Raw genomic sequence first — 72,089 nt, 5'->3', positions numbered from 1 at the left:
ATTGAGGGTCAATTTGAGGTCTATACTAAAGATCTGAGAGGGTTTCGTCAAAATTTTATCGTGCAGTTTTTGCCAAACGACGAATAAAGATGGCAATTTTTAACAACCATTTTTAATTTTTTTCATCAATTTTGAAAATTTCCATAAAATAAAGTCTCAGCCGTCGCCTCTCAATTTCCCAATTGAGGGTCAATTTGAGGTCTATACTAAAGATCTGAGAGGGTTTCGTCAAAATTTTATCGTGCAGTTTTTGCCAAACGACGAATAAAGATGGCAATTTTTAACAACCATTTTTAATTTTTTTCATCAATTTTGAAAATTTCCATAAAATAAAGTCTCAGCCGTCGCCTCTCAATTTCCCAATTGAGGGTCAATTTGAGGTCTATACTAAAGATCTGAGAGGGTTTCGTCAAAATTTTATCGTGCAGTTTTTGCCAAACGACGAATAAAGATGGCAATTTTTAACAACCATTTTTAATTTTTTTCATCAATTTTGAAAATTTCCATAAAATAAAGTCTCAGCCGTCGCCTCTCAATTTCCCAATTGAGGGTCAATTTGAGGTCTATACTAAAGATCTGAGAGGGTTTCGTCAAAATTTTATCGTGCAGTTTTTGCCAAACGACGAATAAAGATGGCAATTTTTAACAACCATTTTTAATTTTTTTCATCAATTTTGAAAATTTCCATAAAATAAAGTCTCAGCCGTCGCCTCTCAATTTCCCAATTGAGGGTCAATTTGAGGTCTATACTAAAGATCTGAGAGGGTTTCGTCAAAATTTTATCGTGCAGTTTTTGCCAAACGACGAATAAAGATGGCAATTTTTAACAACCATTTTTAATTTTTTTCATCAATTTTGAAAATTTCCATAAAATAAAGTCTCAGCCGTCGCCTCTCAATTTCCCAATTGAGGGTCAATTTGAGGTCTATACTAAAGATCTGAGAGGGTTTCGTCAAAATTTTATCGTGCAGTTTTTGCCAAACGACGAATAAAGATGGCAATTTTTAACAACCATTTTTAATTTTTTTCATCAATTTTGAAAATTTCCATAAAATAAAGTCTCAGCCGTCGCCTCTCAATTTCCCAATTGAGGGTCAATTTGAGGTCTATACTAAAGATCTGAGAGGGTTTCGTCAAAATTTTATCGTGCAGTTTTTGCCAAACGACGAATAAAGATGGCAATTTTTAACAACCATTTTTAATTTTTTTCATCAATTTTGAAAATTTCCATAAAATAAAGTCTCAGCCGTCGCCTCTCAATTTCCCAATTGAGGGTCAATTTGAGGTCTATACTAAAGATCTGAGAGGGTTTCGTCAAAATTTTATCGTGCAGTTTTTGCCAAACGACGAATAAAGATGGCAATTTTTAACAACCATTTTTAATTTTTTTCATCAATTTTGAAAATTTCCATAAAATAAAGTCTCAGCCGTCGCCTCTCAATTTCCCAATTGAGGGTCAATTTGAGGTCTATACTAAAGATCTGAGAGGGTTTCGTCAAAATTTTATCGTGCAGTTTTTGCCAAACGACGAATAAAGATGGCAATTTTTAACAACCATTTTTAATTTTTTTCATCAATTTTGAAAATTTCCATAAAATAAAGTCTCAGCCGTCGCCTCTCAATTTCCCAATTGAGGGTCAATTTGAGGTCTATACTAAAGATCTGAGAGGGTTTCGTCAAAATTTTATCGTGCAGTTTTTGCCAAACGACGAATAAAGATGGCAATTTTTAACAACCATTTTTAATTTTTTTCATCAATTTTGAAAATTTCCATAAAATAAAGTCTCAGCCGTCGCCTCTCAATTTCCCAATTGAGGGTCAATTTGAGGTCTATACTAAAGATCTGAGAGGGTTTCGTCAAAATTTTATCGTGCAGTTTTTGCCAAACGACGAATAAAGATGGCAATTTTTAACAACCATTTTTAATTTTTTTCATCAATTTTGAAAATTTCCATAAAATAAAGTCTCAGCCGTCGCCTCTCAATTTCCCAATTGAGGGTCAATTTGAGGTCTATACTAAAGATCTGAGAGGGTTTCGTCAAAATTTTATCGTGCAGTTTTTGCCAAACGACGAATAAAGATGGCAATTTTTAACAACCATTTTTAATTTTTTTCATCAATTTTGAAAATTTCCATAAAATAAAGTCTCAGCCGTCGCCTCTCAATTTCCCAATTGAGGGTCAATTTGAGGTCTATACTAAAGATCTGAGAGGGTTTCGTCAAAATTTTATCGTGCAGTTTTTGCCAAACGACGAATAAAGATGGCAATTTTTAACAACCATTTTTAATTTTTTTCATCAATTTTGAAAATTTCCATAAAATAAAGTCTCAGCCGTCGCCTCTCAATTTCCCAATTGAGGGTCAATTTGAGGTCTATACTAAAGATCTGAGAGGGTTTCGTCAAAATTTTATCGTGCAGTTTTTGCCAAACGACGAATAAAGATGGCAATTTTTAACAACCATTTTTAATTTTTTTCATCAATTTTGAAAATTTCCATAAAATAAAGTCTCAGCCGTCGCCTCTCAATTTCCCAATTGAGGGTCAATTTGAGGTCTATACTAAAGATCTGAGAGGGTTTCGTCAAAATTTTATCGTGCAGTTTTTGCCAAACGACGAATAAAGATGGCAATTTTTAACAACCATTTTTAATTTTTTTCATCAATTTTGAAAATTTCCATAAAATAAAGTCTCAGCCGTCGCCTCTCAATTTCCCAATTGAGGGTCAATTTGAGGTCTATACTAAAGATCTGAGAGGGTTTCGTCAAAATTTTATCGTGCAGTTTTTGCCAAACGACGAATAAAGATGGCAATTTTTAACAACCATTTTTAATTTTTTTCATCAATTTTGAAAATTTCCATAAAATAAAGTCTCAGCCGTCGCCTCTCAATTTCCCAATTGAGGGTCAATTTGAGGTCTATACTAAAGATCTGAGAGGGTTTCGTCAAAATTTTATCGTGCAGTTTTTGCCAAACGACGAATAAAGATGGCAATTTTTAACAACCATTTTTAATTTTTTTCATCAATTTTGAAAATTTCCATAAAATAAAGTCTCAGCCGTCGCCTCTCAATTTCCCAATTGAGGGTCAATTTGAGGTCTATACTAAAGATCTGAGAGGGTTTCGTCAAAATTTTATCGTGCAGTTTTTGCCAAACGACGAATAAAGATGGCAATTTTTAACAACCATTTTTAATTTTTTTCATCAATTTTGAAAATTTCCATAAAATAAAGTCTCAGCCGTCGCCTCTCAATTTCCCAATTGAGGGTCAATTTGAGGTCTATACTAAAGATCTGAGAGGGTTTCGTCAAAATTTTATCGTGCAGTTTTTGCCAAACGACGAATAAAGATGGCAATTTTTAACAACCATTTTTAATTTTTTTCATCAATTTTGAAAATTTCCATAAAATAAAGTCTCAGCCGTCGCCTCTCAATTTCCCAATTGAGGGTCAATTTGAGGTCTATACTAAAGATCTGAGAGGGTTTCGTCAAAATTTTATCGTGCAGTTTTTGCCAAACGACGAATAAAGATGGCAATTTTTAACAACCATTTTTAATTTTTTTCATCAATTTTGAAAATTTCCATAAAATAAAGTCTCAGCCGTCGCCTCTCAATTTCCCAATTGAGGGTCAATTTGAGGTCTATACTAAAGATCTGAGAGGGTTTCGTCAAAATTTTATCGTGCAGTTTTTGCCAAACGACGAATAAAGATGGCAATTTTTAACAACCATTTTTAATTTTTTTCATCAATTTTGAAAATTTCCATAAAATAAAGTCTCAGCCGTCGCCTCTCAATTTCCCAATTGAGGGTCAATTTGAGGTCTATACTAAAGATCTGAGAGGGTTTCGTCAAAATTTTATCGTGCAGTTTTTGCCAAACGACGAATAAAGATGGCAATTTTTAACAACCATTTTTAATTTTTTTCATCAATTTTGAAAATTTCCATAAAATAAAGTCTCAGCCGTCGCCTCTCAATTTCCCAATTGAGGGTCAATTTGAGGTCTATACTAAAGATCTGAGAGGGTTTCGTCAAAATTTTATCGTGCAGTTTTTGCCAAACGACGAATAAAGATGGCAATTTTTAACAACCATTTTTAATTTTTTTCATCAATTTTGAAAATTTCCATAAAATAAAGTCTCAGCCGTCGCCTCTCAATTTCCCAATTGAGGGTCAATTTGAGGTCTATACTAAAGATCTGAGAGGGTTTCGTCAAAATTTTATCGTGCAGTTTTTGCCAAACGACGAATAAAGATGGCAATTTTTAACAACCATTTTTAATTTTTTTCATCAATTTTGAAAATTTCCATAAAATAAAGTCTCAGCCGTCGCCTCTCAATTTCCCAATTGAGGGTCAATTTGAGGTCTATACTAAAGATCTGAGAGGGTTTCGTCAAAATTTTATCGTGCAGTTTTTGCCAAACGACGAATAAAGATGGCAATTTTTAACAACCATTTTTAATTTTTTTCATCAATTTTGAAAATTTCCATAAAATAAAGTCTCAGCCGTCGCCTCTCAATTTCCCAATTGAGGGTCAATTTGAGGTCTATACTAAAGATCTGAGAGGGTTTCGTCAAAATTTTATCGTGCAGTTTTTGCCAAACGACGAATAAAGATGGCAATTTTTAACAACCATTTTTAATTTTTTTCATCAATTTTGAAAATTTCCATAAAATAAAGTCTCAGCCGTCGCCTCTCAATTTCCCAATTGAGGGTCAATTTGAGGTCTATACTAAAGATCTGAGAGGGTTTCGTCAAAATTTTATCGTGCAGTTTTTGCCAAACGACGAATAAAGATGGCAATTTTTAACAACCATTTTTAATTTTTTTCATCAATTTTGAAAATTTCCATAAAATAAAGTCTCAGCCGTCGCCTCTCAATTTCCCAATTGAGGGTCAATTTGAGGTCTATACTAAAGATCTGAGAGGGTTTCGTCAAAATTTTATCGTGCAGTTTTTGCCAAACGACGAATAAAGATGGCAATTTTTAACAACCATTTTTAATTTTTTTCATCAATTTTGAAAATTTCCATAAAATAAAGTCTCAGCCGTCGCCTCTCAATTTCCCAATTGAGGGTCAATTTGAGGTCTATACTAAAGATCTGAGAGGGTTTCGTCAAAATTTTATCGTGCAGTTTTTGCCAAACGACGAATAAAGATGGCAATTTTTAACAACCATTTTTAATTTTTTTCATCAATTTTGAAAATTTCCATAAAATAAAGTCTCAGCCGTCGCCTCTCAATTTCCCAATTGAGGGTCAATTTGAGGTCTATACTAAAGATCTGAGAGGGTTTCGTCAAAATTTTATCGTGCAGTTTTTGCCAAACGACGAATAAAGATGGCAATTTTTAACAACCATTTTTAATTTTTTTCATCAATTTTGAAAATTTCCATAAAATAAAGTCTCAGCCGTCGCCTCTCAATTTCCCAATTGAGGGTCAATTTGAGGTCTATACTAAAGATCTGAGAGGGTTTCGTCAAAATTTTATCGTGCAGTTTTTGCCAAACGACGAATAAAGATGGCAATTTTTAACAACCATTTTTAATTTTTTTCATCAATTTTGAAAATTTCCATAAAATAAAGTCTCAGCCGTCGCCTCTCAATTTCCCAATTGAGGGTCAATTTGAGGTCTATACTAAAGATCTGAGAGGGTTTCGTCAAAATTTTATCGTGCAGTTTTTGCCAAACGACGAATAAAGATGGCAATTTTTAACAACCATTTTTAATTTTTTTCATCAATTTTGAAAATTTCCATAAAATAAAGTCTCAGCCGTCGCCTCTCAATTTCCCAATTGAGGGTCAATTTGAGGTCTATACTAAAGATCTGAGAGGGTTTCGTCAAAATTTTATCGTGCAGTTTTTGCCAAACGACGAATAAAGATGGCAATTTTTAACAACCATTTTTAATTTTTTTCATCAATTTTGAAAATTTCCATAAAATAAAGTCTCAGCCGTCGCCTCTCAATTTCCCAATTGAGGGTCAATTTGAGGTCTATACTAAAGATCTGAGAGGGTTTCGTCAAAATTTTATCGTGCAGTTTTTGCCAAACGACGAATAAAGATGGCAATTTTTAACAACCATTTTTAATTTTTTTCATCAATTTTGAAAATTTCCATAAAATAAAGTCTCAGCCGTCGCCTCTCAATTTCCCAATTGAGGGTCAATTTGAGGTCTATACTAAAGATCTGAGAGGGTTTCGTCAAAATTTTATCGTGCAGTTTTTGCCAAACGACGAATAAAGATGGCAATTTTTAACAACCATTTTTAATTTTTTTCATCAATTTTGAAAATTTCCATAAAATAAAGTCTCAGCCGTCGCCTCTCAATTTCCCAATTGAGGGTCAATTTGAGGTCTATACTAAAGATCTGAGAGGGTTTCGTCAAAATTTTATCGTGCAGTTTTTGCCAAACGACGAATAAAGATGGCAATTTTTAACAACCATTTTTAATTTTTTTCATCAATTTTGAAAATTTCCATAAAATAAAGTCTCAGCCGTCGCCTCTCAATTTCCCAATTGAGGGTCAATTTGAGGTCTATACTAAAGATCTGAGAGGGTTTCGTCAAAATTTTATCGTGCAGTTTTTGCCAAACGACGAATAAAGATGGCAATTTTTAACAACCATTTTTAATTTTTTTCATCAATTTTGAAAATTTCCATAAAATAAAGTCTCAGCCGTCGCCTCTCAATTTCCCAATTGAGGGTCAATTTGAGGTCTATACTAAAGATCTGAGAGGGTTTCGTCAAAATTTTATCGTGCAGTTTTTGCCAAACGACGAATAAAGATGGCAATTTTTAACAACCATTTTTAATTTTTTTCATCAATTTTGAAAATTTCCATAAAATAAAGTCTCAGCCGTCGCCTCTCAATTTCCCAATTGAGGGTCAATTTGAGGTCTATACTAAAGATCTGAGAGGGTTTCGTCAAAATTTTATCGTGCAGTTTTTGCCAAACGACGAATAAAGATGGCAATTTTTAACAACCATTTTTAATTTTTTTCATCAATTTTGAAAATTTCCATAAAATAAAGTCTCAGCCGTCGCCTCTCAATTTCCCAATTGAGGGTCAATTTGAGGTCTATACTAAAGATCTGAGAGGGTTTCGTCAAAATTTTATCGTGCAGTTTTTGCCAAACGACGAATAAAGATGGCAATTTTTAACAACCATTTTTAATTTTTTTCATCAATTTTGAAAATTTCCATAAAATAAAGTCTCAGCCGTCGCCTCTCAATTTCCCAATTGAGGGTCAATTTGAGGTCTATACTAAAGATCTGAGAGGGTTTCGTCAAAATTTTATCGTGCAGTTTTTGCCAAACGACGAATAAAGATGGCAATTTTTAACAACCATTTTTAATTTTTTTCATCAATTTTGAAAATTTCCATAAAATAAAGTCTCAGCCGTCGCCTCTCAATTTCCCAATTGAGGGTCAATTTGAGGTCTATACTAAAGATCTGAGAGGGTTTCGTCAAAATTTTATCGTGCAGTTTTTGCCAAACGACGAATAAAGATGGCAATTTTTAACAACCATTTTTAATTTTTTTCATCAATTTTGAAAATTTCCATAAAATAAAGTCTCAGCCGTCGCCTCTCAATTTCCCAATTGAGGGTCAATTTGAGGTCTATACTAAAGATCTGAGAGGGTTTCGTCAAAATTTTATCGTGCAGTTTTTGCCAAACGACGAATAAAGATGGCAATTTTTAACAACCATTTTTAATTTTTTTCATCAATTTTGAAAATTTCCATAAAATAAAGTCTCAGCCGTCGCCTCTCAATTTCCCAATTGAGGGTCAATTTGAGGTCTATACTAAAGATCTGAGAGGGTTTCGTCAAAATTTTATCGTGCAGTTTTTGCCAAACGACGAATAAAGATGGCAATTTTTAACAACCATTTTTAATTTTTTTCATCAATTTTGAAAATTTCCATAAAATAAAGTCTCAGCCGTCGCCTCTCAATTTCCCAATTGAGGGTCAATTTGAGGTCTATACTAAAGATCTGAGAGGGTTTCGTCAAAATTTTATCGTGCAGTTTTTGCCAAACGACGAATAAAGATGGCAATTTTTAACAACCATTTTTAATTTTTTTCATCAATTTTGAAAATTTCCATAAAATAAAGTCTCAGCCGTCGCCTCTCAATTTCCCAATTGAGGGTCAATTTGAGGTCTATACTAAAGATCTGAGAGGGTTTCGTCAAAATTTTATCGTGCAGTTTTTGCCAAACGACGAATAAAGATGGCAATTTTTAACAACCATTTTTAATTTTTTTCATCAATTTTGAAAATTTCCATAAAATAAAGTCTCAGCCGTCGCCTCTCAATTTCCCAATTGAGGGTCAATTTGAGGTCTATACTAAAGATCTGAGAGGGTTTCGTCAAAATTTTATCGTGCAGTTTTTGCCAAACGACGAATAAAGATGGCAATTTTTAACAACCATTTTTAATTTTTTTCATCAATTTTGAAAATTTCCATAAAATAAAGTCTCAGCCGTCGCCTCTCAATTTCCCAATTGAGGGTCAATTTGAGGTCTATACTAAAGATCTGAGAGGGTTTCGTCAAAATTTTATCGTGCAGTTTTTGCCAAACGACGAATAAAGATGGCAATTTTTAACAACCATTTTTAATTTTTTTCATCAATTTTGAAAATTTCCATAAAATAAAGTCTCAGCCGTCGCCTCTCAATTTCCCAATTGAGGGTCAATTTGAGGTCTATACTAAAGATCTGAGAGGGTTTCGTCAAAATTTTATCGTGCAGTTTTTGCCAAACGACGAATAAAGATGGCAATTTTTAACAACCATTTTTAATTTTTTTCATCAATTTTGAAAATTTCCATAAAATAAAGTCTCAGCCGTCGCCTCTCAATTTCCCAATTGAGGGTCAATTTGAGGTCTATACTAAAGATCTGAGAGGGTTTCGTCAAAATTTTATCGTGCAGTTTTTGCCAAACGACGAATAAAGATGGCAATTTTTAACAACCATTTTTAATTTTTTTCATCAATTTTGAAAATTTCCATAAAATAAAGTCTCAGCCGTCGCCTCTCAATTTCCCAATTGAGGGTCAATTTGAGGTCTATACTAAAGATCTGAGAGGGTTTCGTCAAAATTTTATCGTGCAGTTTTTGCCAAACGACGAATAAAGATGGCAATTTTTAACAACCATTTTTAATTTTTTTCATCAATTTTGAAAATTTCCATAAAATAAAGTCTCAGCCGTCGCCTCTCAATTTCCCAATTGAGGGTCAATTTGAGGTCTATACTAAAGATCTGAGAGGGTTTCGTCAAAATTTTATCGTGCAGTTTTTGCCAAACGACGAATAAAGATGGCAATTTTTAACAACCATTTTTAATTTTTTTCATCAATTTTGAAAATTTCCATAAAATAAAGTCTCAGCCGTCGCCTCTCAATTTCCCAATTGAGGGTCAATTTGAGGTCTATACTAAAGATCTGAGAGGGTTTCGTCAAAATTTTATCGTGCAGTTTTTGCCAAACGACGAATAAAGATGGCAATTTTTAACAACCATTTTTAATTTTTTTCATCAATTTTGAAAATTTCCATAAAATAAAGTCTCAGCCGTCGCCTCTCAATTTCCCAATTGAGGGTCAATTTGAGGTCTATACTAAAGATCTGAGAGGGTTTCGTCAAAATTTTATCGTGCAGTTTTTGCCAAACGACGAATAAAGATGGCAATTTTTAACAACCATTTTTAATTTTTTTCATCAATTTTGAAAATTTCCATAAAATAAAGTCTCAGCCGTCGCCTCTCAATTTCCCAATTGAGGGTCAATTTGAGGTCTATACTAAAGATCTGAGAGGGTTTCGTCAAAATTTTATCGTGCAGTTTTTGCCAAACGACGAATAAAGATGGCAATTTTTAACAACCATTTTTAATTTTTTTCATCAATTTTGAAAATTTCCATAAAATAAAGTCTCAGCCGTCGCCTCTCAATTTCCCAATTGAGGGTCAATTTGAGGTCTATACTAAAGATCTGAGAGGGTTTCGTCAAAATTTTATCGTGCAGTTTTTGCCAAACGACGAATAAAGATGGCAATTTTTAACAACCATTTTTAATTTTTTTCATCAATTTTGAAAATTTCCATAAAATAAAGTCTCAGCCGTCGCCTCTCAATTTCCCAATTGAGGGTCAATTTGAGGTCTATACTAAAGATCTGAGAGGGTTTCGTCAAAATTTTATCGTGCAGTTTTTGCCAAACGACGAATAAAGATGGCAATTTTTAACAACCATTTTTAATTTTTTTCATCAATTTTGAAAATTTCCATAAAATAAAGTCTCAGCCGTCGCCTCTCAATTTCCCAATTGAGGGTCAATTTGAGGTCTATACTAAAGATCTGAGAGGGTTTCGTCAAAATTTTATCGTGCAGTTTTTGCCAAACGACGAATAAAGATGGCAATTTTTAACAACCATTTTTAATTTTTTTCATCAATTTTGAAAATTTCCATAAAATAAAGTCTCAGCCGTCGCCTCTCAATTTCCCAATTGAGGGTCAATTTGAGGTCTATACTAAAGATCTGAGAGGGTTTCGTCAAAATTTTATCGTGCAGTTTTTGCCAAACGACGAATAAAGATGGCAATTTTTAACAACCATTTTTAATTTTTTTCATCAATTTCGAAAATTTCCATAAAATAAAGTCTCAGCCGTCGCCTCTCAATTTCCCAATTGAGGGTCAATTTGAGGTCTATACTAAAGATCTGAGAGGGTTTCGTCAAAATTTTATCGTGCAGTTTTTGCCAAACGACGAATAAAGATGGCAATTTTTAACAACCATTTTTAATTTTTTTCATCAATTTTCGAAAATTTCCATAAAATAAAGTCTCAGCCGTCGCCTCTCAATTTCCCAATTGAGGGTCAATTTGAGGTCTATACTAAAGATCTGAGAGGGTTTCGTCAAAATTTTATCGTGCAGTTTTTGCCAAACGACGAATAAAGATGGCAATTTTTAACAACCATTTTTAATTTTTTTCATCAATTTCGAAAATTTCCATAAAATAAAGTCTCAGCCGTCGCCTCTCAATTTCCCAATTGAGGGTCAATTTGAGGTCTATACTAAAGATCTGAGAGGGTTTCGTCAAAATTTTATCGTGCAGTTTTTGCCAAACGACGAATAAAGATGGCAATTTTTAACAACCATTTTTAATTTTTTTCATCAATTTCGAAAATTTCCATAAAATAAAGTCTCAGCCGTCGCCTCTCAATTTCCCAATTGAGGGTCAATTTGAGGTCTATACTAAAGATCTGAGAGGGTTTCGTCAAAATTTTATCGTGCAGTTTTTGCCAAACGACGAATAAAGATGGCAATTTTTTAACAACCATTTTTAATTTTTTTCATCAATTTCGAAAATTTCCATAAAATAAAGTCTCAGCCGTCGCCTCTCAATTTCCCAATTGAGGGTCAATTTGAGGTCTATACTAAAGATCTGAGAGGGTTTCGTCAAAATTTTATCGTGCAGTTTTTGCCAAACGACGAATAAAGATGGCAATTTTTAACAACCATTTTTAATTTTTTTCATCAATTTCGAAAATTTCCATAAAATAAAGTCTCAGCCGTCGCCTCTCAATTTCCCAATTGAGGGTCAATTTGAGGTCTATACTAAAGATCTGAGAGGGTTTCGTCAAAATTTTATCGTGCAGTTTTTGCCAAACGACGAATAAAGATGGCAATTTTTAACAACCATTTTTAATTTTTTTCATCAATTTTGAAAATTTCCATAAAATAAAGTCTCAGCCGTCGCCTCTCAATTTCCCAATTGAGGGTCAATTTGAGGTCTATACTAAAGATCTGAGAGGGTTTCGTCAAAATTTTATCGTGCAGTTTTTGCCAAACGACGAATAAAGATGGCAATTTTTAACAACCATTTTTAATTTTTTTCATCAATTTCGAAAATTTCCATAAAATAAAGTCTCAGCCGTCGCCTCTCAATTTCCCAATTGAGGGTCAATTTGAGGTCTATACTAAAGATCTGAGAGGTTTCGTCAAAATTTTATCGTGCAGTTTTTGCCAAACGACGAATAAAGATGGCAATTTTTAACAACCATTTTTAATTTTTTTCATCAATTTCGAAAATTTCCATAAAATAAAGTCTCAGCCGTCGCCTCTCAATTTCCCAATTGAGGGTCAATTTGAGGTCTATACTAAAGATCTGAGAGGGTTTCGTCAAAATTTTATCGTGCAGTTTTTGCCAAACGACGAATAAAGATGGCAATTTTTTACAACCATTTTTAATTTTTTTCATCAATTTTGAAAATTTCCATAAAATAAAGTCTCAGCCGTCGCCTCTCAATTTCCCAATTAAGGGTCAATTTGAGGTCTATACTAAAGATCTGAGAGGGTTTCGTCAAAATTTTATCGTGCAGTTTTTGCCAAACGACGAATAAAGATGGTTATTTTAGATACTCCGGATTGAAAACGACAATCCGAAATGGCTATACAGTTTTACCCTTATGCTATCTTTTCCATGTATCGCGCCTAATCTTACCTGTTCGCCAATAAAAAAAACTTTATAACATTGTTTCCCATTGGAAAATGTTATTCTGTACAAAGTCACTCCATTTTTTAACACCGGTACAAAAACTGGGTGTTAGATTCCCACCAACACGGAAAATAAAAAAAAGGTGATGAAAAATGGGTGTTAGATTCACAGTAGTGTTACACTGATCTGTACCATCTGGACCTGGGTTACCCTAATCGATGTGTTCTGTTTAATGTTGACAAAACAAACCCGCAGTTTGTTTATTTTGTTCCAAAGCCAAACATTGATTAATTTTTCTCATGCGAAAATTATTCAAATAAGATGCCCTGCTGCATCGAAGAGTGCCCAGTTTCTAGTGTGTTCCCGCTAGTGAAGTTTCCCACCAGCCGTACCGTGCGCAAACGTTGGCGGGATGCCATTTTGGCCGGAACCGGCAAGATTCCGGCGGCGCTTATCCATCTGCCCCCTTCGGGAGTGAGTATCTTCGATCCGGGAAAGCGAACACTCCCCGATGGAAAAGACGACGAAAGTGGTGCGCTGGAGATTTGCCTCGGACACTTTCCCGACCCGGGGAACCGGACCTACCAGGATCCGACGGTTTACGACGATGGGTGAGTATGGGAGTTGAGCGCTTATTAGACCTGTGCACCGACGTCAAGTAAGATAAGAGCGGCGCGCAATACCCCAACCAGCTTTGTGCCGCCGATTTTGTATACCGGGTACCCCCGTTGGTTTGACCACATTTAATCTGAACACTTTTTAATTTGTACCCCGCTAATTTGCACATCGTTCAGATTAAAAATGGTTCAAACGTCATTCAGGTCATGGAACGGAGTAAAGTGAAATGGAACGCTGTGGAACGGAACGCAGAATCAAAACAAAACAGCAAAAGGGGTAACCAGAAGTATGATTTTCTGTTGTTCGTAGGGTGACTACCGGGTACCCCCGTTGGTTTGACCACATTTAATTTGAACACTTTTTAATTTGTACCCCGCTAATTTGCACATCGTTCAGATTAAAAATGGTTCAAACGTCATTCAGGTCATGGAACGGAGTAAAGTGAAATGGAACGCTGTGGAACGGAACGCAGAATCAAAACAAAATAGCAAAAGGGTAACCAGAAGTATGATTTTCTGTTGTTCGTAGGGTGACTAGAAGTTCAAATTAAAAATGAACCCCGATGGTTTGCATGAGGTACCGTTCAAATTAGCGGGGGTGCACGGTAGAAGTTCAAATTAAAAATGAACCCCGATGATTTGCATGAGGTACCGTTCAAATTAGCGGGGGTGCACGGTATAGGCCTCTGCACTGTTTTGATTTTGTATGGAATTGTGACGTTTACTGGCCTTGTTGTTTACAAATTTCCTGAAAGAGTGAAAGGGAGGCAATGATTTTTGTGCAGAGCCCTATTCACGCCGAATGATAATTTAGCTAGGGTAAATGATGGCTTCAGCACCCTGAGGGTATTTTCGGCAGCACTAACTTATCGTTCTTGTCAACATTTATCTACGGAACAAGAGTTAACTTCAATGTACTCAACATATTCCTTGAACTATAATCTTCCTTGTGAATCTCATCTTTCACAAAAATATTATATAACATGGGTTTAATCATTAAATGAAATAAATCTAGAAAGATTCGCGAATCAGGCGAAACTGACAAAATGTACACAATTTAAGAAAATATAGCGTTGAAATTGTGGCTTGATTGTCTATTCACTGCACTTGAACTTTTCCCCTATCAATAATTTAACTATTCAAAAAACGCAAACTTGTAGAAGGCGAAACTTCACGTCATGCAAAACCACACACTTTATTGATTACGCCTGTGTTTTTGTTTATCAAAGTGGTGGGCGCATCGGCGAGAGTAAACGGCGACACTGCAAACAAAAAATAAACAAGGCGTACATGGCGGGCTTAATTGAAACCAGAATGTAAACACGGCGCAAAAGTGACAGGCGACACTGAAAATAATATCGATTATAGGCTCATAACATTGGCAGGGCTGGTAGCAAGTCACTTTTTAGTGACTTGGTCACTTTTTTCGACCTGGTCACTAAAAAGTCACTATTTCCAACAAAAAGTCACTAAAGTCACTTTTTTCAGGAAAATGGTCACTAAAGTCACTTTTTCCGTGATCTGATGATAATGAAATTTAATATTTTTGGCTGGGTTAGCTTTTCAAACACAAACAGAAAGAAATAGATATTTGTTATTATAACGACAATTACATATAGTGTGTTGGGAAATCAAAGCGTCAAGATTCTTGAATCAAGTAAAAATATATACTCTTGGCTATCTTTCTGGAAGAGTTCAAGTCAATATTCTGTAGACATTTCCAACGGAAAATGTAAAAATTTCCTGGGAAAATTTTTGGAGAAGATTCTGGCAAAACTTAGAAAGCAACCCTGGGATGAATTTTTTGTCCGAAATATTTTATAAAATTTTGACAAAAACCAAGACCAATATCTGATCTGAGTAATCTACGGCTTTAGAAGAAATCCTAGACTAGCTTTCTGATAAAGCATAAATTACATCCAAAAAAATCTGAGTTTGTCAGAAACTCGTCCAGGACTTAAACAGCCAGTAATTATTTTTCTGGAAATCATTTCAGAAATTACATTCTGAATTCCAACGAATAAACAATACATTTTCCATTGATTTACTCTTGACATTGCTTTTTTCCACAACTTTCTTCAATTATTTCTATAAAAAACACGTTTCTATGATAAACTTTTGAACATTGTTGGAAGATAAAAATTACCTCATAGTGAGATTAGTGGCGATTACCTAACGTCAAATCCACCTGTTCATTGATTTCAGCCACAAATATGCGATTTCCATCGGTTACTGTTTGCTTTGTAATCTAAGCATGAAACATTAGTAATGTTCAGGGTCGTAGATAAAATAACACGTGAGGTTACGAGACGCCACTGAGTGATGAATATTTTCAATAATTCATTTATTGAAACGTTCCATTGAAATATAGATATTTGAAGTACGCATGGAATCATATTCTAATTCTTTATGCGCAACATTCATCTAAATGTTTATTTGGGAGAAATGATTTAAATTTACAGAAATTATGTCACAAATTTAGCATGAGTTTCTATTTTTCGTCTGGTTTTGAACTTTGAATTCTGTCAGGATTTCTTACAGAATGTTCTGAAAATCATTCACGATTTTCGCCACTCTTTTGACTCTGATGTTCCTTGGGGGACCGACATTCCCCATATAAAATTTCTTTGGCCACCATTTTGTTTTGGCCAATTTATAAAAAAAAATATGAGCTGTACAATGTTAGATAATGAGGAGGTTCTTTGCAAACAAAATCATACAAATCGGTTGATTCTTCTCCAAGCAATCTTAAGATTAGAATATGGTGTGTTTTGAAATTTTCAAGATCCTTCTTTGGCCAGAGTGGTATCACAAACATAAATGCTCATATCTCAAAAACGGTTGCACCAAATCGTTTCATTTCTTAAGACATTATCATAAATTGTTTAAAAAAATGAACAACCGAACACGAGAAAAAAAATCTGTAGCCTGAGATATTACCGTGGGCTATTGCTACGCGTTGGTCCCCCAAGGAATTTGGGAATATCACTGGATCCAGACAACCAATCAATAAAATTGACACTTATTCCAAAAATAGAAATGTTTTCTTTAAACTTGTAAAAAAATGGTGCCCAAAAAAAAAAACAAAAAACTTATCGCAATATGAAAACCTTTTTGTTGGAAGAAATTGATGGTGCTAGTAGAGTGGTGAATATACACGTAGAATGTATTTTATTTTGTAGCCATTTTTATGACTAACACTTGTAGTTTTCAAGTCACTTTTTGGTCACTTTTTTGATCATTTTGGTCACTAAAGTCACTATTATTTTGCTGTCTGACTGCTACCAGCCCTGCATTGGGCGATACTGGCATTCTCGAGTACGTTTTAGGCGAAACCTTTAAAGATTTTTTGAGTACGAAATAGCTAGGGGAATTGTAGGAGATGTGTGTGGTATTGATGAGGATTTTAAAACTAGGTTTATGAAATGTGTATTAAGGTGAAAAGGTTAAAGTTTGAGTATATTTTCTCCAATTGGGATTTAATATTGTACATGAGAATTTCATTAATTATTTTCTCATTGTTATTGATTTGTCAGATAGGCCCTTATCGCGAATCTCTCTAGAAATGCATACGAAATTATCGTCATTCGTGAGCTGCCGAATAAAACAACACAAGAACTGCTTAGGAAAAACTCACCACTTTAAACGGTCCTATTCTCCGCTCCAATTCCATTTTTTTCACAAAAACTACGCACCGATCACTTATGCACTATTGAACTTTCGATTTGTATATAAAGCACTCGAAAATACTTAATTTCAATGCTTCAAATCACAAATTAAAATTAATGCACTTTGATTTCCTCGGCAGTCACTTTTTATTACTGGACAAGGTTGCCAGGAAACCATATTCAATTGCGGTGTATTTATTATTCACAATTTAAATTCATAGAAAAAGTCAAACACAACTCATTAATTTATTGGAATTAGGCAACAAAGCATGCATTGGTAATAATTGAGCCTTTCAATACTTTCCTTATCTGCGTATTGTAGCGCATAAACATCAATATACTGAGAAACATATGAAACATACGTCTTTTAATAGGTTAACTATTTTGGCAACACTCTTGTTGTTCTACATGTAATTCGCGACTACGAAGCAAAAAGAGATTTCACAAAGCACTCGCACCAACGGAAAACCTCGTAAGGAACTGTCATCGTGTACGTGAAAAAAAGCAAAAAACATCTCTCCTTGTTTTTCTCACATAAAACCGAAGAAAACATCAGCGAATCAGAGGATGATGTTTATGCGTCAAGTCATAAGTGAATTGATTTGCAAAGGGTCTATTCTGATTGTCTCATACACTGAGAATAATATGAACGCAAATAAATTTTAATTGTAAAGTTTGGATTTTGATCCGAATAAGCCGATCGAACAATATTCGGAGAGTGCTAATCATAAACCAACAAAAAATCCTGAAACATCGCAACCGATTTTTTTTTTATGTTACCATTCACTCTCTCGGTAATAACATGGTGATAGAGCATTCAAGAGCAGTAACCTTTACAGACCACAACCATATCGAGCCATTGAGCGAATAGTTCAATTCACGGTGAAATTATTGACCTTTTGCATTTAAGGTGATTATAAAACGAAGCCAAACTTTGAATTTTCAAGTGCACAAGACGAGAGAATCTGACAACAGTTCGCGTTGAAAACCAATCAAAATGTTTGCTTTCTGGTGGTGACCAATGGGATAGACTTTCAACGCAGAGCGCTGTTTGGTTCTTAAGTCTTGTGCTCTTGAAAATTGGAGGTGTGGCTTCGTTATATAATCACCTTAAAGCTAAGCATGCTATTTCGCTCAAGAAAAGTAAAGAAATTCCTTGACTGAATGGGTCAAGAAATTTCCTACAGAGAGCCCCCTTTGAAGTGACATTTCTTCTCAACTGCGTACTGCGATCAGAAAAATGTGATTTTCTGGACCATTTCTTGGAAGAAATTTTACTCGCATCGAGATAGGCGATTCCTTTTCTTGTCAGTAGCAAACCAGCCTTAAAGAAATTTAAAAACAACCGCGCAAGTACCGTCGTTGGGGGTGAGATTTGGCCAAAAATGTGTAAGTCCTCATTTATTTCTAAACAACTTTCGCAATTTGCATGATATGTTCGGCTAAATAAGAGAATACTTTGCCAATGCTGAACAAATGATTGAAATTTGATTATTTTCCTCTCAATAGGAAACGTATGGAAATTTGCCCAAACTCACCCTTTGACCCCAACTTTGAGGGGATGACATTTGGCCAAACAAACAACACTCAGGAAAGTGAACTATCGATAAACATAGGAACCCCTTATGAAAATTCGCATCGGACATCGGATTGAAATTAATAAATTTACGTTATAAAACCGAAATTTGATAACGACAATAGTTTTCGCGGCATCGTGGAATCGAACCAAGAACCTTGCGATCAATAGGCTCGTGCGCACTCCCCTTTTCTATCGACGCCTTAATGTGGGTTGATGCTAAAACGATACATACAGCTTTCGTATTGCAATAATCGTTCCATCATTCTTAAGGCAAAATATATGAATTTATATAGTCCAGTTCGCTGCGTGTAGAATAGATACGCAATAAGAACAAATCAAGAGAATCGTGTTCCTTTCAAATTTTCTAGAGCATTCCAATATGATGGATGATATGATGGACAGGAATGTGAGATTTCTAAATAGTATTCGTCCACCTAAAAGCGAGATTATCTGTGAAGTGACAATTTAAAAAGGCCTTTTTCAAGCTTTTTTCGATGATTTATTAAAAATAAACTACTAGTTCTATGAATCTAATATTTCGATGGTACAGTCAACCTTCATTCGTTGCGCTAAACCTGTAGCCCACTTAGTGCAAGACTTTGACTAATCGGGCTGAGTTTCGAGTTGTCAAATAATATAAAACAAACAAACGAAGCTATAAACATTGATAAATTGCGTCTTATGTCAGAAAATGACGTTTGCCTTCGTTTTAGGTGGGCTATAGCCCAACTAACGGGAGCCCAATTGAAACGAAGCCCACTTAAAGATAATGCGATGAGAGTGCACGCGTTGGTTTTTAACGTCACAGCAACCAAGTGTAGCGTGGAACAAAGTGTTGCGTAGCATGCATCGCGATCGTGCGTCGCACAAAACAGCTTTTTCATTTAATTTGCATAGCAAAAATTTAACAACAGATATTTTGCTAGATGAAAATTTCGTTGCAAGCTATCAATGAGAGATAATGGATCATTGAAGGTAGTTTTTGCAAGTGCTCACCGCATCAAAACAAAGGCGCCACTGTATATGGGATTTAACATTGTGACAGCATTGCTGTTCTGTCATACACACAAGGCTACGGTGGCGCTATCTATGCTTTCCATAGCGGCCGTTTTGGTTATTTTAATGATCCATTGAAAAGAAATAAATTTAATTTTATCAACAAAATTATCGAATTGTACTTTAAAAGTAGTACATATTGTAGGTGGCTAGGATGAACGAGCTCTCACCTGTGCAGTGCACATGTTGCACATGTGGACGCGACGCCTCTGATCTGAACACTTTTTAATTTGTACCCCGCTAATTTGCACATCTTTCAGATTAAAAATGGTTAAAACGTCATTTAGCTCATGGAACGGAGTAAAGTAGAATGGAACGCTGTGAAACGGAACGCAAAATCAAAACATAAAAACGTAAAACTGGCAACACTGTTGCGTGCGCGTTGTGTACTTTTCTCGCTCCGTATTTTAATACAATCAAACAGTTGTGTATCATACACAATCATCTCCTCACCTCTATTAAAGCACATTGAGCAACTATGCCAAATCTATTACGCAGCACTGCCAATGTTGAATCCCACGCTAAAAGTGAGTCACAGGTTTTATGTGTTGAGTTTTCACAGGTTTGGGTAACGAATGAAAAATTGACTGAATTTGTGGAAAACCAATGTAATGAGTAGAGCATTCTTTATGCAAAGCATGCAAACTGCAACCGACACTCAAGTATTCAGAAAATATGCTACTTCAGAAGAAGCAAAATTTTCGTGGGCGGTAACATTTTTGTGTGAGCCGTTTTCAGCTTGTGTGAAAAAGTGTTTGACAAGTCTCCTGCTCGATTGGAATACAATTGACAGTAAACTTGGAATTCCAATTGGAACATTTCGCTTCTTTGCTTATAGTTTCTTTAGTTTGACCACTTTTAATCTGAACACTTTTTAATCTGTACCCCGCTAATTTGCACAGCGTTCAGATTAAAAATGGTTCAAACGTCATTTAGCTCATGGAACGGAGTAAAGTAGAATGGAACGCTGTGAAACGGAACGCAAAATCAAAACATAAAAACGTAAAACTGGCAACACTGTTGCGTGCGCGTTGTGTACTTTTCTCGCTCCGTATTTTTCGGAAGTTTTAGTTTGAATTGCACCGGATTTTCTGCTCAAGTGTGAAGATTCTCTCGGCGAAGGTCCCCGGAGTGCGTATCCGGTGGAGTACGGACCTATTATGTCCGCAAAGACACAATAAAGCCAATTTTCGGTCCGCCTGTCGTTAGCTCTTGCGGCGTCAGTTCGGTGTGCGGCTGTCCAGTGATGCCAAATAAAAGTGAGGTTAAGTGTGTAAGCAATAACATTATCCAATTTGAATCGCTGTTTCGCAACCTGAAGTAATTCGTCACGAATTTGCCATCGTCGGGGCTCTTCGTGGATCTTTAGCAAGGATATCAGCCACCGTCGGGGCTGTGTCGTTGTCGAATGCTGTTGGGTGTCCCCATCCGAGTATTCTGTGCAACCGGCGAAACCACAATGCAACACTAATCCGGAACCCTGAATCGTTAGCGCTAGAGGTAATATCACCGACAATGAAAGAGGATCTATGCGGAACATGCAACCAGGCAGAACCACCTGCAGGAAAGAAGAAGAAAGTGGGAAAGCGGAATAAAGGCAATGTGGAGGAAATCAGTTGGATCAGCTGCGACGTGTGTGAGAAGTGGTTCCACACATTGTGTGTACGGATAAGTGATTCCCTCCTGTCCGAAATCAAAAACTACGTCTATCTGTGCGAAAGATGTAGTGTGATCGGTAGTCTCATTCGTGTACCATCAGATGCATCCTGCAAATCCGATCTGGTCGAGGTGCAGAAACGGATAGACGAACTAACCCTGCAGATAAAAAAGCTCGAATCCGAAATCAGCACTCACCAAAGCAACACGAAGAAGCAGATTGATCGCTTCCAAAACAAAATTCGCTCCTTCGATCAAGCAGGCGACTCTCCATCTTCCACCAGACTGACAGAGGACATGGAGCAGAAAATACAGATCATCGAGTCCGGTGTGAAGCTTGCAAAAATATGTTCCCAGAGTATCAACTGCCACCGTAGTATTCTCTCCTTCACGATGTGGTACTTTGTTGATGGAACATCAACAAAGTACCACATCGTGAAGGAGAGAACACTCGGTCCATCGTCGAAAGCTTTCTAAGTTTCCTTGGTATCAGAAACCTGATGTCACACGTTACATCCTGCTTCCGGCTGCCCGTGAAGCCGTCCAAGTGGACCGACAGGTCGCTCACTCCGACAATCGTGGTAGTATTCAGTAGCGCTGAAGTACGCTCGGAAGTATTGAAGAAATACTTCCAGTTACACAAAGAAGCCAAGTTGTGTAATTTGGAAAAGGGGCTTCCTCTAGAGTATCGCTTCACCGTGAATGAGATGCTCTCTGTCAAAAGATTCCGAGTTCGAAACCTTGCGCTAAGAATGAAGCAGAAAAAGCTCATTCAATCGGTGTACGTCAGAAACGACAGCATATCCATACGTCTACCGTGCCAGAAAAAGTACATTCCCATCGAAGACACCGGACATCTGCTTAAATTAATGAACGCAAGCTCTTGCACTAACGAGTCCTCGATTTTCTTCGATGCAGAATCCTCACATTTCTAAATATTTAATCAAGCTCTAACGATCCCTATCACGACGAAAATATGCCCAACAACTACACGAACCTCCCTATAGGCCACCTCAACGTCCGTGGACTAGAATGTCACGCGGATGAAATGAAAATTTTACTCGACAAGAACCAGTACCACTTTTTCGCAGCCACCGAAACCAAAATGAAAGCATCCAGTTCGATGGGGCCCGTTCGAGTCCCGTCTTACAATTTCATGAAACACTGCCTACCAGCTGGAAGAGGCAAAGGCAGCAAATCATGCGGTGGAATAGGACTATACTTTCTCAAAGGGCTGAAGGTTTCACCAGTGATGAAGTCAACTTTCAACCCCGACGTCCCTGTTGGACAAAGGTTCGAATACCTTGTGGACCAAACCAAAATCAACGAGCTCACTGTAGGTATCGCGATCATCTACAATCCAATCGTTACTAATCCGAATTTCACCGCTGAGTATGAAAAGTTACTCTTCGATATACAAGACCTAGGCGTCGACAGGCTGTACCTCCTAGGAGATTTCAATATCAATGTAACTGCACCTTCGCCTACCGGAAACCATGAAGCACTTTTGCGAATACACCAAACTTTTGATTTAACAATTCTGCCAACAACACCAACTAGGATTACATACAGGAGTGCAACGACCATCGACCTGATGGTTACCGACTGCCCTCAATCAATTGTGACGGCCAAAGCAGTCTCGAACTCAATTTCGGATCACGAGACAATTTACCTAATCTCGAACGTTCGATGCAGGAAACCAACAGCCCACCGCCTAACAGTAAGAGATTTCCGTGCCATCGACACCACCAGATTGCAAGCAGACTTCCAGGGAATAAGATTCGAAAACATTTTGGATACGAGGGACGTCAATGTCAAAACACAATCCCTCACGTCTGAATTGTGCAACCTGATGGATCGCCATGCACCTGAGAAGGTCATCACAGTCAAGGATAAACGCTCGCCATGGATGACAACAGAAAGTGAACAAGCAATCGTCGTCAGAAACTTTGCCCACGAACTCTATTCGCGAAATCCTCATCGAAGGCGGGATGACGCACAATGGCTGGAATATACCCAAAAACGTGACCGAGCTGCAATCCTGGTTTCACAAGCCAAAAAGCGTTACGGCGAACGTTACTTTGCTCCACATCTACCAGCGAAAAAACTCTGGAACAACCTTAGGAGGAAGGGCGTTCACAACAGCACCAAGAAAGAGCTACCAGAGGAACAGATCGACGTTGAGCAGCTAAACAGCTTCTTTTGCGAAGGTCATCGCCAACTACAAACTCAAGTGCCTGCCACCTCTACGAGGGATGAACTACATCGTGCAATCAGAGACGAGGGCGTCAGGGAACAGTTTAACTTCTGCCATACCAACGCTGGTGAAGTTGCCTCTAAGGTGAACAAGATTCAATCAAACGCCACCGGTGCGGATGGCATCCCAATCTCGTTTGTAAAGCTGCTTTGTCCATTCATCTATCCCGTACTGGTAGACCTGTACAACTCGGTGATTGATAGCAGAACGTTTCCAGCCATGTGGAAGAAGGGAATTGTCACGCCGATTCCAAAAGTGCCGAACCCGCTACAGCCCAAAGACTTCAGGCCGATTACAGTGCTTCCAGCAATATCCAAAGTACTGGAAAAGGTTTTACTCGACCAGATTGTTGAGTACATCGACGCTCCAGGCTCGCATTGCTTTCGAGGTGCCAATCGGGTTACAGGAAGAAATACAGCACAACAACAGCTCTCGTCAAAATTACACACGACATCTACAACAGCTTCGATGGTGACCACTGTACTCTCATGGTGTTAGTGGACTTCTCTCTCGCATTCAATTGCGTCAACCACCTGAAACTGAAGTCCAAGCTCAGCGAAGAATTTTGCTTTTCTCAAGATGCCTGTGCGCTGGTTGCATCCTTCCTTGGGCATCGCAGCCAAGCTGTGAAAGTTGGATCAACGGTCTCTGCAGTACACGCTCTCATAGATGGTACGCCTCAGGGTTCCTGCCTAAGCGCTCTTCTTGTTAGCCTGTACATAAATAGTCTGCCGCAGGGACTCAAGTGCAGCTACCAGCTGTACGCAGACGACCTACAAATATATGTATCCGGACCAAAGCAAGACATCGAAAGGCTTGTAGCGTTGGTCAACACCGATCTTCAGCACATTGAACGGTGGGCCGGGATCAACTTACTTTTCCCAAATCCAAAAAAAAACTCAAGCTATCATCTTTTGCAGAGAAGGAACAATTACACCGATTACCGGGTACCCCCGTTGATTTGACCACATTTAATCTGAATGCTTTTTAATCTATACCCCGCTAATTTGCACGTCGTTCAGAATAAAAATGGTTCAAACGTCATTTAGCTCATGGAACGGAGGGAAGTGAGATGGAACGCCGTGGAACGGAACGCAGAATCAAAACAAAACAGTGAAAGAGGTAACCAGAAACACGTTTCTAGGGTGATTAGATGTTCAAATTAAAAATGAACCCCGATGGTTTGCATGAGGTACCGTTCAAATTAGCGGGGGTGCACGGTACAGACATCACCTTTTGCGCCGAAGCCATCCCACTATCCGATAGCGTCACTAACTTGGGTCTACAAATGGACAGGAATCTTCGATGGCTCACTCAGGTTAAAGGAATCACAAAAAAGGTTTTTGGCACTCTGCATACCTTTCGTCGTTTCTCGCCTGTGCTGACTACCCAAACCCGGAAGAAACTAGTGCAAGCCGTGGTGATGCCTTTCTTCACCTATTGCGATGTAGTGTATCACCCCGGCCTGTCCGTAGCACAAAAGGAGCAGCTGAACAGATGTTTTAAGACAGCGGTCTGTTTCGTATATCGGCTTCGTCGAAGAGAGTCCACCGAAGAAGTGAGGAACACCATCTTGGGACACGATCTAGCAACCGTATTTGCAGTTTTATGCGGCAGGGATATGCCAAGGATCTGCCCGACTATTTGCTGCAGCACCTCCAGCGAGGAACGCAAGAGCGCACTCGGTGCTTTACCATCCCAGCACACACGACGTCCCAAAGGAAAAGTATCCTCATTGCAGGAGCTCTTAGCTGGAACGGCGTTCCTCTTCAAATTAAGCTTGAACCAACAATTAATTCATTCAAGGTAGCCGTCAAACGATGGCAGTAGATAATGGATCAATGCACGAGTTCACTATTTGACGTTTGAGCGGTGCCGTGTTATTTATGTGGCCATGGTAACGAGTGAATTTGGCACCGCCCAAACGTCAAATTAGTGAACTCGTGCATCGGTCCATAGGTACCAATGCACGAGTTCACTAATTTGACGTTTGAGCGGTGCCGAATTCACTTGTTGCTATGGTGACATAAACAACACGGCACCGCTCAAACGTCAAATAGTGAACTCGTGCATCGGTCCATAGATTAAATTTAATTTGGTCGATATTGACACTGACAGTCACTGTAACTTGTAAAACCGTGATTTAATGACTAGTTTCCAATGTTTAATATCCAAATAATTTACTTTGTTCGTTTCCTTGACCTGAGATATAGTTTGTAAGCTGACAGGGTATCGTAACGTTAATAAATTACAATTACAATTACAATTACAAAACAGCGAAAGAGGTTACCAGAAACACGGTTCTAGGGTGACTAGATGTTCAAATTAAAAATGAACCCCGATGGTTTGCATGAGGTACCGTTCAAACACTGACAAACAGACGTAACATTTAGAACAAATCTCATTCAAAACCGTAGTCACGACGACATGTACGCTCAATGCTAAAATTAGCGTGTTTGGCCGACGGGCCTATAGATGGCGGTAGTGTGTAAACGTCAAATGCGAACAAAAACGATTCGAGCGCTGCGAGTGGTGGATTGGCCACCTATCATATTTTTGAATCGACCGTTAAAAAGGTGGTTGATGGACAATGATGAGAGTGTGACGTCTGTTTGTCTGTGGTTCAAATTAGCGTGGGTATAGGGCTCTGCACAAAAATCATTGCCTCTCTTTCACTCTTTCAGGAAATTTGTAAACAACAAGGCCAGTAAACGTCAAAATTCCATACAAAATCAAAACAGTGCAGAGGTGTTATGTATGTGACAACACGCAGCAACAAAGACATTGTCATCTTCTATTCTTGTTGCAACAATTTTATTCCACAACATCAGTTTATCACCACTTGAACAGAATATGACAATGATCGATAAACACGTGCGAAGCAACTATTTGGGCTTCGCATTGCAATTTTCTAGAGCTTTCTCCGTGTTGGTAAACATCGACACATTATCGAACAGCATCCATAAAATAAATTTGGTTTTGTGTTTAAAACAACTGATTAATCGCTAATTAAAAAGGCTGCATCAATATTGCGCCCTGTGATTGTCATGACAATTTTGGTTTTGATTGTATCGTTATCCGCAAAAGTTGAGACAAACGGTTGTGAGTGAGCTTGCTTTGTTCTTTGTTTTTCGTCTGTTTTGATGACAATTTGATTCACTGAATCTGAACGATGTGCAAATTAGCGGGGTAAGCGAGTGAAAGTGATTACTTTGCCCTTTTTTATGTTGACGAACGTTCCGTTTTCTTGGCACCAGTTCATAAGTTGATCGATATCATTTTGCAAGGCTGTACAGTCTAAAGCAGCGCTGCCAAACGTACGGCCCGCGGGCCGCATCCGGCCCGCGAACTCATTTTGTGCGGCCCGCGATAGGTTCGAAGATTCTTCTCATATTTGGCCCGTTGACTATCATAGCAACTCAGTTAGTACATACCCAGACTAACTTTTTTAGTTTTCAATGTAGTTCCAGGCTAATATTTTAGCTCGGTAATTATTTAAATTGTTTTTTTTTTTTGAATCTCTAAATACTTGAAATTATGAATGATTCAAATTACAGCGGGGGTCCGCTGGTTGGAACACAACTGCCTTCTATCTAGCGAATCCGACCCGTTAGTTGGAACGACTGACAGCTGGTGAAAATGCTCCATACTAACGCATCTGGAGAGCAAATCGTCACGACACGCACACATACATACGCATTTGTTCTACATATGAAGACTTCAATGTGACGGTACTCAGGCGTCAAAGTCAGTTTGACATTTTCTGATGACATTTGAGTGCTTTTAGTTGGAATATTTTCCAACCAGCGAACATCCAACAATCGAGTCATTCCATGTAGCGGACCCCCAACGAGTGAATCCCCACTGTATTAATCTCAAATCTTAGGAATTTACAGCTAGTTTTTAAGCACTGTCGATTTCAGTTTTAAAGATGAATAAAATTGTTCTGCGCATAAATTTGACTTGATAAGATGATTTAAGGTTCATTATGAAAAAACAAGCTATGATTATATGATTAATAATCTTGAGATTTTTCTACAACGGCTTTCTTCAACATTCAATAAATGAATCCTGAACAAAGCCCATTGCCAAAAGACTAAGTTGTCAATCATAATTTCACTGAATCCTAGGCTAATACTCTCACAGAATGCTGGAAAAAGAATTACCAACACCTGAACGTGATTCACTCAGAATCTTAAGCAGGATTATGAAAACGACAGGCATTTCATAAAACAGTGAACCGGATTTTTGAATAATTCCTAACACTTATTTTCTGAAATCCTGGGCAAAGTTACAATATAACTCTATGTTAAATTTCAACATAATCTTAATGGAATTTTGAGCTAGGTGATTTTTAAATACTGGTTAGCATTCTCAAAGGTTTCAAGGTAGGATTTTGAAATGATTATTGGGTGAGATTCTGAAGGATCACGATTCTTGCAACATATCTGGAGTAGATTTTTAAAAATATTCTGGTCTCTGGGCTAGAATATCACATAATTTTGAAAGGGATTCTTACACTATCCCGCAGGATGCTTATCAGCTATTCTGTTTTTCGATTTCTACAAATGAAATTTGCTTCATTCACTGATTTTTGTCAGATTCCATGAACTTCATGTACTTACTTCTGTCAGACGGATAGCGAATATATGTGCTTTTAAAAATTTGGCCCGCCATACAAAATTGTTTCTGCGGTTTGGCCCGTGGTTCAAAAAGGTTGGGCAGGCCTGGTCTAAAGCGAAGTATGCACTTCAACAGAAAAGTAATCGCCTGTCTCGATGCGTGGGAAGTTTCTTGCAAGAAATGGTCAAGAAAAGCATTTTTTCTTTGATCGCAGTACGCAGTTGAAAAGAAATGTCATTTCAAATAGAGCTCACTGTAGAAAATTTCCGCAGAAATTTTTACTTTTCTTTAGCCAAACAGCATACTTAGCTTAAGGCGGAAGCGATAATCCGGAACATTTTGGGGTCATCGGCAAAGAGTACCGGGTACCCCTGTTGGTTTGACCACATTTAATCTTAACACTTTTTAATTTGTACCCCGCTAATTTGCACATCGTTCAGATTAAAAATGGTTCAAACGTCATTCAGCTCTTGGAACGGAGTAAAGTGAAATTGAACGCTGTGGAACAGAACGCAGAATCAAAACAAAACAGCCAAAAGGGTAACCAGGAGTACGATTTTCTGTTGTTCGTAGGGTGACTAGAAGTTCAAATTAAAAATGAACCCCGATGGTTTGCATGAGGTACCGTTCAAATTAGCGAGGGTGCACGGTAATTTCCTTGAAGGTACTCGATCCACTAGATTGTTGTTAAACAGAACGAATATTAGAGGACCGTTGCATGCCGTGCAAAATGATGAATTAAAGACCTCCATGTCCCTTGCAGTTGCCCAAAATTTTATGGCTCATAAGGTAATCTAAATGCCGTGAAAAGTGTACTGCGATATGTCAAACTTGGGTACCTTTTGCACTACCGAGGGACCAAATGCAGTACCTACTAGAAGTGGTGCCCAATCTAAGCCCGAGTGGGACGGACCTGGTGTACCCCCGTTAATTAGAACGGTACCTCATGCAAACCATTGGGGTTCATTTTTAATTTGAATTTACTCCGTTCCATGAGCTAAATGAACCTGTGCACGAGTTTACGAATTTGACGTTTGAGCGGTGCCGGATTCACTTGTTGCCATGGTCACGTAAATAACACGGCACCGCTCAAACGTCAGATAGTGAACTCGTGCATCGGTCCATAGGCCAGGAGAAGTGGATGAACTTGTCATTCATTTTTCTGTCAATTCTCATACAAAATCTACTTTTTCTTTAACATAAATTCACTCTAGGTGAACCACTCCCCCTGGCCTATGACGCTTGAACCATTTTTAATCTGAACGACGTGCAAATTAGCGGGGTACAAATTAAAAAGTGTTCAGATTAAATGTGGTCAAACCAACGGGGGTACCCGGTATTTTAATGATGCTTCCAGAGATTTCTTCAAAACCTGGGGCTTAAAACGCTAATACACTTCAATAATTTTCAGGAGTTCTGTGCAAACATTTTCTCAGAGATTCTTGTACGTTTTCCTCTAAAAAATCCTCAAGGATAATATCGATTTCTCCATTTCTCCCAAATGTTCCTACAATAAATATTCTGCGTAATCCTACAATAGTTCTGAAGTTCGTCTTGAAGATCTGACGTCGATTTCGTGAAGCTATTGCTTAGAGCTGAAGGTGAAAGTGTTCCAGCAATTTATCTAAATCCTGGTAATCGTAGAAAACTTTCTTAAGAGTCCGAATTTTTATCAGAGATCCTTGTAGAAGTTTCCTTCCCTCCAGGTATTTCTGCGAAATATCTGATGAACTCGCAGAAATTACTAGACGCAGCAGCCGATCAAACACATTTTGGCGCACAGGTCTTGGAATTGGGTCTTGATTTTTAAGGATATCTTTCGCTCTTTTAGCACGGGAAACCAAACGAAGCTCGCCAGTTGCCGTTTGTGTCATAGGTTCGAACCGGCCTCGATGATGATCTGCTTGGAAGGGAAACTCGGCGGCCAGTATCTCAATCTGGTGGTAACGCAGACCACTAGGATTCGGTTCAAGGAAGAGGACCCCCGGACGTTGTCTATTTGCCGCGAGTGTTTGGTGAAGGTGGATTTGATCCGAGCTCTTCAGGACCGGTATCTGATGCTGGATGCGTATCACGATACGCTCCGAGGCCGCATGGCGCAATTGGAACCGGTTGATGGGACGGCTTTTCCAGAGGAAGTTAAGGTAGAAAATGATGGGATAGGCGAAGAAAAACACAATGAGGCTTTAGAGGTAAAATTTTTGGTGGAAACTTTCAGAGATAATGAAGGAGCAGATCCAGTCTCAGAAGCAAGCAGCAATGAGGAACGGGAAGCAAATGAAGAAAGGAAATCGAAGAAACCACCAAGATTGAAAGCGAGATCGAAGATTAAAGCAATGATCCGTGAACCAAAGAAACGAGGTCCCAAGAGAAAAGAACGGCCGCCTGCTACCTTGAAGATGATTCGACTGCGTACGGAACTGACCCGGAAGTGTTACATATGCCCAGCAGATTTTCCCGACTCAGAAGATCTGATGGCCCATTTGACCGAGGAACACGCCGGCAAGATCGAATACACTTGCCAGCAATGCGACGGGAAGCAACTGAAAACGGTCAAATCGTACAACGTCCACCTCAGTTTGCACGATCCGAGCATCCGACCGCTCCAGTGCCGCTTCTGCTCGCTCCGGTACAGCACTCGCAAGGGTCTGGAAGTGCACGAAATGCGCGACCACGGGGCGTCCCACAAGCACAAGTTGCAACGGAAAAAGGCACGGGAACACCAGTGCGAGCATTGTGGGAAAATCTTCAAATCGATCTCCATCGTGCGGGAACACACGCTGGTAGAGCACGACCAGGGCATTGCCGCTCAGTGCAAGATCTGCCAGAAGACGTTCAAGCACAAGAACAACCTGACGCGCCACATGCTGACCCATACCGGGGAGCTGCCGCACAAGTGTGACCAGTGTGGCGTGCGGTTCAGGATTGTCACCGATCTGACGAAGCACGTCCAGGGCGTCCACCAGGGTATTATGCCGTACTTTTGCAACATCTGCGATCTGCCGCTGAAAGACAAGAATTCGTACTACCGGCATCGGACAGCGGTGCACAAGTCGATGAAAGGTAAGCCATTTGAATCTTATTCTATTGTTCCTGAGCTTTCGATTAGCTTTTTAGGGATTCTTGCAGTACCGTGAATACTAAATAATCTTTCAGAATCCGGGAGGGATCCTTGGATTCTGCAAGAATCCTCCATGGATTCTGCAAGAACTTATCTTTGATTCTGCAAGAATCCTCCTTGGGTTCTGCAAGAATCCTGCTTGGATTCTGCAAGAATCCTGCTTGGATTCTGCAAGAATCCTGCTTGGATTCTGCAAGAATCCTGCTTGGATTCTGCAAGAATCCTGCTTTGATTCAGCAAGAATCCTGCTTGGATTCTGCAAGAATCCTGCTTGGATTCTGCAAGAATACTGCTTGGATTCTGCAAGAATCCTGCTTGGATTCTGCAAGAATCCTGCTTGGATTCTGCAAGAATCCTGCTTGGATTCTGCAAGAATCCTGCTTGGATTCTGCAAGAATCCTGCTTGGATTCTGCAAGAATCCTGCTTGGATTCTGCAAGAATCCTCCTTGGATTTTGCAAGAATCCTCCTTGGATTCTGCAAGAATCCTCCTTGGATTCTGCAAGAATCCTCCATGGATTCTGCAAGAACTCTCCTTGGATTCTGCAAGAACTTATGTTTGATTCTGCAAGAATCCTCCTTGGATTCTGCAAGAATCATCCTTGGATTCTGCAATCATCCTTGGATTCTGCAAGAATCCTCCTTGAATTCTGCTAGAATCCTCCTTTGAATTCTGCAAGATTCTTCCTTGGATTCTGCAAGAATCCTGCTTGGATTCTGCAAGAATCCTGCTTGGATTCTGCAAGAATCCTGCTTGGATTCTGCAAGAATTGGGCTTGGATTCTGCAAGAATCAGGCTTGGATTCTGCAAGAATCCTGCTTGGATTCTGCAAGAATCCTGCTTGGATTTTGCAAGAATCCTGCTTGGATTCTGCAAGAATGCTGCTTGGATTCTGCAAAAATCCTGCTTGGATTCTGCAAGAATCCTGCTTGGATTCTGCAAGAATCCTGCTTGGATTCTGCAAGAATCCTGCTTGGATTCTGCAATAATCCTCCTTGGATTCTGCAAGAATCCTCCTTGGATCCTCCCTCTGCAATAATCCTGCTTGGATTCTGCAAGAATCCTGCTCGGACTCTGCAAGAATCCTGCTTGGACTCTGCAAAAATCCTGCTTGGACTCAGCAAGAATCCTGCTTGGATTCTGCAAAAATCTTTCTTGGATTCTGTAAGAATCTTTCTTGGATTCTGTAAGAAGCTTCCTTGGATTCTGCAAGAATCTTTCTTGGATTCTGCAAGAATCTTTCTTGGATTCTGTAAGAATCCCTCTTGGGTTCTGTAAGAATCCTCCTTGGATTCTGTAAGAATTCTCCTTGGATTCTGCAAGAATCCTCCTTGGATTCTTCAAGAATCCTGCTTGGATTCTGCAAGAATGCTGCTTGGATTCTGCAATAATCTTGCTTGGATTCTGCCAGAATCCTGCTTGGACTCTGCAAGAATCCTGCTTGAAATCTGCAAGAATCTTTCTTGGATTCTGCAAGAATTCTTCTTGGATTCTGTAAGAATCCTCCTTGGATTCTGTAAGAATCCTCCTTAGATTCTGGAAGAATCCTCCTTGGATTTTGCAACAATCCTCCTTGGATTCTGCAAGAATCCTTCTTGGATTCTGCAAGAATCTTTCTTGGATTCTGTCAAATATTCTAACACATTTCAATCCTTCATGTTCTCTTCCAGATACTCCTACCACTCGCCGATACAAATGCGGCCTGTGCGGTACGTCCTTCGACATCCAATCAGACCTTCAGCTGCACGTTGATAGAAGTCACGAAGGCGAAGACTACCCATTCAAGCAGTGTGCGGTTTGTCCGGAACGGTTCCACACGGCCAGCCAGCTGCAGTACCACAAGTACACGAAGCACTGTGAGCAGCGATCGTCCAGGGCAACGAAACTGCAGTGTACGATCTGTGGCGAACAGCAGCAAACGCGATGCCATCTGGACTCGCACATGACCAGGATGCACGGGACGGAGAAGAAGTATGTTTGCAGCGAGTGTGGTAGTCGGTTCACGGTGCAGGCGAATCTGTCGCGGCACCGGAAAACGCACAACGCGGTCAAGCAGTTTGCCTGTGAGTTCTGTGCCAGGACGTTCAATCAGAAGGTGGCCCTAGACAATCACAGGCGGTGCGCTCACACGGGTGAGACGGCGTTTGAGTGCGAGACTTGTGGCAAGGGGTTCAAGGAAACGTCCACGTATTACAGACACAGGGTGGCTTGTCGGAAGGAACGGCAAGTGGATGGTGGGGAAACTGTGAACTGAGAAGGTGCAATCTATAAAGTCATGGAAGGGAAAATGTTTTAGAGTATTAATGGTTGTGATATATCACTGCCATGCTCTGCTGGATGCATCTTGTTTGAGTGAGACTTGAGGATTCACAATGAATATCCAGTGTTCTAGTGCAGCAGTAAAGTTCGATTACTGGCGTTTGGAGTTCTTCTCAAACAGGTACGTAACATTTTAGGTAAAAACTATATTTTTTTATTCTTGCTTGCATTTTCTGTTGAGTATTTCTGTAAAGACGATGAACTAGACGACGTTTTGTAATAATTTATGGAAATAGTAAACTTACACAGTGCATTCTGTGCTTTGCGGGCCTTCCTTAGCCGAGTGGTTAGGGTTCGCGGCTACAAAGCAAACCCATGCTGAAGGTGTCTGGGTTCGATTACCGGTCGGTCCAGGATCTTTTCGTAAAGGAAATTTCCTTGACTTCCCTGGGCATAGTGTATCATTGTACCTGCCATACAATATACGAATGCGAAAATGGCAACTTTGGCAAAAAAGCTCTCAGTTAATAACTTTGGAAGTGCTCATAAGAACAATAAGCTGAGAAGCAGGCTCTGTCCCAGTGAGGACGTAATGCCAAGAAGAAGAAGATGGGTGGCGAATACTGGCATACCTACCTGAAATATATTCTGTAGCTACAACAAAAATTTAAGTGTGATTTTTTTATCGTCATTTATTTTTATTATTTTCATTTCATTTGAAACGCTATACAACGCTGAGAAGCTTTTTTAGAACAGCTTCATCTTTTATATCTGGATAACTTCTTCTCATAAGCCAGGAAAGATTGTTTCCAAGATGTTGGGAAGCTTCATCTTAAGAAGCTGTTAAGCTTCTTCCCCAGAAAGCTGGGAAGCTTCTTCGCCAGTTGGTAAGCTTGTTCTCCAGAAGCTGGGAAGCTTCTTCCCCAAAAGCAAGGAAGTTTTTTCCGCAGGATACTGGGAAGCTTCTTCCCCAAAAAACTGGGAAGCTTCTTCCCCAAAAGCTGGGAAACTTCATCTCCAGAAGCTAAGAAGCTTCTTCTCCAGGAAGCTGGAAAGCTTCTTCCCCAGACAACTGGGAGGCTTCTTCCTCAAAATCTGAGTAGCTTCTTCTCCAAAAGCAGCAAATTTCTTCGCCAGGAAGCTAAAAAGTTCTTCCCCAAGAAGCTTTAAAGCTTCTCCCTCAGAAACTGGGAAGCTTCATCATAGAAGCTGGGTAGTTTCTTCCCCAGAAGCTGGGAAACTTCTTCCCCAGAAGCTGAGAAGCTTCTTCCCCAGAAGCTGGGAAACTTCTTCCCCAAAGCTCTGGGAAGCTTTTTCCCAAGGAAGCTATAAAGCTTCTTTCTCAGGAAGCTGGGACACTGCTTTCCTGGGAAGCTAGGTAGTTTCTTTCCAAGCCCGAGAAGTTGGAAATTCTTTTCAAGATGCTGAAAAGCTTCTTCTTCCCTTGAAGCTGAACATATTTTGAATGGAGAAAGGAGAAATAACGAACGATATTTTCGGCAACCGACCTGGCAACGAAATAAGGGTTATGATTGGAAAATCGGTACCTGGAATGTCAGGACGTTAAATGAACCCGGATGAGTGAGCCTTTTGGCTCGTGAATTGCAGAAGGTTGGAGTGAGCGTGGCTGCTATTCAGGAAGTAAGATTGTCTCGACAAGACCTACGGAGAGTGCCCAAAACATGACGTAAAAGTTGTTATCGGGGATGCCAACGCTCAGGTCGGAAAAGAGGATTTTTTCGGTCCAATAATTGGTACGGAGAGCCTTCACTCCGCCACTAATGACAACGGCCTAAGACTGATAACTTTCGCTGCAGCTAGAGGGATGGCCATCAGCAGCACCTACTTTGCACGCAAAGACATCCGAAAGCACACCTGGAGGCACCCAAATGGCGAGCTCTGCAACCAAATAGACCACGTTTTGGTGGACGGCCGGCATTTCTCGGATGTCATAATAGAAATATTAGAATTAGAACGCTAGAGGCGCTGTTTCCTCCATACAATGGCTGTGATGCAGATGAATCAACCCAACCCGGTGCTAGGCAGCCATGTTTTCGTGGTCAGCATCAAACTCAAGAGCAACAACGTACCGTTTTGATTCATATTACGGACAGCTTCATATTCCGGACACTCTCGTTTGTATGGGAAACATTTCACATGAAATGTTTCAATTTTCGCCGTCCAAAAGTTCTCATTTTCGAGGCTTGTTTTATTAGGTTTTTTCCATAAATATCATTGCAAATTTATAATGCCCTACTACCTTAGACGTCTCTTAAGTGGTTAAACGATTTCAATTGATGATTTGGCTGTACCATTAATGATTATCATGAGCTGTCCGTAATTCGAATCAATGCGTCCGGAATATGAGGCAAAAGTGAGGGAGCGTCCGGAATAAGAATCATGAAAAGGCCACACGTTTTGATTTATTTAAAATTATTCAAGTTGCGGACGCGTATTCTTTACCCACCATCCGAAAGTTAAGGGCTTCCGATGCTCGATAACGCTAAAAAATCATACAGAATGATTTATTTTGTATGGTCCAAGCTGGGTTATACTTCACTGAGGCCTTAAGTGTCCGTAATATGAATCAAAACGGTACATTAGCCTAATCATATTGGGGAATTTTTCAAGGGATTGCTAAGAGTATCTTTTTCTGTTGCTTCTTATAAAACGATAGCGAAACTCACCCATACGAATGTACATGTACTAAGTAGCTGGTGCAAATGTGGGGAAATGAACCACGGCACACAAATTCAACGCATTACTTGCGTTTCATTCTGAAGAAACTGATTCACACTTCCTTTTTTTGTCTGTTAACTATGGTTTGATTTTCCGAAGAAACATTTGCTTTTCTGCAGCTCATCACCATCATCAGGTTTAGCAGATTTCGTTGCGCTTCATGCATTTTGTACTGTTTTCTCTCGTTGGAAAAGGTAAACATTCGGAACATATAGGTGTGTGAGTGGAATTTGACTCTGGAGTATAAATTATGCTCCCGATAAGGAGGCACAGCTCAAGCTGTCAAATTACATAGTGAAAAAATAGGACGTCATCCCTCTGGAATTTTTCCTCCAATACTAAAATGTGTTTCTAGCTAATCACATCAACCCAAATTGACTTGCTGTACTGCAATCCAATAGTTTGCAACCGTTTGTTTGTTCGAATAGCTGTTGTTATGCGGGAAAAGAAGTTTTTCGGAGAAAAAGATTTCGCCATCATCGATTGTTATTCCTCAAACGGTTATTTGTTTACAAACATTGAGCTGTCAGTGGGAACCACTTCCCAGTAGGAACCAGAGATGTTTGCTCGTTATTTTTCAATGGGGTTGTATAGGTGGTGTCAGGAGGCTGAATCAACCACAGTAGCCTTGAATTCCATTGGCGCGAGCAACCGGTACTCAAACTGTCAAATCATTTGTTTTATTTTTATCGCACATTTTGATGTTGAAGGAAAAATGAAATGAGTAAAAAGCCTGAAACAAGTGTGGAAGAAAAACCTTCATAATGAGAGTTGCTATTCCATAAGCTCTATTGGCCGGGATCTAACTTATACAGAAGTTTTGATGTGACCCACAAGTGCAAGCAATGCGTTTTTAAGGGATCTATTGTATAAGTCGAGTCGATCAAAATGACTCGACTGGAGTCACTGTCGACCGAAAAATTCGCTCGACTCAGCTCTGTCACTCGAGTTTTTCGACAGTTGTCACTCTATGTGACTGGAATACTATGGGAGTCGACGGGTGACATCTGAAATATGCATGCTTGCTTTGATCGACAATGAATATAAACGAGTCACATGAATCTGCTCGATTTACAAAATAGGCCCCTAACTTAACAGGTCTCTATGGTGCATCTTTACGTATGGAAGAACAGAAATTGCACGCATCTCGATAGAACAACATGATGGTATCCTTCATAGTAAGAAAACCGTTCTGAATGCGTTGAGAAAAAAATCGTATCTTGCCTAGAGCTTAGCTGATTCGTAGACGCAAGCTTCCGCAGTCAGCTCCAGGACAAACCAATTGTATAACTTCAATTCGGTACCGATGCTGCGCCTTTCATTTTCCCTTTCGTCATATTACTGGTACTTTTGATCCAACACTCATGATGCTGCAAATTAAAGCGTCCGGGGAGGACTCAATCAATGCCTACCCAGTGATAACAGGCACCAACCCATCAATATATTTTCATAGCCGTTCATTTAAAATAAATCACACACCTAGACGACAATGCATGAAGAATCAAAACTCTCTAGGACACACAAACCACACGAAAAACCCATTGTTTCACCTAACACGCTAGGATGAAGGCTAGAGATACGACAGAATCAATATTTTGGTTTCGAAAGCAGGTTGCTATGGATAAGTTGAAGGAAATTTGACACTTTGAGTACCACCTCGGAAATTCGCATACTAGATGTTGGTCACAAGATTAGCAGCGATAATAGCGGTCTAATTATTATGCCTATTGATGTCATCGATGGAGGACCTTTAGAGGCCCAAACATCGACTCTGATCACTTTCTCGTTGTTAGTAAAATTCGTGCACGGCTGTCTACTGGGCGAACACAAGATCACAGCGACCGTTGCGTTTCAATATCCAGCGCTTATCAACAGAAGATGTAGCAGATGAGTACCGCCGGAAGCTTGATGAGCGGATAAGGGGATACAACGTCGGCGACAATCTCAACAATCTGGGGGAGTCTATCCACGGTGCGATGAGCACAACAGCGCGAGATAGGTACTGCTCAGAGACGACCCAGAAACGGATGGTTTGATGAGGAGTGCCAGATTGTGACGGATGAGAAGAATGTTGCCAGAAGCCGGATGCTAGTGTCTGGTACCCGGCAGAATAGAGAGCGGTACAAGGAAGCTAGAGCAGCCGAGAAACGAATTCATCGCAGAAATAAAAGGCAGTATAAAGAAGACATCATTACTGAGGCGCAAAACAGCATATACCGGGTACCCCCGTTGGTTTGACCACATTTAATCTGAACACTTTTTAATTTGTACCCCGCTAATTTGCACATCGTTCAGATTATGGTTCAAACGTCATTTAGCTTCTGGAACTGAGTAAAGTAAACTGAGTAAAAACAGTGAAAGAGGTGACCAGAAACACGATTCTAGGGTGACTAGATGTTCAAATTAAAAATGAACCCCGATGGTTTGCATGAGGTATCGTTCAAATTAACGGGGGTGTACGGTAATCGGAACTGATCGTCGAGCCGTAGAAGAGGCATTCGTGCCATGATCGCTGGTAGACAGCGTGGTTCCAATCGTGACGTTGGTAGTGAAGTGGTGCTGGGTGGTGAAAACTATAAGGGTACATCCCTATGGGGTTGTACGAACTGTTGACGTAGGACCACGATGGTTAATTTAACTGAATTTGATGTCGTTCTTGTTGCTCGTTTTGACATCATACTGTTTTCAGTGCTCGAAACTTTCGTAAATATTTATGCATATAACGATTTGCAGCCAAGTGTACGTTTAATCATGTCCTATACTTTACCTTTATTCGATGAATTCGTCATATTTATCTATGAAAATGTGAAATTTCACTTCAGGTTGTATGATCATTTTGAAATTATATTAGTAACCTCCTATGAAATATATGGTAGCATTGGAAAGAACAGTAGTGATTGAGGCTTGTTCAGTATGCTGGAGCAAAATCTAAGTAATTCTAATTAAATAATATTTAACAGCGATGTGTCTATAGGATGTTATTCGAGGATTATAATGAAAGCATCAGTCATCGCTTTATTGATCTTAAGGTTTGAGAGCAATATTGGCAATGTGATAAATAAAGTCGGAAATATTACTCTGTTAACTCTCTTACACACATTTGGTGGCCCTGAAAAGAGCCAAAGGCTTTGTTAGTTCGGATGCTGTCATAGATGAACCGCACTACAGGATGTTATCAGTTGATTGCCATGGTTAAACGAAGAATCCCCAACGCAAGTGTAGGAATTTGTATAAGTTCTCTGCTTATAAGACGAACCAGTTGAATGTTTCGTGGTGTAGATGGCACACATCGGCAACAGCTATTAGATCACATGGCTGAAGTCGAAATCTTAAAACGTAGCCTAAGTTTGAAATCTTGAGTGATACCACAAGCCGGACGCTCGATTTGTCTAATAAAAGTAGTAATGATGCCTAACGGGCTCGATTCTTGACTGCACCACAGATGAGTTTATCACGAGCCGAAATCTCATAAACCAGATGCTGATCAACAGCTCAGCAGGCTTCTGGCTACGAGGTGCTCCTCGCTAAGCAGGTTCGGAGGAGCTCTTACCAGCTCGAAAGCGAAAATGGAATGAAACCGAATCCGGCGAAGGAAGCATGCTTTAAATCCTTAGATTAGCAGATGATGCTCCTCCCATTCGTGCTCTTCTCTTCTAGTCGACCAATCTGGAAAATGGGTATGTGCCACTAATGTGTTGGGCTTAGAATTACTTGAAAATTGCGAAAAATGATAATGCGTGAGAAATTGGTCGAACATGAATGAAAGGGTTGACAATTACTAAATATTGAATAGTTCGCTATTGATAATCAATAGTTTTCTTTAATATGAGGGTAAATTTCTGATCCATGGTGCCAACATTATGAAAATTGTTCAATGGGTATTACTTTTCAAAAGCATTCTAAACATGTCGCAATTTTGTTACTTGTGATCATTTTCGTAATCGAAGTGTTCTCATAAAATATGGCAAATGAAAGACACTGTCGGAAATCCCACTCTAGTTTACAATCGTTGTGAAATGTTGAGCACTCACCCCGACGGCACTGCAGCAGCGTCCACGAATAGTCTCAAATTAACGTGCCATCAATTATTCATGACAAATTAAATTTTGTACGAAACTGCGATATTGATTGAGGAATATAAGATGTAATAAGGTCGGAAATATTATTCCTTCAACTCTTGTCCACAAATTTGATGGCCCTGACAAGGGCCGATGGCTTTCTTAGCCTCGATACGGTTACAGATAAATAGCACTACGGGATGTTATCAGTTGATTGCCATGGTCAAACGGGGAATTTGCTTATACGACGAACCAGCTGAATGGTTCGTAACGTGGATGGCGCACAACAGCAAAGGGTATTGGATCCCCGGGCACAAGTCGAAATCCGGAAACGATGCTCACTCTTGAAATCTTGAGCGATTTCACTAGTCCGACGCTCGATTAGCAGCAGCTCCTCGGAACAGCAACTCTGGGGGCTTCTGGTAATTGGCTTCTAACGGGCTTGCTTCTTGACCACCGATGCTGAATTTATTTATCACGAGTCGAAATCTGGGAGCGCGAATAAATTTGCGGTGGCGATGAGGACGGCTTGGTCGCTTCTCCGAGCGGAGAAGCGCCCAAGCCATCGTCATCGCCGCCGCAAATCAATCTTGCGTCTTTCTCTTCCGACGACACAAATTGGACTGTGACGCGGGTGCAAAAGCAAAGCGAGAATGACTCGCCCGATCGTGTTCACAGTCAGAAGCAGGGACCCGTTTGCTTTTATAGTGGGAAGCGATACCGTCGAAAAATGCTCGAACGTTATTGGTTGGATAAGAAAGGGGTCAACATTTATTAAATTTTCAATAGTTTAACAACAAAATTCACTTATCGGATATATTACTAACGATGCGTAGATACATTCCTGATCGAATGATACTAAAATCGTAATAATTGGTTCATAAACAACTGAGTTATTAACGTTGAAAATCTCCCCTAATTTCGTTACATGTCTCATTTTCCGTACTTTTAAAGTGCACCCCAATATAGAAAACAAAGACGTAGTCCTACGTCAAAAAATTGAAGTAGTGGAAGAATTTGTGTATCTCGGTACTTTAGTGACGTGCGATAATGATGTTACCCGCGAGGTGAAAAGGCGTCTCGCAGCTGCGAATAGAGCTTTTTGCGAGCTCCGTAACCAGCTTAAGTCCCGTAGCCTGCAGACGAAAACAAAATTCGCGCTATATAGGACACTTCTCCTTCCGGTTGCTCTATACGGCCATGAATCCTGGACGTTAAAAGAGGTCGACCGGAAAGCGTTTGGAGTTTTTGAGCGTAAAGTGCTGCGCATGAATCATGAGTTGTACCAAGTACCGTGCACCCCCGCTAATTTGAACGGTACCTCATGCAAACCATCGGGATTCATTTTTAATTTGAACATCTAGTCACCCTAGAAATGTGTTTCTGGTTACCTTTTTCACTGTTTTGTTTTAATTCTGCGCTCCATTCCACAGCGTTCCATTTCACTTTACTCTGTTCCATGAGCTAAATGACGTTGAACCATTTTTAATCTGAACGATGTGCAAATTAGCGGGGTACAGATTAAAAAGTGTTCAGATTAAATGTGGTCAAACCAACGGGGGTACCCGGTATATAAGGGATGATTCAAATATGACGTCCAACGTTTTTCGGGATTTCTAGACCCCCTTCCCCCCTCTTTCACGCTTTTTCCAATACCTAATACATCACTGTCACACTTTCATAGACCCCCCCCTCCCCCAAATGATGGACGTCATTTTTGGATGATCCCTAAGTGGATATTATCAAGCTCATAAAACACGGCAGGCTGCGTTGGGCTGGTCACGTGGCACGAATGCCGGAAGCACGACAACTTAAAATCATATTCAGTAGAGAACCCGGACGAGGCCGTCGGCTTCGTGGTAGGCCGCGCATACGTTGGCTTTTTGCAGTTGAAGAGGACTTAAGGGCACTTAACGTTCAGGGCGACTGGAAGCGATTGGCTCAGGACCGAGCCCAGTGGAGAAGAATTATCCATTCGGCGTAGATTCTACGTAGCGGATTGTAGCCCATCAAGTAAGTAAGTTTTGAACAGCTGATCGCTTATTTTATGAATGAAAGTGGTAGGAGGCGGTGTCGTAACGTGTGAAAGTAACAGCAAATTGAAATTTACGTTGGCGATGACGATATCGATGGCACTTCTCCGAACGGAGAGCTCCTCGCGGTTCTTAAGGCTAAGTAGCCCGTCATTCGTTTTGGCAACAATGATGACTTTTCAGCTTGCATTTCAAAGTGATAGAACTCACTCTTGATAGCTTATATTGATTTGAAAAAGTATCACTGTGCGCGCTTACATGCATAAAGTATACTGATACTTTTTCAGCTGTGTCAGTGCAAAACCAACTGATTTTCTTTGATTCGAAATTGTGAGATGAATTAGCAACAATCATCAACAACACGTACAAATTTCAATGATGGCCTACTTCGCCTTAAATGCGCATTACATTCTACAATATAGCTAAAGGAAGGTTGCAATTATGTCAATTGACTAAAACTCAAATGCAAATCACATGGAGTAGTTAACGTCATGCCTTCGTGTCTTGTGGTACACAAGCCCATCTGATGTTTTATTTCAGAACGAAGCTGTAGAGTGCATAGGTGGTGGGATCGGCCTTTACTTCTTACAGCACGCTTACAGCTCCTCATATAAGATAAAATACTGGCAGCGGAATGACTGCAGCATGTCCGGAGGGTACGGACAATTTGATGTTCTCTAGTTCAGAAAATTCCCAAAACTGTACTATATATCCATACTACAACGAATGCCCAAATATAACTAACATCTCTTTAGAATATCCTTTCTTGTCTCTTTTCAAGCTCGATATCAAATTTTTGCATAGAATTTATTGAATTGTTTCAATCTTAATGTTCTCCCAATTCTTCGCACTCTATTTCCTTCCACCGATTCCCCGTTTATAATCGTTGGTATTCCGTATCGCAGTTCTCGTGTTGTCTTGGAATTTGTGTGGGTCAATTCCTAAATCTTCCCATTGCAATCTCACACATACATGATTTGACTTACTGGTAAAATTCCCCGTCGTTAGAATTTTAATTTTATGTCACTGATCGCTAGTTTTCGATAAAACTTAAGGGTGGTCCTTTCTGTTTGTGGACCCCTCGTACGCCAGCTAGCTGAACAATTTGCGAAAAAGCCCATTTTTTGATAAATCTTGTGTATTTCTTCACGTGATATGTCTCATATTTTGCTTGGAACACATAGCAAACTTAGTGGCATCGTATAGAGAAAAGATATAGGTTTCATTTAAACTTGAAAAAAAATTGGCGGCCATTTCAAATTTGGCCGCCATCTTGAATTTTGTTAGAAAAATCGTTTTTTCACCATTAGCGCACCGCTAGTTTTGAATTCTGAGATCACCATCAGAAAGCTGAGGAAAAATTGCGTAAGATAAGCTACAGAAACTAGGTGAGCAAAGGTATTTACCCTATGATATGAACGATTTTCTAAATCATGTTCTACTATTATGACGTATATGGCGAGTGCAATCGATGCAAACATCATTTTTTTTACAACAAAGAAACAAGTTTTCAATCGTTGGTATATTATTTGAGACAGATGAAGACTAGGAGTATTATTTTGAGTGATAAAATCTGGCGGCCATCTTGGATTATGACGCCATCTTGGTTTTAAGTAGTAGAATAAGTTTGAACCTTGTTAGCACTCACCATGTTGACTTTAATTCTACCGTTACACTTATTCTTCTTCTTGCTCTTCTTTTTCCTGACGTTACATCCCTACTGGAACAGAACCAGCTCCTCAGCTTAACTAGCTTTAAAAACAAATTATCAAATAGGATTTTTTAACGCTTATTTGCTGCCTGTATGATTCTACTGCACATCTTCGAGTTTAAAAATAGCATTATTTCTTTCATTTATTTGGTCTAAAACATAGAAATGAACAATCCGTTGAACATCTGAGATAAGATAAGAAAGATAGAATCTGATTGTTTTTTTAACGGAGGCCTCAAAATTCAACATGATGAGCACTGAGATGGTAAAAAATCATTCAACTGCTAAAAACCAAGATGGCGTCGAAATCCAAGATGGCCACCAGATTTTCCAACTTCGAAATTATACACCTGCATTTCGTCAGTACCTCCACATTAGAACAAAACCTGCTTCTCATCTTTCAATTTCGCTACTTTTCACATGTATGTTGGGCGGTAGTAAAAACGATACTTTATGGCTCAGAAAATTAACCTTTTTTTTGCTCAAAAACTTATAATTTAATGCACTTTGGGCAAAGTTTGCGTTAAAACTACAGATATTATCACCAGAATTACTAATGCCCCGACGCGCAATCTATAAACTTCATTTAATGAACAACTATGCATATGGTAAAAATATGTTTGTTTAATACAATGAATGTCTTTGGACGGTTTTCATTTAATGAATTTATTTATTCATTATTACTGAATTCAAAGATTTGTCGAAGAATTATTCTGTTGTCCGAAATCGCATTATAAAAGAAAATTCCTGTTTAATAACCTGGATTTAAAACTAATACCGGGTACCCCCGTTGGTTTGACCACATTTAATCTGAACACTTTTTAATTTGTACCCCGCTAATTTGCACATCGTTCAGATTAAAAATGGTTCAAACGTCATTTAGCTCCTGGAACAGAGTAAAGTGAAATGGAACGCGGTGAAACGGAACGCAGAATCAAAACAAAACAGCCAAAAGGTAACCAGAAGTACGATTTTCTGTTGTTCGTAGGGTGACTAGAAGTTCAAACTAAAAATGAACCCCGATGGTTTGCATGAGGTACCGTTCAAACTAGCGGGGGTGCACGGTAATGCTTAGTTTCAGGCTCGGTTCCAGTAGGGACGTAACGTCAGGAAAATTAAGAATAATAAGAAGAAGAGTATACGTAATCTTGTTTTTATTGGTAGCGTCTAAATTCGGCATGATGAGTGCTATCAAGGTGAAAAATTCATTCTTCTACTTAAAATCAAGATGGCGTCAAAATCCAAGATAGCCGCCACATTTTATCACTCAAAATAATATTTTTTTTCTTTACTCGACTTGAATAAAACACCAACGATTGAAAACTTGTTTCTTTGTGGTAAAAAAATGATGTTTGTATTGATTGCAATCGCCATATACGTCAAAATCGTATAACATGATTTAAAAAATCGTTCATTTGATAGGGTAAATACCATTGCTCTCCTAGTTTCTGTAGCCTATCTTATGCAATTTTTCCTCAGCTTTCTGATGGTGATCTCAGAATTCAAAACTAGCGGTGCGCTAATAGTGAAAAACGATTTTTCTAACAAAATTCAAGATGGCGGCCAAATTTAAAATGGCCGCCAAAATTTTTTCAAGTTCAAATGAAACCTATATCTTTTCTCTATACGATGCCACTAAGTTTGCTATGTGTTCCAAGCAAAATATGAGACATATCACGTGAAGAAATACACAAGATTTATCAAAAAATGGGCTTTTTCGCAAACTGTTCAGCTAGCTGGCGTACGAGGGGTCCACCAATTTGAGAAAACAGAAAGGACCACCCTTAAGTTTTATCGAAAACTAGCGATCAGTGACATAAAATTGGAATTGTAACGATGGGTGCCGATGGCGGCCTGGTTTCAGCGAGAATTGCTCATCGCGAAATATGTACTTCCGTCCGCAAGAAGACCGTAAGATCATGAGGGATGGTACATACATCGTTTGTCACTCTTTTTGTATGAGAACTCTGAAAATGTTGTAAGGCTTGCCACGCTTGGTTTGTCCGCAAATTGGAGCGTGACCTAATTTGTGCAGAATCTAAGAAGCACTTCCTGACGTAGAAGTAATGCAAAATTATAGGCAATCTCGAATTTGCCCAACGAGAAGTAAATTATGTATAATTAACGTACCTATATGTAAATGAGCCTCTACATCAAGGTACTGCACAAATATGAAAGAAGCAGATAAAAAGTTAGTTAAAAAGGTATTTTGATTTTCTAAACTAGCCGTTCTGTGTTAAAATTCACATTAAGGCTCAAGATTCCATCATTCAATAATCAGCAATCATCAAATATTAAAAACCAGTCTTTTTATTCAAAAAGAAATCCAAATGAAAATCTATCATCGCATTACAGATACCAAATGAAATGCAATGATATATTTTCTTGAAAATCGCTTCAATTTTGAGCAAAAAAAACTGGTTTTGAAAATTTGTGCAACGATGGTTATTTTCCTTTTAAAGCCTGATTTGCTGCGAATCAGGCTTAAGCTAAGTATGCTGTTCCGCTAAAGAAAAGTAAAAATTTCTGCGGAAGAAATGGTCAAGAAATTTTCTACAGTGAGCTCCATTTGAAATGACATTTCTTTTGAACTGCGTACTGCGATCAAAGAAAAATGCTTTTATGACCATTTCTTGCAAGAAATTTTCCACGCATCGAGATAGGCGATTACTTTTCTGTTGAAGGGCATACTTCGCTTTAATAAAGACTGGTTTGCTACTGACAGGAAAAGGAATCGCCTATCTCGATGCGTGGAAAATTTCTTCCAAGAAATGGTTAAGAAAATCTCATTTTTCTGATCGTAGTACGCAGTTGAGAAGAAACGTCACTTCAAATGGGGCTCTCTCTAGGAAATTTCTTGACCCATTTAGTGCCCAAGAAATGGTCAAGAAATTTCCTACAGTGAGCTCCATTTGAATTTACATTTCTTTTCAACTGCGTACTGCGATCAAAGAAAAATACTTTTCTTGAGCATTTCTTGCAAGAAATTTCCCACGCATCTAGATAGGCGATTACTTTTCTGTTGAAGTGCATACCACAGACAAACAGACGTAACACTTAGAACAAATCACGATCAAAATCATAGTCGAGAGAACATGTACGCCCAATGCTAAAATCGGTGTGTTTGGCCGATGGGCCAACAGGTGGCGCTAGTGTGTAAACGTCAAACGCGAACAAAAACGATGCGAGCGCTGCGGGTGGTGGATTAACCACCTACAATATGTTTGAATTGACCGTTAAAAAGGTGGTCGATGGAGAATGATGAGAGTGTGACGTCTGTTTGTCTGTGTGCATACTTCAACAAAAAAAATCATAAGGATTCCAAACTACCTACACAAAATGTGATCTAAGCAGCCTTTGACAAAGCAATCAGTGTCATTTTTCAATCCCCGCCGATTCATTCAAGATGTTTCCGAAAATTGTCGAAATATTAAGGAATTTCAACGGATACGGTAAATTCCAAGAATTGTATTTCATTTCAATTGAAACCTTCAAATACCCCTATATATAGAATCGTTCAACAAAATTTGCAAAACCTTGAAAAACGAATTCCCAAATGAGTCGTCCAAATTACCAAATCTTGAGGAATCCGTGTCGGCGCTTCTGGACATAGGATGTAACCTGGGACTCATAAGTTGTTCTTCGAATAAATTCAAATTGGTCGTTGATATGAACAAGCCCGAAAATGCAAACTTCCAGTCGAGGCTCCAACTTTTAATGCAAGAACTCGCCTCGCAAACCGGTCGCGATTCAATGGCTTCTAATACAGTAGAGGCACCAGAACCAACGGTCGTTCCGAGAAGTCGTTCTGCTCGTACGCGTAACCAACCGGCAGACTGCGGTCCCGGTTGGAACCGGCGTCCACTGGCACAGCGTCAGGCCATTGCCATTCGGCGGCGGCAGGCCGCACAGGAAAAGGCACGGCAAATGTTACGCGCCTCTAGGCAACGTAAGGGACGCCCGCGATCCAGGTCCCGTTCGCGATCCCGATCTCGGTCTCGATCCGGAAGACGTAAGCGATCGCGCTCGACCCGGTCACGAGGCAGATGCCCATGTTGAGGAACTAGCGATGGCGATGAACTAAATTTATAAGTATGTAATAGTAGGGAGAAATAAACGCTTATTTTGATATTCAAAGTCTTATTTATGTAGCATAAATAATAAAGAAGCCGTTAAGCTTGTTCCCAAAAAACTGGAAGGCTTTTCCTAAAATATTGGAAATGCTTCTTCCCAAGAAGCTGGAAATCTTCTTCCCAAGAAGCTAGCAAGTTTCTTCCCAAGAAGCTGGAAGTTTCATTCCGAGGAGCTAAAAAGTTTCTTCTCAGGAAGCTGGAAAGCTTCTTCCCAACAAACTGGAAAGCTTTTTCTCAAAATGCTGGGAAGCTTCTTCCCAATAAGCTGGAAGGTTTTTCGCAAGAAGCTGGAAAACTTCTTTCCATGAAGAAAACAATTTCGAAAACTTCTTAAAAAGCTAGAAATCATCATTTAAGAATTAGGAAAGCTTCATTTTAATAAACTGAAAACCTGTTTCCAAGAATCGGGAAAGCTTGAGCCTAAAAAACTGGAAAGACTCCAAAAAGCTAGGAGTTTCTTCCCAAGAAGATGGAAAGCTTCTTCACAAGAAACTGTGAAATGTCTTCCAAATAAGTTGAGAGACTTCTTCCAAAGAAGCTGATAAACTTCTTCCCAATAAGCTACAAAACTTTTTTTTTGGGAATGCTTCTTCCCAAGAAGCTGGAGGTATATATGTGGAAAACTTTTAAGAAGCAAGAAAGCACCATTTGAGAAGTGAAAAAGCTTCATTTTAAGAAACTGGAAAGCTTGTTTCCAAGAATCGGGAAAGCTTAAGTCTAAGAAACTGGAAAGCCTCCCAACAAGCTAGGAGTTTCTTTCCAAGAAGCTGGAAAGCATAATAAGATAATAAGCTTTACAGCTCTTTGAAAAAATATTTTTCAGTTTCTAAAGCAGAAGCTTCCAGCTTTTGAAAAAGGAACTTCTTTGAATCATCTTGGGAAAAAGCTTTCGAATGTCTCGGAAAAAGACTGTCTAGCTTCTCGAGAAAGTGGTTTCTAGCTTCTCTGGAAAAGCTTTCCACCTCATTGTGAAGATCTTTAGGAGAAGTTTTCGAGATCTTTGAGCTGATGCTTTCTGGTTTCTTGAAATGAAACTTTCCAGTTTCTTGGGATTAGACTTAATAGCTTTATGGGATTTTTTTTTCAAATTTTCTTTTCAATTTTCTAAGGAGTAAGCTTTCTAGCTTCTAGGGAAGATCTTGCCATGTTCTTGGAAAAAAGCTTTTAAGCTTGGAAAGAAGCAATCTAGCTTATTTTGGAAGAAGTCTCCCAGCTTCTTGGGAAGTTTTCATCTAAATGAGAAGAAGCCTTCCAGCTTCTTGGATGGAATTTCTCAGCTTCTTGTGAAGATGCTGTCAAGCATCTATGGAAAAAGCTTCCTAATTTTTCGGGTAAAAGCTATCTAGCTTCTCGAGAAAAAGCTTTCCAGGTTTCTCAGGAAGATTTTTATCTCATGGGTGTAGCGACCAACGGATAAGAGGTAAAATCGGACAACACCAATCAGGCGAAGAGATTATTATAGGGTGTGAGAGTTGAGAGAATGACGAGAGTGAATTGTAGGATTGGGCTGAGGTTAACTCTGTATAAAGGAATAGGTGAAATAAATGATCATTCGTTGTCAGACTGAAGACTAAACTTAACGTGTTTTAGATTGCTCGTAAATACCGAAAGTCTTAACTAAAGATATAATAACTGTCGGCGAGGATAAAATAAAGCAAGTTAACTAATAAGTGATTTAGTGAAAATACCGTGAAAGCGTGCAGTGGATATAGTGAATAAAAAAATATTTCGGTGTGAATTGTTTGAGCAAATTCATAATTTACCAAATACCTCGTGGTAAGCCGGCGAAGAACAAAAGATTTTGGCTTGCCTTTTGGAATATTGGTGTGTTAAGCAAATTTTCAGTTTTTGAAATTGTTTAATTGAATATTCTAGTGGGCCAGTTTTTTTTTTATGCAAATTTTGTATTGAAAGGTTTGCGGCACATTGATTTTGGCCTAAAATTGTGTTTAAACGTATAGAGAAAAGAAGAGTGCTGTCGACGCCATTTTGAAAGCACCTTTTGTTCGAGCGTCTTTTGTGTGGAGAAAGTTTTTTTTTCATCGACTTCGTCGATCTTTTTTTTATTACCAGCAGCGTCATATAGTGCAAATAAGTGAAGACAAGCCTATTGTGGCAATTCAAGAGCAGAGTGAGTGGTCGAGATTTTCGACGATAGTGAGTGAAAATCGAGAAAGGCTTCACGTTACACCAACTGAGAGAGAGTGCATGTTGATCGGGTCGGTGACCAGTTGGTGCATTGAGTGCATGCTATTAGCGCATTGAAGCAAGTGTTGCCAGTTATTGCAATTCATCGGAAGGAAGTCAATTCCGGGGATTATCAGGAGATTGATTGGCTGTGTCGATTTTGCTGCTATTGGAATTGCTGTTGCTGCTAATTAGTGCTGCTGGATTTATTTTGGAATCATTGGATTGTGTTCTCTGGAGTTTTACAAAAGGAGTATTTTATATCATCAAAAGGTATCAGGTATGTGTTAATGTTTTTTATTTCGTGTGTTTTTTTGGGTTTGTCATTTATCGAGCTGATGGTGCACACTTTGTTTTTATTTGTTTTATTAGATTTTTATTTTGTTTTTTTTTTTGTTTCTTTTTTCTGTGTTTCAATTTTATTTACTTAAATACAAGGATGTCTTTGACCACAACATGTGACCCTTTTATTCCGGGTACTATTCCCTTTGCGCAATATGTTGAACAACTAGAGTGGTTATTTGTGCATAACAACTATACGGAAGATAGATATAAAGCATCGTTTTTAGCTGTCTGTGGTACAGAGGTTTATTCACAATTAAAGTTACTTTTTCCGGGACAAAATTTCAAAGATTTGGCTTATAAGGACATGGTTGAAGAACTCAAGAAAAGATATGACAGGAAAGAATCAGAAGTGATCCACAGTTACAAATTTTGGACCCGGAGGCAGGGACAATATGAAAAATCAATTGGTTTTGTGCTGGATGTTAAACATTTAGCCGAGGAATGTGATTTTGGAGCATTTAAAGATCGAGCAATACGAGACGTGTTAGTTATTGGAATCAATGATAGACAGTTGCAAAAACGTTTATTTGACGAGGACGATCTTACCGCAGCCAAGGCGGAGAAAATAATTGTAAACCAGGAGTGGGTGTCAGAAGGAGCAAGCCAGATTAAGAAGGATGACGACAGGAGAGTTAGTGTAGTTGCACGATTACGTCGATCAGATCGTCCGACCCCTCCAAAATCCATATTTAGAAATAGAAGCAGGAGTAATAGCCGGGATAGATCATTTTCTTCCAGAGACAATTTAAGAGGAAGATATGATATTAGAAGGAACAAGGATTTCGGTAGACAAGATTATTTATGCTCGTACTGTAAAAAGAAGGGCCACATAAGGAAATATTGCTACAAGCTGAGAAGAGATAGTCCTCGTAAAAACAAGTTTTTTGAGAAGTCCAGTGTTAAATTTGTTGATTCTCCTAAGGATCCAGAGCCCGGAACATCTGGTTTATTTAAGCGGCTGAAGAAAGATATTGAAAGTGACAATCTTTCAGACTCCGAAGATGATATGCACTGTATGATGATCTCAGCGATTAACAAAATCAACAATCCATGTTTTGTGGAGGTACTGGTTGCGAGACAAAAACTGACAATGGAGATCGACTGTGGATCGGCAGAAAGTGTAATATCAGAAAATTTTTTCGTGAAGCATTAGTACTCAAAGATTAGTTGTTATTGATGGCAACAGGTTGAAGGTTTTGGGTAAGATAGAGGTCACGGTTCAGCTAGCATCATTGAAGCAAAAACTCAATTTGGTGGTACTGAAATGTCACAATGATTTTACACCACTCATGGGGCGCACATGGTTAGACATCTTTTACCCGGGATGGAGGAATACATTTATCACACCTGCAACATCGGCGGCCAGAGTCAACATGCTGAAGGAGGAAGAGACCATTCTGGATGTGAAGAGTAAGTTCCCAACAGTTTTTGACAGGGATTTTTCCAAACCAATAGCTGGGTATAAGGGTGATTTGGTGCTCAAGGATAAAACACCTATTTTCAAGAAGGCTTATCAAGTTCCATTGCGGTTGAAATAGAAAGTTTTGGACTATCTCGATGGATTGGAGAAGGATGGTATCATCACATCGATAGAAGCCAGTGAATGGGCTTCTCCGGTGGTGGCAGTAGTCAAGAAAAATCAAGACATACGTCTAGTTATAGATTGTAAGATTTCAATTAATAAGGTGTTGGTTCCAAATACGTACCCATTACCTGTCGCCCAGGACATTTTTTCTACGTTATCGGGTTCCAAAGTTTTCTGTTGTTTGGATTTGGAAGGAGCTTATACCCAACTGTTGTTGACGGAGAGATCAAAGAAATTCATGGTCATTAATACTATCAAAGGGCTTTATGTTTATAACCGGTTACCACAAGGAGCCTCACCGAGCGCTTCAATATTCCAGAAGGTAATGGACCAAATACTGCATGGGCTTGAAAACGTGTCATGTTATTTGGACGATGTACTGATTTCTGGGAAAGACTTTGAGGACTGCAAGAGAAATCTTTATTTAGTCTTGGAGAGATTAGCTAAGGCTAATATTAAAGTGAATTTTAGCAAATGCAAATTTTTTGTAAATAATCTCCCGTATTTAGGCCACGTTCTTACGGATCAAGGCTTATTACCTTGTCCGGATAAAGTAGAAACTATTCGTGAGGCGAAAGCCCCACAGAATGTTTCGGAGCTGAAGGCATTTTTGGGACTGATTACGTACTATGCAAAGTTTATTCCTAACTTGTCTTCCCAAATTCAGTGTCTGTATGCATTATTGAAGAAAAATGTTAGATATGTATGGACAGATGAATGCGATAAAGTTTTCAATCAATGCAAACACTATTTGTTGAAGCCCAAACTTTTGGAATATTTTGACCCGGAGAAGCCAGTTGTTATCGTAACGGATGCATGCAGTTATGGTCTTGGAGGTGTTATGGCACACGAAGTTAATGGGCAAGAACGTCCCGTGAGTTTCACCTCTTTTACATTGAACGACGCACAGAAGAATTATCCCATACTACATCTGGAGGCCCTGGCAGTAATTTTGGGTAAAATTGGTAAAAATGCTCTTTCCGTTACACGATTACAACGATACGTTATAGAACTCGCAATTTATGATTATGACATTGTTTTCCGGCCATCTTCGCGTATGGGAAACGCAGATTTCTGTTCTAGGTTTCCGCTTCCTCAGTCGGTGCCTGTAGGTTTAGACCGTGTTTATGTTAAAAGCCTGAATTTCACTGAGGAATTTCCAATAAATTACAAGGAGGTGGCTAGTGAAACAGAACGAGATGAACTCCTAGTGAAACTTTTGCAGTATTTACATAATGGATGGCCGGAACGAATTGAAAGAAATTTGTTGGACGTGTATTCCCATCATCAAGATCTGGAAGAAATTGATGGGTGTATTTTATTTCAAGATCGGGTTGTTATTCCGGACTTCATGAAACAGCAGGTAATGAAGATGCTACACATGAATCATGCAGGAATAAGTAAAATTAAACAATTGGCTCGAAGAACAGTGTATTGGTTCGGAATGAACAGAGATCTGGAAGATTTTGTTAAATTTTGTAGAATATGTAATGAAACCACTCCCCTTTCAAAGAAACCTCCGTACTCTGAGTGGTTCCCAATTACCAAACCATTCAGTCGCATTCACGCCGATTTTTTCCATTTTGATAGAAAAACATTTTTGGTTGTGGTAGACAGTTTCACAAAATGGATCGAAATTGATTACATGAAACAAGGTACAGATCATGAAAAAGTGATAAGAGTCTTCCTTGGCATTTTTGCGCGTTATGGACTGCCTGACGTGAGGTAACTGATGGTGGTCCACCTTTTAATTCAGGTATTTTTATCAATTTCTTTGAAAATCAAGGAGTAAAAGTTTTAAAAAGCCCATCATACCATCCGGAAAGTAATGGGCAGGCGGAGAGAATTGTTCGTCTTGTGAAGGCAGTATTCAAGAAATTTTTGATAGATCCTGAAGTTAAGTGTTTAAATATAGAAGAACAAATTTCGCTTTTCCTTATTAACTACAGGAATACTTGCCTCGGAGAAGACAACAAATTTCCATCTGAGCGGTTACTCTCGTACAAACCCAAAATATTATTGGACTTGTTAAACCCAAAACACGGTTTTAAACATAACTTGACGAAATCAAATGATGATATACAAGAACGTAAAAACAAAAGTCAGGATAAATCACCTGACAATTTCACCAACCTTAAAAAAGGAGACCTGATATATTATAAAAATATTAACAAATCCGATGCTAGAAGTTGGATACCTGTCACATTTCTAAAACGACTTTCTTCAAATATTTTGCAAGTGAGGCAGTAAAGTTGTTTTGGCGCCCAAACGCCAGTTTAAAACTTTGCCTGTTTCTCGCCGAAAAACCTCCAAACTTTTGGTTTTTCAAGGAGAGGAAAACGAAGATCAGGTGTATCAACCACAGCAAAGCAACAGCATTTTATGGCCATCGTGTGACAATAACAGCAGTATCAGCAATAGTCAGTGTATGCGATCCAATAGCAACAATGTTTTACAAGGCAACAAACGGAAACGAGACGATATTGAGGACGTTGATTCAGATTAAAGTTCTGATTTTTACGGTTTCGCTGCCGATTCATTCATTTTTGCGGGGGAGGAAGGATCCCACGCGATCGGAGATGTTTGTGAAAGAGACAATATTGGAATTAGAAAATCGAAAAGAAAATCAAAGAAGAGAAAGCATGATGATTTTATTTATTACTAGAAAAGAATGTATACACAGTTATCAATTGAAATAATTGTTCGAGTTAATTTAATTTTAAATGAATTATTATACATGTAGTGAATTATAATATGTGATAAACATTGCATTTAATGCGTTCTGAAGGACTTACTATTGTTATAAAAATTAATGAATTATACGTTCTGAAATAGTTAATTAGATTTCAATATGAGATACAGTTCTCTTGAAGAGATGAAGAGTTGTAGCGACCAACGGATAAGAGGTAAAATCGGACAACACCAATCAGGCGAAGAGATTATTATAGGGTGTGAGAGTTGAGAGAATGACTAGAGTGAATTGTAGGATTGGGCTGAGGTTAACTCTGTATAACGGAATAGGTGAAATAAATGATCATTCGTTGTCAGACTGAAGACTAAACTTAACGTGTTTTAGATTGCTCGTAAATACCGAAAGTCTTAACTAAAGATATAATAATGGGAAGAAGCTTTCCAGTTCTAGAGAGGAAGCTTTCTAGTTCTTTGAGCTGAAGCTTTCTAACTTCTTGAGATGAAGCTTTCCTTTTCTTGGGATGACGCTTTTCAGCTTCTTGGGATTGTTTTTTTTTGGCTTCTTGAAATGATCTTACCATTCTCAGAAGTAAAAAAAGTTAAGTTTCAAGGGAAGAGGAAGTTTTTCAGCATCTTGAGAATAATTTACAGCTTCTCGGACTTGGGAAGAAGCTTTACAGCTTCCTGAGAAGAACTTTCCAATGGTGAAGAAACTTTACTGCTTTTGGAGAAGAAGCTACTCAGCTATTGAAGAAGTATCCCAGCTTCTGGGGAAGAAGCTTCCCAGTTGTCTGGGGAAGAAGCTTCCCAGCTTCTTTGGAAGAAGCTTTCCAGCTTCATGGGGAAGAAGTTTCCCAGCTTTTGGGGAAGTAGTTTTCTAGTTTCTGAGGAAGAAGCTTTCCAGTTTATGAGGAAGCAGCTTCCCAGTTTTTTGGGGAAGAAGCTACCCAGTTTTTTTTTGGGGAAGAAACTTTTCAGCTTCATAGGGAAGAAGCTTCCCAGCTTCCTGGGAAAGAAGCTTCCCAGTTTCCTGGTGAAGAAGCTTCCCAGCTTCCTGGAGAAGGAGCTTACCAGCTTCTGGAGGTAAAGCTTCCCAACATCTTGGGAACAAGCTTTCCAGACTTATGAGAAGAAGCTATCCAGATATAAAAGATAAAGCTGTTCTAAAAAAGCTTCTCAGCGTTCTACAGCGGCAACGGTAAATGGCTGGGCATGGCGTACCATTGGTACCTCGCGTACGTGCAGGAATGAAATAGACCCCTTTGTGTGGTCCTTAGCTTCTTGCCCATCAACTCCTATCCCTACCTCCTCGTGGTACTGGCCGGGGTACGAGTAACCTTGGGGAAGATCGGGTAACCAACCCCTGAGGGAACTTTGGTCGTATGCTGACAGGGAAGGGGGTTTGCTTTTGCTTCTGCAAACCTGGAGCATCTGTACTCCATGTTAGGAGCGGCTCACAACAGCGTCAGTCAGGGGCGGCTGATCATTGTCCGAGTGCCGGAGAAGTACTCTAAGAGTAACTGCGCACTATGGCCCTCCGAGCATTTAGGGGGAATGGTCCTCAGGAAATTTAGGGGGTTGGTGTCAGGCCCTGCAAGCCAGCCGTAAAAAAATAAAAAAAACGAATAATCAACGAGAGAATACGAACCGGGACAATCGGCGGAGACCACAGCGACGTAAAGGGACTAGCGATTGAAAGCTTGATACGTGGAACTGCAAATCTCTCAAGTTCATCGGGAGCACACGCATACTCGCCGACGTGCTGAAGGACCGTGGATTCGACATCGTAGCGTTGCAGGATGTGTGTTGGAAGGGAACAATGGTGCGAACGTTTAGAGGTAACCATACCATTTACCAGAGCTGCGGCAGCACACGTGAGCTGGGAACAGCTTTTATAGTAATGGGTGATATGCAGAGGCGTGTGATCGGGTGGTAGCCGATTAGTGAGAGAAGGTGCAAGTTGAGGTTCAAAGGTCGGTTCTATAACTTCAGCATAATAAACGTGTACAGACTTCACTCCGGAAGCACTGATGATGATAAAGGCGCTTTTTACGCGCAGCTCGAACGCGAGTACGACAGTTGCCCAAGCCATGACGTCAAAATCATCATAGGAGATCTAAACGCTCAGGTTGGCCAGGAGGGGGAGTTCAGACCGACTATTGGAAAGTTCAGCGCCCACCGGCTGACGAAAGAAAACGGCTTACGACTAATTGATTTCGCCGCCTCCAAGAACATGGCCATTCGTAGCACCTACTTCCAGCACAGCCTTCCATACCGATACACCTGGAGATCACCACAAGAAAGAATCACAAATCGACCACGTTCTGATTGATGGACGGCTCTTCTCCGACATTATCGACGTCAGGACCTATCGTGGCGCTAACATCGACTCTGACCACTATCTGGTGATGGTTAAACTGCGCCCAAAACTCTCCGTCGTCAACAACGTACGGTACCGACGGCCGCCCCGGTATGACCTAGAGCGGCTTAAGCAACCGGATGTTGCAATTGCGTACGCGCAGCACCTCGAGGCTGCATTACCGGAAGAGCGTGAGCTGGATGAAGCCCTTCTTGAGGACTACTGGAGAACAGTGAAAGCAGCCATAACCAATGCAGCTGAGAGCAACGTCGGGTACGTGGGACGGAGTCGACGAAACGATTAGCACGACGAGGAATTTTAGGCAGATGCTGTAGAAGAAGAATGCAGCGCGGGCGGTCATGCTGCAGCAAGGGACTCGGCAGAACGCGGAACGTTATAGACGGAAACGGCGACAGCAGACCCGCTTCTTTCGGGAGAAAAAATGCCGCTTGGACGAGACGGAGTGCGAGGAGATGGAATAGCTGTGCCGGTCTCAAGAAACACGTAAGTTCTATCTGAAGCTCAACGCATCCCGCAACGGCTTCGTGCCGCGAGCCGAGATGTGCAGGGATAATGATCGGGATATTTTGACGGACGAGCGTGAGGTGATCGAAAGGTGGAAGCAGCACTTCGACGAACACCTGAATGGCGCTGAGAGCACAGGCAATGAAGGACGGGACAACGGAGGAAATGCCTTCGTCAGTACTGCGGGCGATGAAAACCAACCAGCCCCCACTTTGAGCGAGGTTAAGGATGCCATTCACCAGCTCAAGAACAATAAAGCTGCTGGATAGTATCGGAGCTGAAAGATAAGAAAGAAAGAAAGACTCATAAAGATGGGCCCGGAGTGGCTGGCCATTTGTCTGCACCGGCTGATAAGCACAATCTGGGAAACAGAACAGATATCAGAGGAGTGGAAGGAAGGGGTAGTTAGATTGTGAGAACTATCGAGCGATCACCATTCTAAATGCGGCCTACAAGGTATTATCCCAGATCATCTTTCGTCGTCTGTCGCCTGTAGTAACTAAAGAATTTAAAAGTAACAGCCTTAATTGGAAACGATGATGTCCATCGTTTTAAAACTTGAACTATAATTTTTGAATACATGTGATACATGAGAAACACTTGAGACTCTTAAATTAACAATTACGTAAAATGAATATCTGATGACATCTTTTATGCAAAAAAAAACATAGTTAAATTCAATCATTTCATAACTATTAAATCACTGTTTATTCAACATATTTAAAGTGCTCAGACAAATATTCCTATACTAATCAAACACTTACAGGTACCTTAAGTAAACACTACAACCACAACCCATTTCAAAAACCCCAGAGTAATTAATTGTGGAAGCTTGGTGCAAACAAAGTCCTCTAAAACACATACACATTACATCACAGATAAGCTATAGTTTGTATCGGTCATCTCGGTTCTTTTGCTTCTGAAGTTAATCTTAAGTCAATTGAACCATGATCTCTCACAAGGACGTTTCCAGAATCTCCCTCGTCGATTGCTGATGCTGTTTTTGCTGGAAAGCATGACTCGAGGGACGGCGTCCATGTGGTTGACGCGTTGTCTTCTGAGTAGGGGGATTCTCCGCATCACAATCACCAATGATGCTGTCCAGTTGTTCAACCGCTCTTTGAACGACAATATCCTCTTCTGCGGAGAGTGTCTTCTCTTCGGTTCGGTTGAATTCTGAATCGGGTACGGTTCCGCCAGCGTTGACCTGCTGTTCAAATCGAACCTCCATCAATTGTAGAATCAACCGTGGGCGACTCAAAGTGATCCTAAAAACTTACCGGTTCCGGTCGGAATACGTCTCCACTGAGCGATGGCCGAATCTTCGGTCGCGATTTGAACCGTCCGGAGTGCGACACAGAGTACTTCCGGCTCGGCGGTATCTCGTGGCCGGAGGAGTTTTCCCGAAGCGTCATTTCTATTTCTGCACTATTGCGCGATAAATTGGCGAAGCGAAAGCCCTTGACTGCGGGTTTGTTGGCTGGTTGGTTGCGAATTGATTGTTATTATTGCCCTATTGAAGAGCTCTCGTCTACCCGTCTTTCGGGCGCAGTTTGATAAGCGGAACGAAGCATCAGGTGCCCGCACTGCCGGTGCACATATCATAAACTTATCAGCTCGTGTTCCCGTCATATAGACCAGGGCTTCCCAACCGGGGGTCCGCGGATCCCTAGGAGCCCGTGACGCCTTCTCAAAGGGTCCGCGAAGACATTGTGTATTTAATAAAGCCGTGATCTGTTCATCTATCCCTATCCCTCTATCTGTAATGATTGCATACAAATTGCTGGAGGGCGATAGAATACATAGAATGTAGGAGGATGGACGGTTTGGGGGTTAAGAATAAGCAGAAGATGACAATAATGATGAAGATGGAAACAAAAGACAATTTTGGCCTCTGGGCACCGAGGCGCACAAAGGAATCATTGCAGGGTCAGCAGTGTTTTTGATGAGCATTTTTACTGCTTGAAGATTTCCGCGAATTTCATTAATGGATATCTAGCAAGGTTTATGAAGAGTTCCTAGCGAAACGTTTAACGAATTCCAACGGCCGTTAGTTGGCTCTTAAGAGGTTCATTAGCAAGTTTCTTAACCTTCAAGAATCCATCATCGTAATTATCGTCATCACCAAAACCTCAAAAGCAGTATTAATGTTCAATAACGAAATTTATTCGCTTAAAACGTGTTCATTGTGTTGATGTTTGAGAATAGAATATAGTAAACGTTTTCATGTGAACTTTCTGATTTTGAAAATTTCAAAATTAATGATGGATGAATCGAAGCCAAACTTCAAATTTTCAAGAGTACAAATCTGGAGAACCGAACATCCGTCTAAGCTGAAAACTTAATCGATTGGTCATCATCAGCTACTGACCAAAAGGGATGGTACACAAATAATGTAACGCTAAATTTCAACTTTTTTGACCCTCTCTCCCCCCTTTGTCACGTTTTTTGTATGAGGCCTCCGAAATTTTTGTAAGGCTTGTCACGCTTGGCTTGACCAACCCACCCCCGCAGGCTTACATAAAACTTTAATTTTAAGAATATATATTTCTAGGGGCCCACGGGATGTTTGTAGAACTTCAAAGGGGTTCGTAGCCTCAAAAAGGTTGTGAACCACTGCTATAGACGCGTTTGCAGCTGTAGTCCCCAAACCCGTACCAATACACTGCCCCAATCAGTTGGGGTGCGCGCGGTTTGGTCAAAAGATAAGTGTTCTGACTCTGAACCCGCGGGAACTGTCGATGCATCTCGACACGTTCGAAGACCGTCTCAGCTGAATTCGATGGCTGTCGATGATGATGCTTGCTAGCCTAGCCTAGTGAAGTGGTGCAATCAAAAGATGAAAAGAACATTCGGACCGATAGGTAATAGATAACAGGTTGCACCGGATGGTATGATTGAGACGGAACTGAAGAGTGGCGGTATTGCATGGACACAGGTCGGAGACGGATGATGATTGCTTGTTTGTAGATTCTCTCAAGTTGATTGACGAAAATCACCTAGACCTTGGAATATTCGATGTCTACCTTGAATTGCACGACTTGTAAGCTCATTACTCCGAAACTGTCACGTGACATAGTACTCGAACCATATTGGAAATTTTCTTCACGGGAAAGGTCTGATCCTTTATCAAGCAACCGTCGACAAAACTCGCTCGAAGAGTCGCTTAGGAGAGTCAAATTTGGCATCTCAGAGAGCCGAAGGAGGTGTAGGGTTGTGAAGGAGAATATGGGATCGTGACGGACTTTGGTTTCAGGATGGCCGATTGCGCTGCAGAATCGTTACCCGTACTGTGGCGTAGTTGATTAACGCGCCCAGTCTAGCGTATTGGGAGTCATGTCTTCACTGCTTGACAGTTTTATAATTATGAACCTTCAGATAGGCACAGCCTACTCGACAGTATGCCAAATCACCACAGTCGGTATGAACCGAAGCACGAGTTCACTAATTTGACGTTTGAGCGGTGCCGAATTCACTCGTTGCCATAGTCACGTAAATAACACGGCACCGCTCAAACGTCAGATAATGAACTCGTGCATTGGTCCATTGAGTTTCTGCAGTTGCAAATTCTCGCCTTGTGCCTCGCCAACTCCGGCGTACGAAACGAATACGTCGGCCGCAAAACAAAGGTGGTACGCTCCGATCAAGGAGGAGAATACAGTAGCGAGTGACTCCATTCGTCCTACCGACGGGAAGGCATCAAGGTACAATACACGGCGGCATACAGTCCGCAACAAAACGGTGTTGCTGAACGACGAAACCGCTACCTCATCGAGATGAGTAGATGCCTCCTATTCGACGCAGAGCTGGAACAGTGCTACTGGGCGGAAGCGTTGAACACGACGGTTTACCTGCAAAACATTTCGCTGTCAAGACCGGTTGCAGTCACGCCGTACGAGTTGTGGCACAACCGAAAACCGGATGTTAGTCACCTGCAAGTGTTCAGTTCCCGTGCATGGGTGCACATACCAAAGAGGAAGAAGCTCAATCCAACGGCGGAGAAGATGATCTTTGTTGGGTATTCGCAAGAACACAAGGCGTACAGGTTCCTGCATAAGGCAACGCGAATGGTCTACATCAGTCGAGATGCGAGGTTTGTCGGGGGCGAACCAGGACAGCCCACCGAAAACGTTCAGGAGGAGAAAACGTCGAGTACCAATCGATACTCAAGGCCACCGTAGTGAGCGCACAATAGAAATATTAGACTTAGAACGCTAGGGGCGCTGTTACCTCCATACATTGACTGTGATGGAGATGAATCAACCACAGTAACCTTGATTTTCCCCAGACACAATCCACTGGTACTCAAAGTGTCAACCTGATTGTTTTGTTTTCTATCACGTGTTTATCATTCGAGATGACCAATTCAAGTTAAACCAGATCAAATTTGCAAAACTGGTTATTCATTCGAGGCCAGAACCTACACCGAAGGTCCAGTTGGAGAATTCCTTCCTGAAACTGGTCTCTTGAAATGCATTTTCACCCCGGTGCCTGCCAAAAACCATCAGAACGAAGTGTTCATTCATTACGATCCGATGATGGCCAAGTCCGGAGGGTGAACCGTCCGAGTGCCCTATGGACCAATGCACGAGTTCACTAGTTGCCGTTTGAGTGGTGCCGTGTTATTTATGTGACCATGGCAACTAGTGAATATGGCACCGCTCAAACGTCAAATTAGTGAACTCGTGCATAGGTCCATAGCTTCTAATTTTACAGCTGCATAACTATCAATTCGTTGGACTTCAAATGAACATCAACTTCCTGATTGACCTGGCCAGACATGGTCCCTTTCAAGCGGCGGATGTCCACACCGGTTTCATCGATCTGCACATGGAAACCTTGTTTTCAGTGAAAACGGTCCCCGTGACGGCCGACAGTGCCATACAGGGAGCCAACGCCGGATCCGTCAATTGACGTTAAGCCGGGGAATCCGGTAAAGGCCGGTACTTCGCTCGCCGTGCTGATTTTCATGAAGATGGAACACGTTCTGAAGGCAGCCAGTGATGGAATTGTGAAGGCCGTCTCCAATCCCGAGGGTTCCAACGTACAGAAGGGAGCCGTTCTGATTGCGTTTGAATCAAACTAGATGATAGGTGCCTTAAATATTGCGGACCAGCAGTGCATTTACAAACGGTGAGAAATCGTGAATTTATTAGAAATATTATGTGATTTTCTATTTGTAGAATAAAAGTTTAGGACAGGGCTCAACGTGAATCGAACGCTAAGCATTATGACATTTTCTGATTGACAATAAAAGTTTCACCCAATTGTTGTGCGAAAACGCAACGTGCGTGCGATAGTACTGTGGCAAAGTTTGTATGTTGATTTGCAAAGTAGGTTACTATGGTTTTATTGGAGAAAATTTGACACTTTGAGTACCACCTCAAAATCTCGCATACTAGATATGGTCACAAGATTTGCAGCGACAATAGCGGTCTAATTTCTTATATGTCTATTGAGCGCACCGTCGAACGAGATTATCGATGACGATCGAAATGAAGACGACGACGGCGAAGGGTATGATACGGCTGCTGGCGAGTCGAATGAAGAATTCACCGATAGCGATGACGAGGTCAGTGTAAAAATTGAATCTCCAATTGAACCCAGACGATCCATGAGGACAACGAAAGGAGTCCTACCAGAGCGGCACCGGCAAGTAACAGGTTTGATTAGCGATTCCACGAGTGAACCCCGGAGCTACATCGAAGCAATCCAGTGTCCGGAAAAGGAATAATGGCAGAAAGGGATGAAGGAAGAAATCCTGTCATTGCAGGAACACCCAGCGTGGGAGTTAGTACCCCTGCCACCCGGAAAGAAGACCGTTGGATGTAAGTGGACGTACAAGAAGAAGCAGGACAAAAGCGGTAATACAGTGTGATACAAGGCCAGATTGGTCGCACAAGGTTTCACCCAACAATATGGTACAGACTACGATGAGGTGTTTGCACCTGTTGCGCGGCAAACCACCCTTCGTACGCTTCTGACCATCGCCAGCCGAGACGACATGGTAGTGCAACTCTTGGACATCAAGACTGCCTACCTATATGCCGATCTGAAGGAAGAAGTCTACATGAGACCGCCTCCAGGTGTGAAGACGGATGACAAGGTTTGCCGGTTGAAACGCAGCATCTACGGGCTGAAGCAGTCAGCACGTGTCTGGAACCGGAAGATAGACGACACCTTCAAGATAATGGAATTCCATTCTTCGTCGTCCGATCCCTGTCTGAATGTGAGAGAAGAAAATGGTAAGCGAAGATACATTTTAATTTATATTGACGACATGGTCGTGTGCTGCCACTCGAAACGTGAGTTCGAAGCAGAGCGGTAATGATTAACGGGTCGCAATGATTGATTAAGTGATTAATGATTACATTCAATTTTATCATGATTAATGATTATGATCATTGATTAAAATTTCTTAAGCCATGATTAATGATTGTGATTGATTTTTAAGCCAGAGTATGATTAATGATTATGAATGATGATTAAATTACAATTTTAGATGATTAATGATTATGATTAATGATTAAACTCAGTATGATTAGTGATTATGATTAATGATTATGATTAACCCTTACATTCCTAATGTCAAATTTGATCAAAATTTTCAATTTCAAAACAATAGTTGTTTTAATTATCATTTATCGTATTTATATTGTGAGCTCATTGTGAGCTTGCACTATACAAATCTCATCCAACAAGTCGTTGGCGAGTAGTGTGTGATTATTGAGATGAAATCGAATTCAGGTTAACTTCTGCATCCGTGAGTCCTCTCGTGGTGTATGGATAACGCACCCTATCTAGTGAACAGGGAGTCGTGAGTTCGATTCTCACCAAGAAGACGTGTAATTTTATCGCAAATTTCACATCATTTTTTTCATTTAATCCATATGCGAAGTATATGTAATGTTGTTTTTCAAAATTTTGTTTTTCAGTCGTCTTCTAACGTAATTCCGTAAATATTAGGATTGCAGTTTGTCTTTAAAACTGCGGGTATCGATTCGTAAATTACGATAGTTCCGAATTCATGATGAGAGCTATTTGATTCAGTTTTTTTTTTTAATCATAAGTGTACCGATAAATTTTAAAGAGTGTGATCATTCGTTGCATACTTAAAGGTTTTTTTGGCATCTCATGTCATTTAATTATTGTTTTTATGATTAATCTTTGATTAATGATTACATTCAATTTTATCATTCAATAACGATTGATTAAATACCCGAAAATATGTACTAAATGACTTAAAGTATGCAACCAGTGGGTTATATACTAACACTAGAAAATGATGAATATTACTCATGATTAACAAACAATCATATATAAAAATCTTCTGAGCTTTGCTATGGCAAATTAATCACAGTTTTCAATCACAAATCGTGATTAATTGCTCTGATTCAAGAGCCAGTATCCTGGAGGTAGTGGTCAATATATCGGCTCTGTGGAGCGTAGCTTGCTACATATCCAACTTCATGAATTATTAAGCTTTAAGCGGAAGTTTCAGACGTTAATGATAAACTTGAATATATGCCGGGTTGTTAAGGTGAAGTTGCATCGAAGCCAAACCTCAAATTTTCAAGAACACAAATCTAGAGAAACGGACAGCTGTTTGAGCTAAAAACTTAATCGGTTGGTCACTCGTTGGTGGTGACCCATCAATTAAATTTTCCGCTGTAACGGCTGTTTAGTTCTCTAGATTTAAGCTTTTGAAAATTTTAGGTTTGGCTTCGATGCATCTTCACGTTAAGGATTGTCGATTTCCCGGGAAAAGTATTCACAATATTGGTGTTGTAAAAATCATTAGTAAGGCGAGCAAACCCCGGTATACTCTAATATACTGCTAATCATGTGATTATATTATAATTATACATATAAAAGTTTAATGGTATTTGCTCGCCTTTCTAGTGATTTTCAGTATTCTTTTTGTAAAGCGAAATGTTAAAATTCAATAAGTTGTTTATTCATACTCCGAAAATTCCTCCAAAATGAAAGTGAAGCACTATATAGGTAGTTCTGAAATCTAGCTTTCCATATATTAGACTTCATGAATTTTACAAACCAAGCCATTGAATTAATTCTCAAGGGAATTATTGAAATTTTTGTTATCAGACTTTTCGAAAGAATTGGCTTGTTCAGAAGTATCCAGTTTTTTTTGTATTTTCTGAATCTACATTAAAGTTTGAACCAGAACCCAAAATTTCAAAATTGTTCGTGCCCTGAAACTATTTTAATAACGCGTTCGATATTAGTATGGGAATAACTTTTGAATCACCCCCGGCAAATTTAGTTTCGCGCGAGCTGTCATTGTTTAAATTAAAATATCTACGGATTGAAATCTTTTTTGATATACTTGATATACTTAGAAAATGTGATCTTTCGAACAGGCTACGAAACACTGCAAATATTTCATCACTAAACAACCCAATTCTTGGAGAAATTTTGAGCGAAATCAGTTTGAACATTTTGTAGGTATTTCCTAACGAGATCTTTATGAAAAACTTGAATAAATATTTTTTCAAACAATGTTTTAAAGAAATTTCCTTGATTTGAATCAAATTTTTTTAGTAAAAATGGTTCGCGATTAATAATATTGCTGTAACGAAGTTCAAAAGATTTTATATCAGATTTATTGCTAATCAAGGGAAAAATTCATCATTATATAATGTATACCTTGTCTGTTGCATACTTCAAGGCGTTTAGAGCATACTTTTGGGCAATAATTCATTAGCTTTTGGATGACTAATCAATGATTATTAATAAAAGAATAATTAAATGGCATCTTCCTAAGGCACCGTCTACAAATCACGTAATGCTCGAAGGGAGAGGGGGAAGCTCATACGGTGTGACTCAAACAGAATTTTGAAAATGTTCATACAAAAAGCATTTTTCCAGGGTTCAAAAACTCAATTTTTAGCGCTACGTAATGAATGGATGCTACTTACACGCCTTGAAGTGTGTAACAAATGAGCCATAAACATGAAAATGAATGGCTTTACTCATTATTGAAGAAAACTACTACATTCAGTGAATTTCTGCAGGCGATGTTAGATTGCAAACATCAAAAGTGAACAAAAACAGCGAGGAAGTATTGACAGAAATACCACCTACTAGGGGAAAAGGACTAATTTTTGATCTTGAAAATGTTATGCCAATTTTCGGATTTTCATACAAAGTATACAACAATCTTATGAACGGCCAAAAAACTAGTGCTAGGTCGAAATGTTGTGATCTGCCCCTATAATCAGCAACTCACAAGCTTCCAACCGCGTCTTCGGATTCGGATCATATACAACTAAGAAATGCACCGTCTTACATGGAGGAAATATTTAAGGGTCTTCGGATACAAAGCAAAGCCATGCTGTACCTGGTTGGATTTCGACGTTCCTTGGGCATAAACTCTCATTGTTCGTACCACAAGATATAAGAAATGTAAAATTTATTTATACATTAGAAGGCAATGTTGTAAAATTTGTTAAATTTTGTTCAATGATTGATTGATGATTGATTAAATGTTTGACTTATGATTAAGATTATGATTACTGAATAAAATTAACGATCTTTATGATTATGATTAATGATTAATGATTAAAACATAAAATTGCAATGATTATGATTAGTGATTAATGATTAACTTTTGATTTTTTGTGATTAATGTTTAACATTTTTGATAAATCATAATCATTAATCATTAATCATGATTAAATTTATGATTAATCATTAACGCTCTGGTTCGAAGCAATATCGAAGGCGCTGGCGAAGCAATTCAAATTTTCCAGCCTGGGAGAAATTCGAACGTTTCTCGGAATCCGCATCGAGAAGCAAGACGGCCACTACACCCTGAATCAAGCCGGGTACATCGAAAAGATCGTGGAGCGGTTTGGGCACGAAAACGCGAAGCCAAAAGAAGGAGGAAGAACTGCCCACCAATGAATCGTACCGCAGTTTTGTTGGAAGTTTGCTGTACGTTGCGGTCAACACGCGACCGGACATCTGCCTTCGCACTTCGTTACTCGGCAGAAAGGTATCGAAGCCAACCAACCGACGCAAAGCGGGTACTGAGGTACCTCAAATCGACGAAGCAGTTATGTCTCCATCATCTGGGCCGGAGACGAAGGAGACCGAAAATCCAACTCCGGGTTCCTTATCAAGTTTGGCGGTAGTCTGGTAAGTTGGGGCACTCGCAAGCAAACCTGCGTTGCGCTTTCTTCTACAGAAGCTGAGTTCGTGGCCCTGGCAGAGGGATGCCAGGAACTGCTGTGGATGCGAAAGCTTTTGGAAGAACTCGACAAGCACCCAGGTTCTCCAATCATTGTGTGGGAGGACAACCAATCCTGCATCAAGGTGGTCGAATCCGATCGTTTGCAGAAAAGGTCCAAGCATATCGACACCAAACATGCCTTCACCCGGGGAACTCCAGCAACAAGGGGTCGTCCATAAATGACGTAGCTTTTTAGGGGGGAGGGGGGCTTCACGAATTTGTGACGATGTGTGACGAGGGGGAGGGAGGGGTCCTAGCTAGCGGACGTAGCATTTTGGATCACGCCGCTGAAAAAAATGTCACACAATTTTTTTTTATCAAACTTCTTTTTTCATTGTTTGACTTAAAGTTCGGTTATAAAATGATGATTCAGCTTCAAAACATCCATATGACATGTTTGATAAAATTGTAACAAAATTTTAGATTTTCTGTAGTGCAATATATTCATGTAATAATAAATTAATTTATAAATAAATAAATTAAAAGATAAATAAATTAATTAAAAATCAACGCTTTAACGACTTGGAAAACATTGTTTTAGTTTTATTCATATATTCTGTTAGAGCTTATTTCTTAAAAAAAAATATGTTCGTTTTGGCAAATATTACATTCAAACAAGATATTCATTCCGTGAATTATGCTCTCAAGGTTGCAAAAGATCTGCACCCAATCAATTCATCGATTTGTTTTGATATATTAATGCTCTTGATGGAATAGCCTGAATAATACTTGATGGAAAAGCCTGGACAACAGATTCGAGTGTTATCGAAATTGTTCTATCATTCAATTTCTTTAATAACTCGGTAATTTGAAGAAAGATTATTTTTAGTATTTAATTGTATCGTTATAGGTTGTGTAAGATTATTTCAGTATGGAGAACGATAATGAAGTTAAGCTGAAATATCAATAAAGTTGAATAACTTGTACAATAATCGCTTAGATTTTCTGAACATTCCAAATATTACAAGTGTAATCTTTTTTACATATGGCACCTGATTGATAAATGGATTTGAATTTGGATAATAATGACGAATATCAATTTCAAATCAAATATATCTTATCTTGATCATTTTCATTGAAATCTGTTTCCTAACAGCGAATAATTAAAAAACAATCCTCTAATATAACTAAATTTCTTTTAAACATATTAGAAAATCTATTGTACCCCAACTCGTTACTGTTAGCTTCATCAATCCAATCAAAGATTTTTCCTTTTTTTCTATATTTTCAGTTGTAAACTAATTGTTCATGGTACCGTAATTCGGGGTGTAGTTGATCAGCGGGGAGAAGTTGATCATTCCCGTACCCACATGTATAGAATTTTATAAGAGCTATGACACGATTTCAATTATCACAATTTCTGAGTTGTGGCATTACCTGATAGCTACTCTTGATTTTCATAAATTCGGTTTGGCGTTCAAGTTAATTATTTCATGGAAAAACAGATTTTTTAGGAAATTTTTCATGAACTGTTGAAGGGTTCTTCTCCAAACAATCGACTTTTTCCACGGCTATACAAAGCTACAGTTTTAATAAACTGTTTCATACATTCCAGATATGTTTTGTGTACCCAGTTTCGAATTTGTATTCAGGATACAAATACTTTTTTTTGGGGAAAAAATGATCTTTTTGCAAGAGGGTTGCTAATTTCAAAGAAAATTGCCTACCTTTCGGCGTTTAATGTAGTGTAATCTGTAATTCACAACTTTCAATTAAAAAATTACCCGATTCATCAATAATTTGTAAGATTTTTAAGTCTTGATTCAGATTCAGAGACCCCAAATTCGGTGAATAGCATACTTCTTTATTTTAGGAAACCTATCGCAGTAATTGATCTTCACCCCGGAATCAAAAACACCACTTTTAAAAATATTTGGATGATAATACATGCATCCCACTAGGAATTATAGCACAGAATCGCTCAAAAGTGATCAGTTTACGGTAACAACAGCAAAAGTAATACAATTTAGCCAACAACTTAAATAGGAGAGTTCATTTAAAACTATTTTCCAAATTACTTTTGACCGCTACTGCAAATCAAACATTTATTCGTTAGATTATCCTTACGTTTCAGTCAGTAGTTAATAGCAAAATCTGTATTGAACTTTTGAAGTCCAATTTTTTTGTTTTAACCCAATTGCTAAGGAAAACAAATTAAAAAAAATTAGGGGGGGGGGGGTTGCTTGAAATGCTACGTATTTTCCAAGGGGGGTATCAGCATTTGTGACGAAATGCTACGATGGGGGAGGGGGGTGTAAAAAATCAGTGAAAAAATGCTACGTCATTTATGGACGGCCCCCAAGGAATCATCGACCTACGTTATCTACCGACCTACAAAATGGAAGCCGATCTGATGACGAAGCCGTTGCAACGTGTGAAGTTGGAGCGACACCGGGATGCAATCGGAGTCCGAGGCAATCTGGACGCCGATCGTTAACCGTTGATTTCGTTGAGGAGGAGTGTTGTACGTTGATTTTTATGGACAGTATGGAAATGTCAGAAAAAGGGTACTTTTCAGTGACTTAAAAAAGGGTATTTAACCTCATTATGAAGTATCCCCAAGTAACCAAAAGTTCGGATAAAAGGGCATGTTTAAGCTTATTCAGCCAATTGAACGATCATGAATAGCATGCTATGCAGCTCACTTTTTAAGTAATTATCCGAACTTCAGTTCACAAAAAGTATCTTTAAGTTGCTGTAGAGAATGCTATCCAGCTACAATGGAAACTCCAATTTAAAAAATGAAAATAGCATTACCAAAAAAAGGCATTTTGTTACCAAGTAACGAGCTACATGATATTGGAGAACCGCTTGTCTTATATTTTTCAGTATTTAAATGTTCTTATAAACTCAGCTACCTGCTAGACTCGAACTCAAGTTCTCCTCGTTGAAACCGTAGTTTGAACCGCTGCTCCATTTACGTGCTGTGAAATTGGTTAAGAATTTACCCTATGTGTTGATTTCTTATATTGGGTGCTTTGGAATGCCTATATAAATCCTTGATTTGAACTTTAGATTCTCTTCGAAGTAACCTTGCAACTTGAAATGAACTTGAAAGTTCAAAAAAGTTCCGATGGAACTACATATGAACTTGCCTCTTTTGACATTTCAAAGTTTGTTTTGGAGTAGATTCTTTTTCTCAATAATAGTTATATACTAGTGATTATATTTAAAGTGTTGAGTTAATAATAAAATAAATCACTGTTCTGAATGATTAAGTTCTCAACAAATTAGTAGAAAATGATACAACAGTTTTGAAAGAGTGATACCTGGGGAAAAATTATAACGAAGGACTAATTATCGCGGCGAACAACGGAGATAGAGTTGAATCTTTCGGGGACGGTGTTGCAAGTCTCTCAGATTAAATACACATCCGCCGAACAGCAATTTACCGACCAGGTAGGTCCAATAAAATATTGTAAGAAATCATTAGTGTTGGATTTTAATTTCCGAGAACTCCGGGAAATACAGTGTCCGTTTTTATGCTCCCTCTCTATTCCGCTGTGAATCAATTGGTGCGTTTGTTGTATGTTAAGTGATTCTAAAGGCAACGAGAAACATTGCAAACTTAATGCATAAAATATGTAACGATGCAAATATTGCGTGGCACAAAAAGAAAATCTTCAAAGAATGAATTTAAAGTGATATTTTTATCAATTATATTCAATAATTTTCTAGTTCGATGGAAGTTTATAATTGGTACGGTTAGCAATTAAAGTAGCCGTCGTATTTGGAGTTCGGAACAAGTTCACTTCGAACCCTGTCAAGTTGCTGTGAAGTCTATATTCAAACTTTGTTTTTGTTTTCAAGTTTGAGAAAAGTTTCACATGAGTACGGTTAGTGATTCAACTGAACTTTACACTGAAGTTCTAATTGAGTTATTTGTAAACTAGTTGTGAACTTTAGAGTTTATTTGAAAGAAATTAGAAGTCTTCAATTGTACTTTAAAGTTCCTACTGGATAAATACAGTACCTCTTTGAGAATCAAGTTCGGATTGCAGATTACGCGTCTTTGCAATCAGCATTAAAGTTCCATGAAACTAAATTTGAACTACATAGGAACTTCTGAGTTCGCCAATCAAGTCAATTCCGAACTATTGGTTGCTTGGGTCCTTCTTGGCAAAAAAAAAATGGGTAAATA

At 39.4% G+C, this 72,089-nt stretch overlaps 3 protein-coding genes across 4 annotated transcripts; 2 read left to right on the top strand and 1 right to left on the bottom strand.

The window, feature by feature from the left end:
* The first annotated feature begins 12,704 nt into the window (after positions 1-12,704).
* On the top strand, positions 12,705-33,356 carry LOC5577022 (zinc finger protein 708). The gene is made up of 3 exons (XM_021842352.1): positions 12,705-13,102; positions 29,779-31,010; positions 32,739-33,356. The coding sequence occupies exons 1-3, from the start codon at positions 12,813-12,815 to the stop codon at positions 33,320-33,322; spliced, it is 2,106 nt and encodes a 701-aa protein (XP_021698044.1). The 5' UTR covers positions 12,705-12,812; the 3' UTR covers positions 33,323-33,356.
* A 13,846-nt stretch (positions 33,357-47,202) lies between these two features.
* Positions 47,203-48,005, top strand: LOC5577020 (arginine/serine-rich protein PNISR). The gene is made up of 2 exons (XM_001656258.2): positions 47,203-47,320; positions 47,380-48,005. Exons 1-2 carry the CDS (start codon positions 47,275-47,277, stop codon positions 47,925-47,927), a joined length of 594 nt encoding a protein of 197 aa, XP_001656308.2. The 5' UTR covers positions 47,203-47,274; the 3' UTR covers positions 47,928-48,005.
* A 10,364-nt stretch (positions 48,006-58,369) lies between these two features.
* On the bottom strand, positions 58,370-59,267 carry LOC5577021. 2 transcript variants are annotated; one of them, XM_021842328.1, is made up of 2 exons: positions 58,974-59,267; positions 58,370-58,900 (listed from the first exon to the last, which is right to left on the bottom strand). In XM_021842328.1, the coding sequence occupies exons 1-2, from the start codon at positions 59,106-59,108 to the stop codon at positions 58,649-58,651; spliced, it is 387 nt and encodes a 128-aa protein (XP_021698020.1). In that variant the 5' UTR covers positions 59,109-59,267; the 3' UTR covers positions 58,370-58,648. The 2 variants fall into 2 exon arrangements, with proteins under 2 accessions (XP_021698020.1, XP_001656307.2); XM_001656257.2 differs by having other exon boundaries at positions 58,370-58,903; positions 58,974-59,265.
* Positions 59,268-72,089: the final 12,822 nt, after the last annotated feature.

The sequence above is a fragment of the Aedes aegypti genome, chromosome 1, assembly GCF_002204515.2.
Source record: "Aedes aegypti strain LVP_AGWG chromosome 1, AaegL5.0 Primary Assembly, whole genome shotgun sequence".
NCBI classification, from domain to species: Eukaryota; Metazoa; Arthropoda; class Insecta; order Diptera; family Culicidae; genus Aedes; species Aedes aegypti.
The sequence above is the reverse complement of the archived record's forward strand: the minus strand, read 5'-3'. Positions and strand labels throughout refer to the sequence as shown.

Coding starts and splice junctions, on each gene's coding strand:
- LOC5577022 (XM_021842352.1), top strand. CDS start 12,813: ATGCCCTGCTGCATCGAAGAGTGCCCAGTTTCTAGTGTGTTCCCGCTA. Junction 13,103..29,778: donor CCGACGGTTTACGACGATGG/GTGAGTATGGGA, acceptor TCGCTCTTTTAG/CACGGGAAACCAAACGAAGC. Junction 31,011..32,738: donor GGTGCACAAGTCGATGAAAG/GTAAGCCATTTG, acceptor GTTCTCTTCCAG/ATACTCCTACCACTCGCCGA.
- LOC5577020 (XM_001656258.2), top strand. CDS start 47,275: ATGTTTCCGAAAATTGTCGAAATATTAAGGAATTTCAACGGATACG. Junction 47,321..47,379: donor AAGGAATTTCAACGGATACG/GTAAATTCCAAG, acceptor CCCTATATATAG/AATCGTTCAACAAAATTTGC.
- LOC5577021 (XM_001656257.2), bottom strand. CDS start 59,108: ATGACGCTTCGGGAAAACTCCTCCGGCCACGAGATACCGCCGAGCCGG. Junction 58,904..58,973: donor ACGTATTCCGACCGGAACCG/GTAAGTTTTTAG, acceptor CGATTTGAACAG/CAGGTCAACGCTGGCGGAAC.